The sequence below is a fragment of the Rattus norvegicus genome, assembly GCF_036323735.1.
Source record: "Rattus norvegicus strain BN/NHsdMcwi chromosome Y unlocalized genomic scaffold, GRCr8 chrY_unlocalized_4, whole genome shotgun sequence".
In the NCBI taxonomy this organism is placed as follows: Eukaryota; Metazoa; Chordata; class Mammalia; order Rodentia; family Muridae; genus Rattus; species Rattus norvegicus.
The window spans coordinates 1,571,052-1,643,140 of NW_026947400.1; the positions used below are offsets into that span (position 1 = coordinate 1,571,052).

Here is a 72,089-nt window from a genome sequence, read left to right on the forward strand (position 1 = left end):
CTACCCTTGGTTTTCATTCTCAGGGTTGTCTCCCTTCCTGCTTTCTTTATTGTTTCTATTTCCATTTTTACTCATGGATGGTTTTGTTTATTTCCTTCTCCTGTTTTGTTGTTTTTCCAGTAGTTCTTTAAGGTATTTTTGTGTTTCCTCTTTAAGAGATTCTAGTTGTTTACTTCTGTTGTCCTGTATTTTATTAAAGGATTTATTTATGACCTTCTTATCATCCTAAATTGTCATGATAAAATGAGATTTTAAATCTAGATCTTCATTTTCTGGGGTGTTTGAATATCCAGTGTTTGCTTTGGTGGGAGAATTGGTCTCTGATGAGCCAAAGCATTCTTCATTTCTGTTGCTTGCTTTCCTGTGCTCTCCTCTCACCATCAGGTTGTCTCTGGAGTTAGCTTGCCTAATTCTTTCTGACAGGGGCTTGACCATCCTGTAGTCTCATTTGTCAGGACTGCTGTAGACTTGTTTCCTGTTTTCTTTTAGCCAGTTACGGGAACAGAGTATTCTGCTCTCAGTCGAGTAGTTTCTCCTGTCCACTGGCTTTCAGTCATCCCTGTGGTTAGGAACAAGCAGGACCTTCACCTATTTCTCTTAGATTCCTCTGTGGGGGTGTTGCACAGATGGCCCAAGGGGTTTTCCTGTTGAGTCAGGAATCTGGGCAGAGAATAGTCTCCTCTGGTTTCCCAGGAGTGTCTGCTCCTCTGAAATTCTAGTTCCCCCACCCTCAGGATTTGGATGAAAGAGCTGTTTGAACAGTTCAGTTCAGATCCAGGCACAGTCTGTAACATGGTGGTCCTGCAGCTTTACTCCTCCTATATTCCGGTGTCCAGGTGTCCAGAGGCACTATGAAGGATCCTCTTGGGCCAGAGATGTGGGCAATGTTGGGCAAAAATTTCAGTCTCTCCTGCCCTGTAGTCTCAGTATAGCCTACAGTCCTGGGTGATCAGCTCTCTCTCCCACAGCATCTAGGAGCAGGGAGTTCTGGGTTAGGATCAACAAACTGGAAACTGGAACTGCCTGGTCCCAATGGAAATACGGTCTTTTTGTGTCCTGAGTCCATCAGGCAGTACAGTTGGAGCACAAATGTTGGTTTTCATCAGGCACAAAAGAGCCAAGTTTATCACAACACACAGTCAATGAGCCATGCAAACTCCGTATTAATACAATCTGCAGAGGAGATAAATCGTCTCCTACCTACTCAAGGGATTCTAGGTCATTCTTTCAAAAAAGGAGAGGCTCCAAAATTTTCCAGATATACATCAGAGATGCTAGAATTTCCCAAAACTGAGCAGGATTCTCTGAGTAGTACTCTATCTCATAAAGAGTCTGTGGAACGAGAAATATCTACTAAAGGAGTTCTACCCACAGCCACATCTAGAGAAACGTCTTGTGGATGTGACACATGTACAAAAGATGTTCTAGGACATATTCCTTCTGTAGAGAAGGTTATGGATCCAAGCGTATGTGAACGTGGAGTAGGGGAACATGATATGCAAACACCAGTGTCTGTACCATCCTCGGCATCTGAGGAAAGTGATTCCTTGGATTACATTTGTGTAAAAGAATGCATACGACCTCCGCAAATTTCACAGGAGGCTATGGAAACTTCCTTATCGCCTCAAGATCAGCCATCTTCCCTAACTACAGAAGATGGTACACTCTTCCAAGTATGCACAAAGGGTTTCCAGTCCTACTTTATACCCACAATCAGTCCCAGGCTCTGATTTTACCTAATACCTCAAAGGCTCTGGATTTTATCTAAACTTCTGAAGGGGCCTTCGAACCTGTTTTGCCTATCAAGGAGGCTAGGGAACCTCACACTTCTATATGAAAGTCTGTTTCTTCTTCTCCAGCAGAAGAAATTTTTCTTGGAACTTCCTCAATTACACAACTATATCTAGAAACATCCTTATCTGTTCATGAGGCTCTCAGCCACCTCACATATATCCATGATGCTCTAGGAGAGGTCACATCTTCAGAGGTATCTAAGCCCCATTCTGACGTCAGTCAGGATTTCTAAACATATACATGGTACATTAAGACCTTCCTCACCTGAGAAGGATATCTTAGGATCTACTACATCTGAACAGCATTCTTTACAACTATCCCATGTACCCAAGTAGATTTCTTTCACATGTCCTCTCTGGAGAGAAATAGTCGACATTCTCCCTCTACAAAAATGTGCCACAGGCATCCAGTTTCTAGAAACAAAGGGTTAAGATTTGATCCTTCTGATGGAGTCTTGAGAAATTTCTCCTCTAAGGAAGACAGTTTCAACCTTCCCCCTTCTGCCAAAAGGGATCTTGTGACTTCTTCTGCAAAAGAGACACCAAAAGCTACAACTACTCCTTAGGTGAGTCCCACACCTTCTCTGTCCTAAGGGCCTTGGAATATTCAAAAAATGACGAAGGAAATTTGTAAAGTTAACAATGCTTTCAAGGGAATGCTGGACATCCCATGTCGTCCAAAGATGCTCAAAGTGATTTTTCATTGTGCAAATTAGACTTAAAAATGCAAAACTATTTTTTTTATATTTCCAAAGGTCTGAGGGAAAGTCCACATCGAAAAAAAATCCTTTGGACCTTATGCAATCATTAGGCCAAGTATATCAGAAAAATTCCATGTCTTCTAAAACATCTAAAAATCAATCTGGCTCTATCACTCTTCCTGGTAAACATGTACCATAAGACATACAATCCCCAGGAAAATTGAATCTAAAAAGGGGTACCTAGAAACTTTACCATCTGCCCAAATTTCTTTAGGATTTTAAGCAACTTCTCCAAGAGCTCGGTACACCTAGAAAACAAAAGAACTAAAGTCATCGTCACAGGGAATTTTCCCAAGAACCACATATTTCTTCTTTTATGTTATACCAAGAAAGAGGGCCAGCTTCCTTCTCCCCATCTCTGATGTCTTCATCCTATTTGTTCTCCCTCCCAAATGGATCTTTACTCTGAATAAGAGGCCAATTAGTAAACCATAGATATAAGGAAGGAATATCTGAGAGGCAGTGGCTGTCAAGACAACACTTGTGACATGACAGAAGAAGCTACGTCTCTCCAGGATACAACAGATTTTTCAGAGAGGGCCTAATGATGATGTCACTGAGAACTCCTATGGCCTACCTGCTGAACAGATCTCCTTACAATGACCAGATTCAGGGGTGCCGTGTCCAGGAGTGTCTCCTGTGATACAGTAGAAATCTTTTATCCTACATCACTCTAAAGCTACAGACTTCTCTCTGCTTCATTAGAGATTACATGCTCTGAATGAACAAAGTTAGTCAGGGGCTGGGCATGGGTAGAAAAGATCTAGGAACATGGAGAGAAGGAGTTCCTTCTGGAGATTAATTTTATTCCCAGGTACATTCCTCTGACATAAAGTTAAATTCCCTAAGTGTCCTCGTTTTCCAAGTTCCAGTATTTTCCCTACAGACCTTTAATTGAGTGAATATTGTACTACATTTTCTGATTGTACATTCATTGATAGGGGACATTACATATGATCCTGCATGTGTACTAAAAATTTTCATTTTTCCAATTAAATTTTATGCAATAAATTTGGATACAAAAGGGGACCAGCTATAGAGTGAATATAATAGTGTAAATATTGTGTATGTCCTTCAAATGATGAACTCCCAAATCCTTATTTTATCCATAAATAACCAGACATTAGTTAAGCAAAGGATAACATGGACTATATAATGCAGTTTGTAGTTCTATTATATATCAGTTCTCTAATATCAACCTTCCTGTGTTCCCAGGGAAAGACTTGAGGTTTTTGGATGTTTTATCATGATTCTTTACCAGGACAAACATCAGTTTCTGGGTGATGGTCAGCTAGAAGAATGGCTTGAGGTCCAGTGAAACCTCAACTTCCATAGGTTATAAGAACAGGAAGGACTCTATTTGGCCTTGTCATTTGTGGATCCTATATTCTTGACCTAGTTACACAGAATACAAGTAAATATTCCATCAAAATTCTTAGTAGTAGGAGCTACCAAAGCATATATATATCAAGCACCAAAACTAGATAGGATTGTTGAAGCTAAGAAGCTCATGCTGCCAGGAACTGGACATAGATCTTTCATGAGAAACACAGCCAGAGCATGTCAAATACAGAAGTGAATGCTAGTGGCAAACCAGGGAACTGAAAATGAACCTCATGTTTGTAGATGTTTAGAAAAGATTACAAGAGCTGAATGGACTTTCAACTCCCATACGAACAACAATTCAACTAAGCAGAGCTTTCTGGTACTAAACCAATATTCAAAGACTGTGTATGAACAGGCCTATGGCTCCAAATGCATAGGTAGAAGAGGATGGCCTTGTTGGGCCCCAATGGAAGGAGAAACCCTTGCTCCTCCTTAGGTTTGCCTCCCAGTTCAAGGGAATGTCAAAGGGAAGTAAGAGGCCTTATGGAAGCAGGTAAGTGGGACTGTTTAGGGATCTCATGGACAGGAACCAGGGAAATAATATTTGAAATGTAAATATAAAAATATCCAATTAGAAAAAGCAATAAAAATTGCTAAAAAAATGAGAGAAAAAAAGAAAAGTTAACTGCCTGCTAATCACACCTATTGACTCAGAAATCTAAAGGTGTAATTGTCAGGGAATATTGTCTGAATAATACTAGTGGAAAGACTGAGATGATGAAGACTCAACTAGAAACACTTCTCTCTCCCAGATACCAGTGACGGACCCAAACTGCACTACAGGAATCCAAAAAAGGAGGTGTGTACTCTGAACTGAGGACACCATACTTGTCTTTCCCTTCTTCCTTAGGACCTTTCTCTTCTGAGAAAAATTATAAAACCCATGAGCTCTCAGGAAACAACTGGGCGTTTTCCAATACCTGGCTTTTGGAATAAAGAAATTAATGATTTAAATTCTCTGAATTCAAGGAACCATAGCAAGCAGGGATGTCCAGATGCTTCTGGGAGGCTCTCAGTCCCATGTGTAGAGAGCTCAGATAAAGGCTATTTTTCAGTAAACCCACTCAACCCTAATCAGGGCTCACTCAGTTTTCCAATGGACCAAGTATTTCTTCCTTTTTTATACAAATACAGAAGACCAACTTCTTTCTCCCCATCACTGTTCTTTTTACCCTCTTTCTTCTCACTCCCAAATGGCTATTTACTCTGTATTAGAGGCCAATTAGTAAACCATAGAGTTACTGAAGGAATATCTGTGAGGCAGTTGCTGTCAGGACAAAACTTGTGACATCACAGATGTGGCTAGGGCTCTCCAGGTTACAAGAGATTTTTCAGGCATGGGCCAATGATGATGTAACTGAGAGCAACCATGGCCTAACTTCTGAGCACCTTTCCTTACATTGACCAGATTCGAGAGTGCCTTTTCCAGGAGTGTCTCCTGTGATACAGTGGAAAAATTTATGTACTCCATTTCTCTAAATCTAGAGACTTCTCTCTGCTTCACTTGTGGTTACATGTTCTGAATGGAGAAATTTAGACAGGGGCTTGGCATGGGTAGTAAAGATTTAGGAACATGGAGTGTAGTAGATTCCTCTAGAGAATATTTTTATTCTCTATGTCACAGTTTTTTTCCTGTGACATACAGTTCAATTTTCTAGGTTTTCTCTGTTTCCCAAACTCTAGTATTTTCCCTACAGACCTTTAATTTAATGAATATTGTATTTCCATTTCTTATTGTAAATTCCTTGAAAAGCGACTGTAGGCAGCTGCGACGTGCCCAGCCTCAAAGTTGGCAGTTGTTTCTGCATTCCAACCTCCTAATGGTGAGCTCTCCTTTCACTAAACTATTCCTTATTTGGCTATATGCCTGCCTGGCCTGCTGGCTTCTGCATAGTGACAGCATATCTGCATGACCCACGTGTCTTATTAGGATTGGGCAGTGCTAGCTATTTAAGTGTGGTGTGTGGGTTCCCTGGGGTCAGAAGATTGTATCAAAGTTCCTAAGTAAAACTGCATGAAGAAGATCTTCACTATTCGTGTCTTCCTTGCTGGTCGAGGTTGGATACAGCAAGTGGTGGCCCGTACGGGACCTCCTGATATCAGAACTTCATGCAGTCAGGGCAGCGCTGGAAAGTTCCCAAGGTAAGATGGGACCATAACGACCCTGGGATATAAGTGGCTATAAATATTCAGTGTAGTTACCAAGAAAGTTCTCGGTAGCAGCGAACCGAAATTAGGAAGACGCTTGGTGAATTTATCCATAGCAGGGTAGAAAGATTTTGTCATGAGGACCTCACAGTCTCATCCAATTTTTCTGGCTCTTCAAGAGCTGTTTGAGCATAAGAAACTAAAAATAAAAAGGAGCATTAGTAGAGAGATTTTTGCGTGAATGGGATGTCATCGCCCCCTGGTTCGCAGTCTCTGGTAATCTTACTATGGAAGTTGGGAAAAATTAGGGAAAGACCTTGATTTTGCATGGGAACAGGGGACACAAAGACCTGGGGTCCATCCAGTGCGGCCCTTAGTGCGTAGTTGTCTTGAGGATCAAAAATGTTGTCAGGCAACTATGGAGAAGGGGCAAGCTGCCCAAGAAATGCATCAAAATGAGAGGACAGAAAAGCAGGGAAGCGTAAAGGAGACCGACTCAGAAAAGACAGATACAGAGGAAGAAACAAATGAAACAGATTCAGAAAAAGAGTTACAAGAGTTGAGAGATCAAATGCGGAAACAGTCTCTAAGGAATAGACAGAACAAGAAAAGGAAAAAGCCTAAAATGGTGGAGGAACTTCCTGTGTGGTTCCCCTCAGGTGCTCCTCCCTGCAATGTTGTAGAGGGAGGAAGTAGAGTTTCTCGTGCAGGGAGCCCTCCTGTGGTGAACAACAGTACTGTGCATGTGCAGGCTTTGCACCTGGCATCAGTTGGCCAGTAATATGCTAATGAGGGAGCAGCACCATGCTAATGAGGTATTCATGCTCCGCCAATCCCCGAAGTACAATTAGCAAAGTCTCAGCTGCTGTCTATATAAGGCGAGCATTCTTGCTGCTTGAGGTCTCCCTGTCCCTGTTCAAGAGAGCTGTACAGTAAAGGCTTGTTCGCAGAAGAATCCTGTTGCCACACGTCGTTCTTGCTGGTGAGAAATTGGGCGCGTGACAAATGGGTAGTAAATTCTGCCCAGAAGAGTGGAAGCCAATCCACACAGAACTGCATCTGGTCTATCCAGTTTATGTGGATGATAATCAACAAAGGTATCATGAGCCTTTAGACTTTAAGGTGATCAAGTCCCTGTAAAATCAGTCAGGACATATTGCATTATGGCCTCATTTCCCATAACTCAGGTTGAGGCCTTACACAGATTTTGCATGACTCCTAGTGATTGGAGTAAACTTCCTCAGGCCTGTCTTAGTCTGGGACAGTATTTGGACTGGAGAGCTTTTCTTATTGAGTTTGCCAATGAACAGGCTGCCGCTAACTTGGTATCGAGGGGGGGGGGAGGCTGCCTGGGATAGAGATATGCTGCTAGGTCAGGGACACTCTGCCAATGCTCAGACAGGTTATCCAGGACAGGTTTACCAGCAGATTAATGAGGTTGCAACAAATGCATTGAAATCCTTACCTAGAAAGGGAGAAGTAAGTAGAAACCTCATCAAGATCCTTCAAGGACCTATGGAGCCATTCTCTGACTTTGTAGCCCAATTAGTGGTAGCAGCAGGTAGAGACTTTGGCGACCCCATTATGATTATGCCCTTAATTAAACAATTGGCCTATGAGCTTTGCACAAAGGAATATCGAGCCACTACCACTCCTTACAAGAATAAGGGACTTGAAGCTTGGAACAAGGTCTGTAGAGATATAGGGGGATCTTTGACTAATGCTGGACTTGCAGCTGCTGTTATGCAGATGATGCAGAGAAAAGGAGGACGCTCAGGAATGTGTGTTAAGTGTGATCAACAGGGGCACCTCAAAAGGCAATGTCCAGAAAGGAGAAGTCTCTTCAGTACAAGAAGTGGCCAACGACCAAGGCAAAAAGGGTCGTGCCCCAAGTGCAAAAAGGGGAACCATTGCACTCATGAGTGCCACTCGGTAAAAGACATCAATGGGCAGCCTCTTAGCTCGGGTTTTGGTGGAGCAGGTCCAAAAAATGGAGAGCCACGTCCACGACCCTAGGGCCTACAAATATATGTGCCAGTCGAGAATTAGGATGTAGAACCGAGTCACGAGAGATGGTCATCCCTTCGCCATCTGAGGGGCCAAGGAGAGCCACTAAAGGCTCTGCAGGACTGGACATCTGGTCCACTGCCAGACTCGTACTAACTCCTTGGATGGGTGTACAGTTGATAGAAACTGATTTAAACGTCCCCTTGAACTTGGCACAGTATGGTTACTTATAGGGAAATCATCTACGGCTTTAACAGGACTACATGTCCATCCAGGAGTTATTGACCCAGATTATACTGGGGTAGTCAAGAACATGGTAGAATCACTGAAAGAGATTACTGCCATTTCCCCTGGGGACAGAATAGCCAAACTATTACTTTGCCTAGGCTTCATGGAAGTTTTGCAGCCCAGTCTAGAGGGAGAGGAGAGAATGGTTTCAGCTCCGACCTTACATTTCTAGCCTTGGGTTTAAACCAACGCCCAGTAATGGAGCTAAGGGTAGAAGGAAAAAGGATCCTAGGACTGTTGGATACAGTGCCCAATAGAAGTATAATAGCTAAGAAAGTTTGGCCCTCTGGATGGCCAGTACAGGTCTCATATCAAACATTACAATGTCTCCATTAAGCATGAGCTCCTGATATGAGCGCAAGACAAGTGAGTTGGAGAGATCAGGAAGGGCATTCGGGAGTTATGCAACCCTATGTGTTTGATTTGCCCATTTCCCTTTGAGGGAGAGATTTGCTGAAATATATGGGTTTCAAATTGAACACTGAGTATTCTGAAACTTCACAAAAGATTATGAAACATATGGGTTATATTCCCAGTAAAGGAATAGGGAAATACTTGCAGGGTAGGACTAACCCTATAACTGCCCAAAAGAGAGAAAAGGATCAGGACTTGGGTTTTTCCTTGGGGCTGCTGAGGAAGGGTTTCCATTACCTGGAAAACAGAGGAGCCATTGAGGGTTCTTCAGTGACTGCTTTCTTCTGAGAAGCTTGCCACAGCTAAAGCTGACTATGAAGCATATAAAACCATCAGTATCATATTGGAATACCCCAATATATGTGATATAAGAAGTCAGGGAATGATGATGCATAATTTACAATTTAATAATCAACAGTTGCAAATCATGAGCCCAGTGCAACGTGGGCTTCCTCTTTTATCCTCTCTGCCAGCCTGTTGACCTGCTGTACTGATTGATATAAAAGATTGCTTTTTCTTCATACCTCTTTGTCCAAGGGATAGTGAAAGATTTGCTTTTACTGTTCCATCATGCAAACATGAAGAACCTGATCAAAAATATGAATCAGTAGTTATACTACAGGGTATGCCAAATAGCCCTTCTATATGTCAACTTTTTCTGGCAATGCCATCACCCCAATAAGACAGAAGTTTCATGCACCTCATATTATGGATGATATCCTTTTAACTGCAAAGAATGAAGAGATTTTAGATTTATCATATGGAAATTTAGTTAAATTGCTAGAAGGTAGGGGATTGATTATTGCCCCGGAAAAGGTACAAAAGGGCAATCTTGTAAATTATTTAAGAGCAAAATTAAGTCTTTTTATCATTATTCCCCAGGAGGATGAATGGAGGAAAGATAATCTTAATACTTAATGATTTTTAAAAATTATTAGGAGGTATTAATTGGGTCAGATGTTATTTAAATTTACCAAATTATGAATTAAAACCATTTTATAATACTTTAGTTGGGGATTCGGCCTTGGATTCTCATAGACAATTGACAAATGAAGCAAGGAGAGCTTTAAAGAAGGTTGAAAAAGGATTACAAGGCACAATTTTACATCGATGGAAGGAGGGTGCAGACATTGTGCTATGAATTCTAGCCACCTACATGCAGCCCACAGAATTGTTGTGCGAAGATGGCCCTCTGCTTTGTTTTTATCCCAAGGCTTCTCCAGCTAGATCAGTAGAGTATTATCCTACAGCAGTTACAGAATTAGGCCTGTATGGGATCCAAAAGTGCATACAATTTTTTGGTGTTTCCCCAATCTCGATCATAGTGCCCTATACAGGTCAGCAGATGAAGAACTTGTGTGTCACTGTGGGTGATTGGGCTATATTATGCTGTGGATTCCATGGAGAGATAGATAATCATTATCCAAAACATTCTTTGCTATCCTTCTTTAAAGAACATCCCATATTCTTTCTAAGGTTACTTCCAGTACTTCTATACAGGGGGCGCCAAACATTTTTACAGATGGATCCAAAAATGGCTGTGGAGCTTATGTGATTAACCATCAAGAGCCAATTTTGTGTCAATATCATCCCAGCTCTCCACAAATAATTGAACTCAAGATTGTGCAGGAAGTGTATAAAAATTGTTCCTTTGCCTTTAATTTGCTCTCTGATTCATCATATTTGTTAATGCAGTTAAGATTTTAGAAGTGGTTAGCCCTATTAAAATTAGCAGCACGGTATGCCAGCTGCTGAGAGAACTTCAGGAATTGATCTGAAAAGAGGTCAAGATTTTTGTCTAACAATGAAATGATCTTGTGGATAGATGGACCCAAATGGAGTTCATCTTCTTATGCTCATCATTGGATTAAGCTGGACAGTTTCATCAACAATTTCATGTGCCTACTAAGACCTTAGAACAGAAGTTTCATCTGTCTTGAGCAGATGCTCGACAGATAGTTTTAGGATGTCAACAGTGTATCACTTTTCACGATTCCCCAGGTGTAGGGGTTAATCCTAGAGGCCTTTTGCCCCTAAAGATTTGGCAAATGGATGTAACTCACATATCTGGATTTGGGACTCTAAAATGCATTCATGTTTCTGTGGATACTTGTTCAGGTGTCATTCATGCTACCCCTATGAGTAGAGAAAAGCCACACAATGTTATTGGACACTTCCTATAAGCCTGGGCTGTTTGGAAAAAGCCTTAACACTTAAAAACTGATAATGACCCAGCTTAAACTGCTATATCTTTCAAATCCTTTTGTAAACAGATGGATATGCAGTTGACCCATGGCCTGCCTTATAATCTCCAATGTTAAGGTATTGTTGAGCAAGCATATCGTACCTTGAAGGAATGCGTGATTAATCAAATAGGGGGAATAGGCCATGGTAGAACCACCAGGGAACAGATATCCTTAGCCCCTTTTACTCTTAATTTTTTAATATTGGATTATGATGGCCTATCTGCCACTGACAGACATCAGTGTCGGGTGGGCATGTTGAAAGGTTACGTGAAATGGAAAGACGTGATCACTGGCTTATGACATTGGCCAGATCCCGTGTTGTCATGGGCAAGAGGGTCTCTTTGTGTGTTTCCTCAGGACCAGCAAGATCCGTTGTGGGTCGCTGAAAGATTGACCAGGAGGTACAACAAGAATGAAGATCCTGCTGCTGCTGACACTTCTTGGTGTGACCCAAATGGTGGTCCAAATGGAACCCCTGTGGGGGATACTATTGGTGTTCCGGAGACTCATGCCGATACGTCATGACTTTTAAATCCACTCATCTAATTTTTCTAAAAAGTTGTCAAGTTATCTTCTAGGAAATTGGACAGGAGAATTCGATTTCTTAATGGTTCAGCTATGTGCAGCCATCGTGACGGTGAACTCCACACGTGCATATGCTAGACTGGCTACGGGATTGTCATTTTGGATTGAGGCTGCTATGAATCATCTGAGGGAGTGGGAGGGTATGGGAACCCTAGTTGGATTCTTGCTGCTGGTCTGCCTAGTGTGCCTGTGTTGTCTCTGTAGAATGAGGTTTGTTCAGAGGCGGCACGCTATTATGGTGGTACAGGTATTTGCAGCAATTGAAGCAGGACAGTCCCCTCAAGCCTGGCTTAAGGTTATTCAGAAGACCTTGTTGTACCTCAGGCATGAGTATGTGTGAGTGACCCTCCCCAGTTATGGGCAACCTCTCTTCTAGCTAAGGAACTTGGTGGGCAAAGAAGTGTCATAAGACTGGTTTAATGAAGGGATGATCCTAAGACAGTGGGGGTCACCACACTCAGTGGTGCCTTTGCCTGCTTGGTTAATTAAACAAAAAGGTGGAACTATAGGCGGCTGTGACGTGACAGGCGTCAAAGATCGTGCTGGTTCCACTTTCCACCCTCCGAACAGTGTGCGCTCCTTGTAGTAAGCAAGTCCTTATTTGGCTATACCTGCCTGGCTTGCTAGCTTCCGCATAGTGATAGCCTGTCTGCATGACCCAGATAGCTTGCTGGGATTAGCCAGCACTAGCTATTTAAGTGTTCTCCGGGGTTTCCTGGGGTCAGAAGATTGTTTCAAGGTTCCTGAGTAAAACTGCTTGAAGAAGATCTTCATTGGTCATATCTTTTTTGCTGGTCGAGGTTGGGCATGACAAGGGACTTGGTAAATATTCCTCAATGTGTACTCAAAAATTTTGTTTTCCAATTCCATTCTCTGCAATGATTTTGGTCACAAAGTGGGCCCAGGTATAGAGTGAGTATAAAAAGTGTAAAACTGTGTACCTACTTCAAGTGATAAATTCCCAAATTCTTATTTTATCGAAAAATTACCAGACATCAGGAAAGCAAAGGACAACATGGATTATTGATTTTGGTTTCTTGTCCAATTTGATATCAGAACTACACTATTGAGCTTCCAGTATTCCAATGGCCAGATGTGAGGTTTTAGGATGTTTTAAGGTGATTCTTTCTTAAGGCCAAACATAAGATACTGGATGATGGGAAAGGAGAAGAATGGCTTGAGGACCAGTTAAACATCTACTTCATTAGGTTTATAAAAATAGGAAGGAGTATTTTTGAAATGGTCATTTGTGAGTTCTACATTCTTGACATAGTTGGGTAAAATCCATGTTATCATTCCACTTCACCACATAAGTGTAGGAGCCACCAAAAGTATATATGTATACATCAGCCAACAAAACTATATAAGATTGATGAAGGTAAGAAATGCATTTTGCCAGGAACCGGATATCAATATTACCTGAGATACTCAGATACAGCATGTCAAATACAGAAGTGAATGCTAGTAGTAAACCATTGAACTGAAAACGGACCTATTGTTCGTAAATTTTGAAAAAGGATAGAGGAGCTGAGGGTGTTTTCAAACCCATACAAACAACAATGCCAATGAACCAGAACTTTCTCATACTATACCAACATACAAAATAGTACAAGGACAGACCTATGGCTCCAAATGCATATGTGGCAGAGGATGGCCTTTTTTAGGCAACATTGGAAAGAGAGGCCTTGTCCTCCACAGTTTGTCTCTCAGTTCAAGGGAATGTCATGCAGCAGAAAGGCTGGTTAGAGAAGAAGGAAATGAAACTGGTAGGGATCTTATGGTCAGGAAACTGGGAAAGGAAATCATTTTTTCAATGTATATATAGAAACATGTAGTTTGAAAAGAAAACAAATTGCTAAAAAATAAAAAAATATGATATAAAAGAGAAGAAAGCTGCCAAGTAATCTAACATATTGACTCAGAAATCTGAAGTGGTAGTCAGGTTAATATTAGTATAAAGACTGAGATGATGAAGTCTCAACTAGAAGCACTTCTCTCTCCTAGATATCAGTGTCAGACACAAACTGCACTATAGGGATTCAAAGCCTTGAGGAGTTTAACTTGAGTTAGGGACACAATACTTGTTTTTCCCTTCTTCCTTAGGACCTTTTCTTCTTGACAAAAAGAGTAAAGGTCATGAGCTCTCAGGAAATCAACTGTGCCGTTCATAACCCTTGGTATTGGAATAAAGAAATAAATGATATAAACCCTCTGACATCCAGGAACCAGAAGAACAGGGAAGTCCAGATGCTCCAGCTCTTGATTCCCATATGTGGAAGGCTCAGATCAAGTCTATTTCTTCATCAATACCACTCAACCCCTACCAAAGGCTCTCTGAGCTTTTCCAAATACCACTTATTTTTTTTCTTTTTTTTAATACTAAGACAGAAGGCCAGCTTACTTCTGCCCATTTCTGATCTCTTCATCCTGTTTGTTCTCACTCCCACATGGCTGTTTACTCTGAATTAGTGGCCAATTAGTAAACCAGAGAGGTACTGAAGAAATATCGGAGAGGCAGATCCTGTCAGGACAATACTTGTTACATCACAGAAGAAGCTGGGGATCTCCAGGATACAAAAGATTTTTCAGGGAGGCCTAATGATGATGTCACTGAGAACTGCCATGTCCTTAGCTGCTGAGCAGCGTTCCTTTCATTGACCAGATTCGAGGGTGTCCTTTCCAGGAGAGTCTCCTATTACACAGTTTAAACCTTTACATACTCCATCTCTCTAAACCTAGAGACTTCTCTCTGCTTCACTAGTAGTTAAAAGCTCTGAATGGAGAAAGTTAGTCAGGGTCTTGGCATGGGTAGAAAACATTTAGGAACATGGAATATAGGAGATCTTCTAGATAATACTTATATCCCCAGGTTCATACCTGAGACTCAGTTCAACATTCTAAGTATTCTGTTTCCCAAAGGCCAGTATTTCCCTACAGACATTTAATTGAATGAATATTGTATTTCAATTTCTTATTGAAAATTCGTTGATAGGGGACTTTGAAAATATTCCTCAATGTGTACTTAAAAATTCTGTTTTCCAATTCCATTTTCTGCAAAGATTTTGGCAACAAAGGGGGCCCAACTATACAATAAGCATAACAGTGTAAATACTGTATACCTAATTCAAATTATAAATTCCCAAATCCTTATTTTAACAAAAAATTACCAGATATCAGAAAAGCAAAGCACAACATGGACTATTGAATTTGGTTCTCTAGTCACATTTGATATCAGTTCTGCAATATCTACCTTCCTGAGTTTCATTCCCATACTTGAGGGTTTTGAGTATTTTACCATGATTAGTTATTAAGGCCAAACATAAGATATAGGAGGCTGGGCATCTAGAGGAATGACTTGAGGACCAGTGACGCCTCAATTTCAGAAGTTTCAAAAAACAGGATGGAGTCTATTTGGTGTTGCCATTTGTGGATTCTACAGTCTTGACCTAGATATGCAGAACCCATGTCAAAATTCCAGCTAAACTCAGAGCTGTAGGAGCCACCAAAAGTACATACATATACATCAGCCACCAAAACTAGACAAGATTGATGAAGGTAAGTGCATTCTTCCAGGAATCAGATATAGATATTTCCTGAGAGACACAACTAGATTATGCCAAATACAGAAGTGAATGCTAGTGGCAAACCAGTGAACTGAAAATGGACTTCTTGTTTGTAGATTTTCAGGAAAGATTACAAGAGCTGAAGGGGCTTTAACACCATAAGAACGACAATGCTAATGAACCAGAGCTTTCTGATACTAGACCTATGTTCAAGAATGTACATGGACAGAGTTATGGCTCCAACTGAATATGTGGAAGAGGATGGACTTGGTGAGTACTAATGGAAGGAGAAGTCCTTGGTCCTCCCTAGGTTTAACTCCAAGTTCCAGGAAATGTTAAGGGGTAGTAAGAAGGGTTATAGAATACAGGCAGGGGGACCAGATAGGGATGTTATGGGCCAGAAAATGGGAAAGGACATAAGAATTTAAATGTAAATAAAGGAACATCCAGTTAAAAAAACCAATAAAATTTGCTAAAAATTGAGAGATATAAAAGAAAAAAAACCTGCCAACTAATCATAAGTATTTACTTGGAAATCTAAAATGATAGACAGAGTAATACTAGTGGAAAGACTGAGATGATGAAGTCTGAAATAGAGCACTTCTCTCTCCAAGATAGAAGTCTCAGACAGAGAGAAACTGGACAATAGGTGTCCAAAGCACTGTAGAGTTTACTCTGAACTGAGGACACAATACTTGTCCATCCCATCTTCCTTAGTAACTTTCTCTTTTTGACAAAATGTATAAAGTCCATGATCTGTCAGGAATACAACTGTGTCCTTTACAACACATGACTTTTGGAATATAGAAATGAATGATATAAAGTCTCTGACTACCAGGAAGCAAAAGATCAGGGAAGTGCAGATGCATCTGAGAGTCTCCCAGTTCCTGTTTCCCTTATGTGGAAGGCACAGAAAAAGGCTATCTCTTCAGTGATCCCACTCAACCCCTAACAAGGACACACTAAGCTTTCCCAAGCACCTCATATTTCTTCCTTGTTTTTTGTACCAAGACATAAGTCCAGCTTCCTTCTCCCCATATCATATCTCTTCATCCTCTTTGTTCTAACTCCCAAATTGTCTCTGAATTAGAGGCCAATTAGTAAACACTAGAGTTATTGAAGGAAAATCTGAGAGGCAGTTGCAGTCATGACAACAGAAGGAGGTAGGGCTCACCAGGTTATAAGAGAGTTTTCATGGAGGTCCTAATGATGCTGTCACTGAGAACTACCTTGGTCTACTTGCTGAACACTTTTCCTTACATTGACCAGATTCGAGAGTGCCCTTACCAGGTATGTCTCATGTGGCACAGGACACCTGTATGTACTACATCACTCTAAAGTAGAGACTTCTCTATGCTTCACCAGTGGTTACATGCTCATAATGCAGAAAGTTATTAAGGGGCATAGCATGGGTAAAAACGGTTTAGGAACATGGAGTGTAGGAGATTCTTGCAGATATTAGTTTTATTGACAGGTAATTCATGTGACATACAGTTCAATTTTCTGGGTTTTCTCTCTTTCCCAAAGGCCATATTTTCTCTAAAACCTTTAATTGAATGAATATTGTATTTCAATTTCTTACTGTAATTCCTTGATAGGGGATTTTGTAAATGTTCCTCAATGTGGAATCAAAAATTCCATTTGCCAATTACATTTTCTGAAATGATTTTGGTCAGAGAGGGGGCCCAGCTATACAGTGAGTATAAGAGTGTGAATACTGTGTACCTACTTCAAATGATGAATTCCCAAATCCTTATTTTATCAAAAAATTACCAGTCATCAGGAAAGCAAAGGACAATATGAAGTTTGAATTCAGTCCTCTAGTTCCATTTGATATCAGTACAACCCTTTGTACCTTCCAGTGTTCCCATGGCCAGACTTGATTGTTCAGGACTTTTTACCATAATTCTTTCTTAAGGACAAATGTAATCTACCAGATGATGGGTGGGGAGAAGAATGTCTTGAGGACCAATGAAACATCTTCTTCAATAGGTTCATAAAAACAGGAAGGAGTCTATTTGCATTGGCATTTGTGAATTCTACATTCTTGACATAGTTGGGCAGAATCCATGTTAACTTTCCATTGAACCATTTAGGTGTAGGAGCCACCAAATGTATATATGTATACATCAGCCAACAAAACTCGATAAAATTGATGAAGGTAAGAAATACATCCTGCCAGTAATTGGATATAGATATTTAGTGAGAGACACAGATACAGCATGTCGAATACAGAAGTGAGTGCTGGTAGCAAACCATTGAACTGAAAACATACCTCTTTTTGGTAAATTTAGAAAAAGGATTAGAAGATCTGAGGGTGCTTTCAACCCCATAGGAACAACTAAGCCAGTGAACCAGAGCTTTTGCTTACAAGACCAATATACAAAGAAAGTACATGGACTGACCTATGGTTCCAAATGCATACGTTGCTGAGGACGGCTTTTTTGGGCAACAATGGACATGAAGCCCTTGGTCCTCCCTAGTTTGTCTCCCAGTTCAAGGGAATGTCAACAAACAGAAAGACTGGTTAGAGAAGTAGGAAAAGAGAACAAGTGGGATCTGAAGGGCAAGAAACTTGGAAAGAAAATTATATTTTAAATGTAAATATAGAAACATCCAGTTATTAAAAGCAATAAAATTTGCTAAAATGAGAAACATATAAAAGAGAAGAAAGTTGCCAAGTAATCGCACATATTGACTCAGAAATCTGAAGTGGTATTCAGAGTAATATTATTGGAGAGACTGAGATGATGAAGTCTCAACTACAAGTACTTCTCTCTCCGAGATATCAGTGTCAGACACAAACTGCAGTATAGATATGCAAAACATGGAGGAGTTTACTCGGAGCTCAGTACTCAATACTTGTTTTTCACTACTTCCTTAGGACCTTTTCTTCTGACAAAAAGAGTAAAGGTCATAACCTCTCAGGAAAACAAATATGCCCTTCACAACACTTGCCTTTTGGAATAGAGAAATGAATGATATAATCCTACTGATTTCCAGAAACCATAAGAACAGGGAAGCACAGATGTATCTGAAAGGCTCCCAGCTTCTGATTCCCATATCTGAAAGGCTCAGATAAGGCTATCTCTTCAGTGATATCACTCAACACCTACCAAAGACTCACTGAGCTTTCCTAAAAACCACATATTTCTTCCTTGTTTTTTATACCAAGACAGAAGACCAGCTTCCTTCTCTCCATTTCCAATCTCTTCATCCTCTTTGTTTTCACTCCCCTATTTGCTCTAAATTAGAGGCCAATTAGTAAACCCTAGAAATACTGAAGTATTTCTGAGAGGCAGTTGCAGTCAGGACAACAGTTGTGACATCACAGAAGAAGTTATGGCTCTCCAGGTTACAAGAGAGTTTTCAGGGAGGGCCTAATGGTGATGTTAGTGAGAAATGCCATGGCCTACCTGCTAAACAATTTTCCTTACACTGACCAAATTCGAGGGTGCCCTTTCCAGGTCCATCTCCTGTAACACAGTGGTATCCTTTAGGTACTCCATCTCTCTGAAGCTCGAGACTTCTCTCTGCTTGACTAGTGGTTACATGCTCTGAATGGAGAAAGTTAGTCAGGGTATTGGCATGGGTGGAAAATATTTATGAGCATGGAGTGTAGGGGATACTTCTAGATAATATTTTTATTGACAGGTCATTCCTGTGACATACAGTTCAATTTTATTTGTTTTCTATGTTTCCCAAAAATGAGTATTTTCCCAACAGACCTATAATTGAATGAATATTGTATTTCAATTTCTTATTGTAAATTCCTTGTTAAGGGGTGTGTAAATATTGCTCAATGTGTATTCAATAATTCTGTTTTCCAATTCCATTTTCTGCAATGATTTTGGTCACAAAGGAGGCCCAGATATAGAGTGAGTATAACACTGTAAATACTGTATACCTACTTCAAATGATAAACTCCCAAATCCTTATTTTAACAAAAAATTACCAGACATCAGGAAAGCAAAGGAAAACATGAACTATGGAATTTGGTTCTCTAGTCTCTTTTGATATCAATACACTCTGAGCACCTTCCAGTGTTTGCATGCCCAGACTTTAGCATAGGATGATTTACCTTGATTCTTCTTAAGGCCAAACATAAAATACCCAATGATGGGCAGGGAGAAAAATGTCTTGAGGACCATTTATACATCTACTTCAATAGGTTCATAAAAACAGGAGAGAGTCTATTTGAAATTGTCATTGGTGAATTCTACACTATTGACATATTTGGCCAGAATCCGTGATAACTTTCCACTTAAACACTTAGGTGTAGGAGCCACCAAAATTATATATGTATACATCAACCAACAAAACTAGATAAGATTGATGATGGTAAGAAGTGCTTTCTGCCAGGTACGAGATATAGATATTTACTGAGAGAGACAGCATGTCAAATACAGAAGTGAATGCTGGTAGCAAACCAGTTCACTGAAAACGGACCTCTTGTTGGTAAATTTTGAAAAAGAATTAGAAGAGCTGAGGTTGCTTTCAACACCATAAGAACAACTATGCCATTGAACCAGAGCTTTTTTGTACTAGACCAATATAAAAAGAAAATACATGGACTGACCTATGGGTCCAAATGCATAAGTGGCTGAGGATGGCCTTCTTGGGCAACATTGGAAAGAGAGGCACTTGTCCTCCCTAGTTTGTCTTCCAGTTCACGGTAATGTCATGAGGCAGAAAGGCTGGTTAAAGAAGGAAATGGAATGGGTAGGGAACTTATGGTCAGGAAACTGGAAAAGGAAAGAGTATTTTAAATGTATATATACATACATACATACATATATATAGAGTTAAAAGTAATTAATTTTGCTAAAATATAAAAAAAGGAATGATATAAAAGAAAATAAATGTGCAAAGTCATCACAATTATTGACTCGGAAATTTAAAGTCGTAGTCATAGTAATACTAGTGGAAAGACTGAGATGATGAAGTCTCAACTAGAAGAACATACTCTCCCAAATATCAGTGTCAGACACAAACTGGACTATAGGTGTCCAAAGGACAGAGGAGATTACCTTGAGTTAGGGACAGAATACTTGCTTTTCCCTTCTTCCTTAGGATCTTTTCTTCTTGACAAAAAGAGTAAAAGTCATGAGCTCTCAGGAAACAACTCTGCCTTTCACAACACTTGGTTTTTGTAATAAAGAAATGAACGATATAATCCCTCAGGAACCATAAGAACAGGGAAGTCCTTTTGCTTCTGAGAGTCTCCAAGCTTAGGATTCCCTTATGTATAAGGCTCAGATTAAGGCTATCTCTTCAGCGATAACACTCAAGCCCTACAAAGGACTCATTGAACTTTCCAAAGGACCACATATCTCTTCCTTATTTTTTATACCAAGACAGAAGGCCAGATTCCTTCTTTCCATTTCCAATCTCTTCATCCTCTTTGTTATCACACCCCAATTTGCTCTGAATTAGAGGATCTTAGTAAAACCTATTGGTACTGAAGGAATATCTGAGAGGCAGTTGCAGTCACGACAATAGTTAAGACATCACAGAAGAAGCTAGAACTCTCCAAGTTACAAGAGAGTTTTCAGGGAGGGCCTAATGATGATGGCACTGACAACTCCTGTGGACTACCTGCTGAACACCTTTCCTTACATTGACCAGATTCGAATTTGGACTTTCCAGGTATGTCTCCTGTTACACAGTAGAAAACTATACATAACCCATCTCTCTAAAGCTAGAGACTTCTCTCTGCTTCACTAGTGGTTACATGCTCTGAATGGGGAAAATTAGACAGGGACTTGGCATGGGTAGAAAAGATTTAGGAACATGGAATGTAGGAGATAATTCTAGATAATATTTTTATTCCCAGTTTCATTCCATTCATATACAGTTCAATTTTCTGTGTTTTCTCTGTTTGACAAAGGCCAGTATTTTCCCTACAGACCTTTAATTGAATGAATATTGTATTTCAATTCCTTATGGTTAATTTCTTGATAGGGGATTTTGTAAATAATCCTCAATGTGTACTCAATAATTCTGTTTCCAATTCCATTTTCTGCAATGATTTTGTTCACAAAGGGGGCCCAGCAATAGAGTGAGTATAACAGCGTAAATACTGTATACCTACTTCAAATGATACACTCACAAATCCTTATTTTAACAAAACATTACCAGATATCAGGAAAGCAAAGGACAACATGGACTATTGAATTCGGTTATCTAGTCCCATTTGATATCAGTACTACACTATCTAGCTTGCAGTGTTCCCATGGCCAGACCTGAGGGTTTAGGATGTTTTACCATGATTCTTTCTTAAAACCAAAAGTAAGTAACCAGATAATGGGCATTAAGAAGAATGGCTTGAGGACCAGTTATACGTCTACTTCAATAGGTTCATAAAAACAGGACGGAGTCTATTTGCATTGTCATTTCTTAATTATACATTCTTTTAGTTGGGTAAAATCCATGTAAACATTCCACTTGACGAAATATGTTTAAGAGCCACCAAAAGTATATTTGTACTCATCAGCCAACCAAACTAAATAAGATAGATGAAGGTAAGAAGTGCATTCTGCCCGGAAACAGATATAAATATTTACTGAGAGACACAGATACAGCATGTCAAATACAGAAGTGAATGCTGGGACCAAACCAGTGAACTGAAAACGGACCTCTTGTTGGTAAATTTTGAAAAAGGATTCGAAGAGCTGAAGGTGCTTTCAACCCAAGAAGAACAACAATGCCAGTGACCAGCGCTCTCTCATAATAGATTTACAAAGAAAGTACATCGACTAACCTATGGCTCCAAATGCATATGTGGCAGAAAATGGCCTTTTTGGACAAAATTGGAAAGGGAAGCCCTTGTATTCCTTACTTTGTCTCCCAGTTCAAGGGAATGCATTGCGGCAGAAAGGCTGGTTTGAAAAGAAGGAAATGGAACGGGTAGGAACCTTATTGGCAGGAAACTGGGAAAGGAAATAATATTTTAAAAGTAAATATAGAAACATCCATTTATAAAATCAATAAATTTTGGTAAAAAATGAAAAAAGAATGATATGAAAGAAAGAAAGCTGCCAAGTAAAAAGACATATTGATGCAGAAATCTGAAGTGTTGTTCAGAGTAATACTAGTGGAAAGACTGAGATGATGAAGTCTCAACAACAAGTACTTCTCTATCCCAGATATCAGTGTCAGACACAAACTGCACTATAGGTATCCAAAGCATGGAGGAGTTTACTCAGAGCTAGGGATACAATACTTGTTTTTCCCTTCTTCCTTAAGACCTTTTCTTCTTGACAAAAAGACTAAACGTCATGAGTTCTCAGGAAAACAACTGTGCCCTTCACAACGCTTGGCTTATGGTATAAAGAAATTAATGATATAAACTCTCTTATTTCAAGGAACCATCAGAACAGAGAAGTCCAGATAAGAAAAGAGACGTGCAGATGCTTCTGAGGGTCTCCCAGCTCCTGATTCCCTTATGTGGAAGACTCAGATCAATGCTATCCCTTCAGTGATACCACTCAACCCCTACAAAGGACTCACTGAGCTTTCCAAAGGACCACATATTTCTTCTTTGTTTTTTATACCAAGAATGAAGATCAGCTTAATTCTCCCTATTTCTGTTCTCTTCAGCCTCTTTGTTATCACTCCCAAATTTTCTTTGAAGTAGAGGCCTATTTGTAAACCCTAGAGGTACTGAAAGAATATCTCAGAGGTAGTTGCAGTCACAACAACACTTGTGACATCACAGAAGAATCTAGTGCTTTGCACGTTACAAGAGAGTTTTCAGGGAATGCCTAATAATGATGTCACTGAAAACTGTCATCTCCTACCTGATGAATACCTTTCCTTACATTGACCAGATTCAAGTTTGCACTTTAAAGCTATGTCTCCTGTGACACAGTGGAAACCTTTATATACTCCTCTCTAAAGCTAGAGACTTCTCTGTGCTTCACTAGTGGTTACATGCTGTGGGGCTTGGCATGGGTGAAAACGATTTAGCAACATGGAGAGTAGGAGATTCTCCTAGGTTATATTTTTATTCCCAGGTTCATTCCTATGACACACAGTTCAATTTTCTAGGTTTTCTCTGTTTCCCAATAACCAGTATTTTTCCTATACACATATAATTGAATGGATATTGTATTTCAATTTCTTATTGTAAATTCCTTGTTAGGAAACTTGGTAAATATTTCTCAATGTAGTCAAAAATTCTATTTTCAAATACCATTTTCTGCAATGATATTGTCACAAATGGGGCCCAGATATACAGTAAGTATAATAGTGTAAATTCTGTGTACCTACTTCAAATGGTAATCTCCCAAATTCTTATTTATCAAAAAATTACCAGACATCAGGACAGCAAAGGACAACATGGACTTTTGAATTCTGTTTCTTGTCCCATTTGATATCAGTACTATACTCTCTAGCTTCCAGTGTTCCCATGGCCAGAATTGAGGGTTTAGTATGATTTACCATGATACTTTCTTCAGGCCAAACGTAAGATACTGGATGATGTGCAGCGAAAAGAATGACCTGAGGACCAGTTAAACGTCTACTTCGGGTTTGGGGATTTACCTCAATGGAGAGAGCTTGCCTAGCAAGCACAAGGCCCTGGGTTCGGTCTGCCGCTCTGAATAAAAGAGAAAAAATAAAGTCTACTTCAATAGGTTCATAAAAACAGGGGGAGTCTTTGAAATTGTCATTTTTGAATTCTATATTCTTGGCGTAGTTGGTCAAAATCCATGTTAACTTTCCAATTAACTTCATAGGTGTAAGAGCCAATAAATTATATATGTATACATCAGACAAAAAAAAAAAACTAGATAAGATTGATGAAGGTAAGAAGTGCATTCTGCAAGGAACTTGATATAGTTATTTACTGAGAGACATAGATACAGTGTGTCAATGCTAGTAGCAAACCAGTATACTGAAAACAGACATATGGTTAAATTTTGAAAAAGGATTAGAAGAGCTGAAGGTTCTTTAAACCCCATAAGAACAACGATACCAATGAACCAGAGCTTTTTATAACTAGACCAATATACAGAGAAAGTATATTGACTGGCCTGTGGCTGCAAATGCATATGTTGCAGAAAATGGCCTTTTTGGGCAACATTGGAAAGAGAAGCCCTTGTCCTCCCTAGTTTGTCTCCCAGTTCAAGGCAATGTCATGCGGCAGAAAGTTTGGTTAGAGAAGAAGGAAATGGAACAGGCAGGGATCTTATGTGCAGGAAACTGGGAAAGGAAATAATATTTTAAATGTATATATAGAAACATCTATTTGAAAAGCAATACATTTTGTTTAAATATAAAAAAATGAATGATATAAAGAAAAGAAAGCAGCAAAGTCATCACAAATATTGAATTAGAAATCAGAAGTGGTAGAGTAATACTAGTGGAACGACTGAGTTATTGAAGTCCCAAATAGAAGCACTTTTATCTCCCAAATATCAGTGTCAGACACAAAGTGCATTATAGGTGTCCAAGCATGTACCTGTTTACCTAAGTTAGTGACACAATACTTGTTTTTCCCTTCTTCGTTAGGACCTTTTCTTCTTGAGAAAAAGAGTAAAGGTCATGAGTTCTCAGGAAAACAACTGTGCCCTTCACAACACTTGGCTTTTGGAATAAAGAAATAAATGATATAAACCCTTTTACTTCCAGGAACAATAAGAACAGGGAAGTCCAGATGCTTCTAAGAGCCTCACAGTTCCTTATTCCCTTATGTAGAAGGCTCAGATCAAGGATTTCTCTTCAGCGATCCCTCTCAACCCCTACCAAGGGTTCTCTGAGCTTTCCAAAGGACCACATATTTCTTCCTTGTTTTTTATACCAAGATAGAGGCCCAGGATCCTTCTACCCATTTCGAATCTCTTCATTCTCTTTATTATCGCTCCCCAATTTCTCTGAATTAGATGCCAAATAGTAAACACTTTCCAGGTATGTCTCCTGTGACACAGTGGAAACCTTTATATACTCCATCTCTCTAAATCTATAGACTTCTCTCTGCTTCACTAGTGGTTTCATGCTCTGATTGGAGAAAGTTGTTCAGGGGATTGGCATGGGTAGTAAAGATTTAGGAATATGGAGTGTAGGAGATTCTTCTAGAGAATATTATTATTCTGTATGTGACACGTTTTTTCCTCTGACATACAATTCAATTTTCTAGGTTTTCTCTGTTTCCCAAAGTCTAGTATTTTCCCTACAGACCTTTAATTGAATGAATATTGTATTTCCATTTCTTATTGTAAATTCCTTGAAAAGCAACTGAAGGCAGCTGCAACATGCCAGGCCACAAAGTTGGTGCTGATTTCTGCCTTCCACCCTCCCAATGGTGAGCTCTCTTTTTAGAAAACTATTCCTTATTTGTCTATGCCTGGGTGGCCTGCTAGATTCTGCATTTTGACAGCCTATCTGCATGACCCACTTGCTTGCTAGGATTGGCCAGCGCTAGCTATTTAAGTGTGGTGCGGGGGTTCCCTGGGGTCAGAAGATTGTACCAAAGTTCCTGAGTAAAACTGCTCGATGAAGATCTTCACTATTTGTGTCTTCCTTGCTGGTCGAGGTTGGACGAAGCAAGTGGTGGCCCGTACAGGGACCTCCTGATATCAGAACTTCTTGCAGTCTGGGTATCACTGGAATGTTCCCAAGGTAAGGTGGGACCATAAGGGCCGCAGGAAATAAGTCGTTATAAATTCTCAGGGTATTTAACAAGAAAGTTCTCCATAGAAAAAAAACTGAAATTATGAAGACGCTTGGTGAATTTAGCCACAGCAGCCTAGAACATTTTGGTCATGCGGACCTCACAGTCTCATCCAATTTTTCTGGCTCTTCAAGAGCTGTTTGAACATAAGAAACTAAAAATAAAAAGGAGCACCATAGAGAGATTTTTGTGTGAATGCGATGTCATTGCCCCCTGGTTCCCAGTCTCTGCTAATCTTACTGTGGCAAGTTGGGAAAAATTAGGGAAAGACCTTGATTTTGCATGGGAACAGGTGTCTCTAAGACCTGAGGTCCATCCAGTGTGGCGCTTAGTCTATAGTTGTGTTGAGGATCAAAAATGTTGTCAGGAAAATATAGAGAAGGGGCAAGCTGCCCACGAAATGCTTCAAGAGGAAGGTTCAGAAAACCAGGGAAATAAAAAAAAAAAAAAAAAAAAAAACAGACTCAGAAAAGACATATACAGTGGAAGAAACAGACGAAACAGATTAAGAAAAAGAAAAGGAAAATGCCTAAAATGGTGGAGGAACTTCCTGGGAGGTTCCCCTCAGCTCCTCCTCCCTGCAATGTTGTAGAGGGAGGAAATGGAGTTGCGGGTACAGGGCGCCCTCCTGTGGTGAACAACAGCACTGTGCATGTGCAGGGTTTGCAACTGGCATCAGCTGGTTGGTTATATGCTAATGAGGGAGCAGCACCATGCTAATGAGGTCATTCATGCTCCACCAATCCCTGAAGGACAGTTAGCATAGCCTCAGCTGCTGTATATATGAGGTGAGAACTCTTGCTGCTTGAGGTCCCACTGTCCCTGTTAAAGAGACCTGTACAGTAATGGCTTGTTCGCAGAAGAATCCTGTTGCCGCACGTCCTTCCTGCTGGGGAGACATTGGGCGTGCAACAAATGGGAAGTACATTCTGCCCAGAAGTGTGGGACCCAGTCAGCACAGAACTGCATCTGGCCTATCCTGTTTATGTGGATGCTAATCAACAAAGGTATCATGAGCCTTTAGACTTTAAGGTGATCAAGTTCCTGATAAAATCAGTAGGACATATGGCATTATGGCCTCATTTACCATACCTCAGACTGAGGTCTGACACAGATTTTGCATGACTCCTAGTGATTGGATTAAACTTGCTCAGGCCTGTCTCAGACTGGGACATTATTTGGACTGGAGAGCTTTTCTTATTGAGTTTCCCAATGAACAAGCTGCCTCTAATTTGGCAGCGGGGTGGGGGGCAGCCAGACTGCCTGGGATGGAGATATGCTGCTGGGTCAGGGACGCTTTGCCAATGCTCAGACAGGGTATCCAGGACAGGTTTACCAGCAGATTAATGAAGTTGCAACCAAGGCATGGAAATCCTTAACTAATAAGGGAGAAGTGAGTGGAAACCTCATCAAGATCCTTCAAGGACCTATGGAGCCATTCTCTGACTTTGTAGCCCGATTAGTGGAAGCAGCAGGGAGAGTCTTTGGTGACCCCGATACGGCTATGCCCTTGATTAAACAGTTGGTATATGAACAGTTCACAAAGGAATATCGAGCAGCTATCATTCCGTACAAGTACAAGGGACTTGAAGCTTGGATGAAGGTCTGTAGAGAAATAGGGGGACCTTTGTATAATACTGGACTTGTGGATGCTGTTATGCAGATGACGCAGAGAAAAGGAGGAAGTTCAGGAGTGTGTGTTAAGTGTGATCAACAGGGGCACCTAAAAAGGCAATATGAGAAAGGAGAAGTCTATTCAGTATAGGAATTGGCCAACGCCCAAGGCAACAAGGTTTGTGCCCCAACTCCAAAAAAGGGAACCATTGGACTCATGAGTGCCATTCAGTAAAAGACATCAATGGGAAGCCTCTTAGCTCGGGTTTTGGTGTAGCAGGTCCAAAAAATGGACAGCCGGGTCTAAGACATCAGGACCTACAAATATATGGGCCAGTCGAGAATCAGGATGAAGAACAGAGTCACGAGATATGGCCGTCCCTTCGCCATCCGAGAGGACAAGGTGAGCCACTTAGTGCTCCACAGGACTGGTCCTCTGCTGCACCAACAGACACGAGCTAACTCCTAGAATGGGGGTCTAGTTGACAGAAACTGATTTTAAAGGACCCCTTGAACCTGGGCCAGTAGGGTTACTTATAGGGAGATCATCTACAGATTTAAATGGACTACATGTCCATCCAAGAGTTACTGACCCAGATTATACCGGGATAGTCAAGATCATGGTGGAATCCCTGAAAGGGATTACTGCCATTTCCCCTGGGGAGAGAATAGCCCAAATATTACTTTTACCTAGCTTTATGAAAGATTTGTAGACCACTCTACTGGGAGAGGAGAGAATGGTTTCATTTCCACAGTCTCCAACACTACATTTTTAGCCTTGGGTTTAAACCAATGCCCAGTAATGGAGCTAAGGGTAGATGGTAAAAGGATCTTAGTGCAGTTGGACAAAGGGGCTGATAGAAGTATAATAGCTAAGAAAGATTGGATCTCTGGATAACCAATACAGGCCTCATCTCAAACATTACAAGGTCTCGATTATGCAAGAGCTGCTGATATAAGTGCAAGACAACTGAGTTGGAGAGATCAGGAAGGGCATTCAGGAGTTATGCAACCCTATGTGTTGGATTCACCCATATCCCTTTTGGGGAGAGATTTCCTGAAAGATATGGGATTCAAATTGACCACTGAGCATTCTGAAACTTCACTAAAGATTATGAAACATATGGGCTACTTTCTCGGTAAAGGAATAGGGAAACAAATGCAGGGTAGGACTAGCCCTATAACTGCCCAACAGAGAGAAAAGTATCAGGAACGGGGTTTTTCCATGGGGCCGCTGAGGAAGCGTTCCCATTACCTGGAAAACAGAGCAGCCTGTGTGGGTTCCTCAGTGGCTGCTTTTTCTGAGAAGCTTGCCACATCTAAAGGTGTCTACCAAGCATATAAAACCATCAGTATTACCTTAGAATACCCCAATATATGTGATTAAAAAGAAGTCAGGGAAATAGAGACTGTTGCATGATTTACGAGTTATTAATCAACAGATGCAAATCATGGGCCCAGTGCAACTCGGGCTTCCTCTTTTATCCTCTCTGCCAGACTGTTGGCCTGCTGTAGTGATTGATATAAAAGATTGCTTTTTCTCATTAAAACAGAGACTGAAGGAACACCCATTCAGAGCCTGCCCCACATGTGGCCCATACATATACAGCCACCCAATTAGACAAGATGGATAAAGCAAAGAAGTGCAGACAGACAGGAGCCGGATGTAGATCGCTCCTGAGAGACACAGCCAGAATACAGCAAACACAGAGGTGAAAGCCAGCAGCAAACCACTGAACTGAGAATAGGTCCCCCATTGAAGGAATCATAGAAAGAACTGGAGGAGCTTGAAGGGGCTCGAGACCCCAAAAGTACAACAATGCCAAGCAACCAGAGCTTCCAGGGACTAAGCCACTACCTAAAGTCTATACATGGACTGACCCTGGACTCTGACCTCATAGGTAGCAATGAATATCCTAGTAAGAGCACCAGTGGAAGGGGAAGCCCTGGGTCCTGCTAAGACAGAACCCCCAGTGAACTAGATTATGGGGGGAGGGCGGCAATGGGGGGAGGTTTGGGAGGGGAAAACCCATAAGGAAGGGGAGGGGGGAGGGGGATGTTTGCCCGGAAACCGGGAAAGGGAATAACACTCGAAATGTATATAAGAAATACTCAAGTTAATAAAAAAACATAATTATATACAATCTACATATTCAGCTCCAGTTTTAATGAGTAAAGAAAAAATGAGGAATTTCCTTTCTGCATCTTAAAAAAAAAAAAAGATTGCTTTTTTTTCTATACCGCTTTGTCCAAGGGATAGTGAAAGATTTGCTTTTACTGTTCCATCATGCAATCATGAAGAACCTGATCAACGACTAGAATGGGTAGTTTTACCACAGGGTATGGCCAATAGTCCTTCTATGTGTCACGTTTTTGTGGTTAATGCCATTGTCCCAATAAGACAGATGTTTCCTGCGCTCCATTTTACAGATGATATCCTTTTAACTGAAAAGAATGAAGAGATTTTAGATTTAGTATATGGAAATTTAGTTAAATTGCTAGAAGGTAGGGGATTTGATTATTGCCACAGAAAAGATACAAAAGGGCAATTTTGTAAATTAATTAAGATTAAAACTATGTCCTTATACCATTATCCCTTAAAAGGTTGAATTGAGGAAAGAAAATCTTAAGACTCTTAATGAATTTGCAAAATTACTAGGAGATATTGATTGTGTCAGATGTCATTTAAAATTACCAAATTATGAATTAAAACCATTCTATAATACTTTAATTGGAGATTCAGCCTTGGATTTTCCTAAACAGTTGACTAATGAAGCAAGGGAAGCTTTAAAGAAGGTTGAAAAAGGATTACAAGGCACAATTTTACATCGATGGAAGGAGGGGGCAGACATTGTGCTATGCATTCTAGCCACCTACATGCAGCCCATAGGATTGTTGTGGCAAGATGGCCCTCTGCTTTGGGTTTATCCCAATGCTTCTCCAGCTAGAACAGTAGAATATTATCCTACAGCAGTTGCATGATTAACCGTGAATGGATCCTACAGTGCATACAATAATTTGGTTTTTGCCAACCTCAATCATTGTGCCCTATAGAGGTCAGCAGATGAAGATCTTGTGTGGTACTGTGGATGATTGGGCTATATTATGCTGTGGATTCCATAGAGTGATAGATAATCATTATCCATAACACTCTTGGCTATCCTCCTTATAGAACATCCCGTGATCTTTCAGTGTTCCTATACAGGTGGCGCCAAACATTTTTACAGATGGATCCAAAAATGGCTGTGGAGCTTATGTGATTAACCATTAAGAGCCAATTTTGTGTCAATATCAACCCGGCTCTCCACAAATAATTGAACTCAAGATTGTGCAGGAAGTGTATAAAAATTGTTCCTTTGGCTTTAATTTGCTCTCTGATTCATGATACTTCTTAATGCAGTTAAGATATTAGAAGTGGCTGGCCCTATTAAAATTAGGAGCACGGTATGCCAGTTGCTGAGCGAACTTCAGGAATTGATCTGAGAAAGAGGTCACAAGTTTTATGTCCAAAATATTAGAGCTCATAAAGCTTTGCCTGTTCCTCTCAGTGAGTGAAATGATCTTGTGGATAGATGTACCCTCATGGAGTTCATATTCTTAAGCTCATCATTGGATGAAGCCCAACAGTTTCGTAAACAATTTAATGTTCCTACTAAGACCTTAGAGCAGAAGTTTCATCTGTCCTGAGAAGATGCTCTACAGATAGTTTTAGGATGTCAACCGTGTATCATTTTCACCATCCCCCTAGTGTAGGGTTTAACCTAGAGGCCTCTTGCCCCTAAAGTTTTGGCAAATGAATGTAACTCACATGTCTGGATTTGGGACTCTAAAATACATTCATGTTTCTGTGGATACTTGTTGAGGTGTCATTCATGCTACCCCTATGAGTGGAGAAAATGCACGAAATGTTGTTGGACACTTCCTATAAGCCTGGGCTGCTTGGGGAAAGCCTCAACACTTAAAAACTGATAATGGCCCAGCATAAACTGCCAAATCTTTCAAATTCTTTTATAAATGGATGGATGTGCCATGACCTGCCTTATAATCCCCAACGTCAAGGTGGTGTTGAGCAAGTACATTGTACCTTGAAGGAATGCGTAATTAAACAAAAAGGGGGAATAGGCCATGGTAGAATCCCCAAGGAACAGATATCCTTAGACACTTTTACTCTTATTTTTTTTTTTTTAATTTTGGTTGATGACGGCCTTTCTGCCGCTGACCGACATCAGTGTCGGGCGGGCACGTTGAAAGTTATGTGAAATGGAAAGATGTGATCATTGGCTTATAGCATGGACCAGATCCCGTGTTGGCATGGGCAAGAGTGTCTGTTTGTGTGTTTCCTCAGGATCGGCAAGATCCGTTGTGGGTCCCTGAAAGATTGACAAGGAGGTGCTACAAGAATGATGATCCTGCTGTTGCTGACACTTCTCGGTGTGACCCAAATGCTGGTCCAAACAGAGCCCCGGTGGGGGATACTATCGGTGTTCCCGAGACTCATGACAATACGTCATGACTTTAAGCCCACTCTTCTAATTTGGTTAAACAGTTGTCAAGTTATCTTCTAGGCAATTGGCCAGGAGAATTTGATTCCTTAATGGATCAGCTACATGTAGCCATCCTGAAGATGAACTCCACAAGTCCAGATGCTAGACTGGCTGCGGGATTGTCATCTTGGACTGCTGCTGCTATGAATCATCTGAGGGAGTGGGTGGGTATGGGAACCCTAGCTGGACTCTTGCTGCTAGTCTCCCTAGTGTGCCAGTGGTGTCTATGTAGAATGAGGTTTGTTCAGAGGCGGCACAGTTATGGTGGTACAGGTATTTGCAGCCATTGAAGCAGGACAGTCCCCTCAAGCCTCTCTTATGGTCACTCAGAAGACCTTGTTGTACCTCATGCCTGAGTATGTGTGAGTGACCCTGCCCAGTGATGGGCAACCTACCTTCTATCTATGGCATGGAAACTTGTGGGAGATGAGGTGTACTAAGACTGGTTTAATGAACAGATGATCCTAAGACAGGGGGATGGGTGGGGGTCACCACGATCAGTGGTGCCTTTGCCTGCTTCATTAATTAAACAAAAAGGGGGAATTCTAGGCCACTGTGACGTGGTGGACCTCAAAGATGGCACTGGTTTCCGCCTTCCACCCTCCCAATGGTGCACTATCCTTGTAGTAAGCAAGTCCTTATTTGTCTATGCCTGCCTGGCCTACTAGCTTCTGCATAGTGACAGCCTATCTGATTGACCCACATTGCTTGCTAGGATTGGCCAGCACTAGCTATTTAAGTGTGCTCCGGGGATTCCCTGGGATCTGAAGATTGTATCAAGGGTCCTGAGTAAAACTGCTTGAAGAAGATCTTCGTTGGTCATGTCTTGTTAGTCGAGGTTGGGCATGACAAGGGACTTTGTAAATATTCCTCAATGTGTACACAAAAACTTTGTTTTCCAATTCCATTCTCTGCAATGATTTTGGTCACAAAGGGGGCCCAGGTATACAGTGAGTATAACATTGTAAATATGGTGTACCTACTTCAAATGGTAAACTCCCAAATCCTTATTTTTTCAAAAAATTACCAGACATCAGTAAAGCAAAGGACAACATGTAATAGGATTTGGTTTCTTGTCCAATTTGATATCAGTTCTACACTATTTAGCTTCCAGAATTCCTATGGCCAGATTTGAGGTTTTAGGAGGTTTTAACATGATTCTATCTTAAAGACAAACATAAGATACCAGATGATGGGCAGGGAGAAGAATGGCTTGAGGACCAGTAAAACATTTACTTAAATAAGTTTATAAAAACAGGAAGGAGTATTTTTGAAATGGTCATTTGTGAGTTCTATGTTCTTGACATAGTTGGGCAGAATCCATTTTAACATTCCACTTAAACACTTAGGTGTTGGAGCCATCAAAAGTATATATGTATACATCAGACAAAAAAACTAGATAAGATTTACAAAGGTAAGAAGTGCATTCTTCCAGGATCCAGATATGAATATTTCTTGAGAGACACAGATATAGCATGTCAAATACATAATTGAATGCTAGTAGTAAACCAGTGAACTGAATACAAACCTCTTGTTGGTAAATGTTGAAAAAGGATAGAGGAGCTGAGGGTGTTTTCAAACCCATACGAAAAACAATGCCAATGAACCAGAGCTTTCTCGTACTAGCACAACATACAAAAAAAGTACACGGACTGACCAGTGGCTTAAAATGAATATGTGCCTGAGGATGGCCTTTTGGGCAACATTGGAAAGAGTGGCCTTGTCCTCCACAGTTTGTCTCCCACTTCAAGGGAATTTCATGCGGCAGAAAGGCTGGTTAGAGAAGGAGGTAATGGAACGGTTAGGGATCTTATGCGCAGGAAATTTGGAAAGGAAATATTTTAAATGTATATGTAGAAACATCTAGTTAAAAAAGAAAAAAATGGCTAAAATATAAAAAAAAACATGAATGATATGAAAGAAAAGAAAGCTGCCAAGTAATCTCACATATTGACTCAGAAATCTGAAGTGGTATTCAAGATAATACTAGTATAAGACTGAGATGATGAAGTCTCAACTAGAAGCACTTCTCTCTCGCAGATATCAGTGTCAGACACAAAATGCACCATAGGTTTCCAAAGCATTGAGGAGTTTAACTTGAGTTATGGACAAAATACTTGTTTTTCCCTTCTTCCTTAGGGCCTTTTCATCTTGACAAAAAGAGTATAGTCATGAGCTCTCAGGAATTCAACTGTGCCCTTCATAACACTTGGTTTTCGAATAAAGAAATGAATGATATAAACCCTCTGACATACAGGAACCATAAGAACAGGGAAGTCCAGAAGCTTTTGAGAGTCTCCCAACTCCTGTTTCCCTGTTTCAAGACTATCTCTTCAGAGATACCTCTCAATTCCTACCAAGGACTCACTGAGCTTTCCAAAGGACCACATATTTCTTCCTTGTTTTTTATACCAAGACAGAAGGCCAGCTTCCTTCCCCTCATTTCCAATCTCATCATCCACTTTGTTATCACTCTCTAATTTTCTCTGAATTAGAGGTAAATTAGTAAACCCTAGAGGTACTGAAGGATATCTGAGAGACAGTTGCAGTCATGACAACAGTTGTGACATCACAGAAGAAGCCAGGGCTCTCCAGGTTACAAGAGAGTTTTCAGGGAGAGCCTAATGATGATGTCAGGGAGAACTGCCATGGCCTACCTGCTGAACAGATTTCCTTACATTAACCAGATTTTAGGGTGCCCTTTTCAGGTGTGTCTCCTTTGACACAGGGGAAACCTTTATGTACTCCATCTCTCTAAAGTAGATACTTCACTTTGCTTCATTAGTGGTTACATTCTCTGAATGGAGATAGTTAGTCAGGGGCTTGGTATGGGTAGAAAAGATCTAGGAACATGGAGCGTAGGAGATTCTTCTAGATAATATTTTTAATCTATATGTAACAGGTTCATTCTTGTTACATACAGTTCAATTTTCTAGGGTTTCTCCGTTTCTCAAAAGTCAACACTTACCCTACAGACCTTGAATAGAATGAATATTGTATTTCAATTTCTTATTGTACATTCCTTGATGAGGGACTTTGTAAATATTCCTCAATGTGTACTCAAAAATTTTGTTGTCCAATTCCATTTTCTTGATTTTTGTCACGAGTGAGTCCAGCCATACAGTGATTATAAAAGTGTAAATACTGTGAACCTACTTCAAATGATAAACTCCCAAATCCTTATTTTACGAAAAATTTCCAGACATCAGGAAAACAAAGGACATTTTGCACTATTGAATTCGGTTCTCTAGTCCCATTTGATAACAGTACTACACTACGTAGCTTCCAGTTTTCAATGGCTAGACTTGAGGGTTTAGGATGATTCAACATGATTCTTTCTTCAGGCCAATCCTAAGATACTGGATGATGTGCAGGGAGAAACATGCCTTGAGGAGCAGTAAAACATCTACTTCAATAGGTTCACAGAAAGAGAATTATATGAAACTGTCATTTGTGAATTCTACATTCTTGACATAGTTGTGCAGAACCTATGTTAACTTTCAACTTAACTACATAGGTGTAGGAGCCACCAAAATCATGTATATACATCAGCCAAACTAACTAGATAAGATTGATGAAGGTAAGGAGTGCATTCGGCCATGAACTGGAAAAAGTTATTTCCTGAGAGACACAGATACAGCATGTCAAATACAGAAGTGAATGCTAGTAGCAAACCAGTGAACTGAAAACGGACCTGTTATTGGTAAATTTTGAAAAATGATTAGAAGAGCTGAAGGTACTTTCAACCCCATAAGAGCAACAATGCCAATGAACCAGGGCTTTCTCGTACTATACGTATATACAAAAAAGTACATGGACTGAGGTATGTCACCAAATGCATATGTGCCAATGGATGGACTTTTTGGGCAACATTGGAAAGAGAAGCCCTTGTAATCCCTTGTACATCTTTCAGTTCAAGGTAATGTCATTCAGGAGAAAGGCTGGTTAGAGAAGAAGAAAATGGGAATGTGTAGGGATCTTATGGCAGAAAACTGGGAAAGGAAAATATGTGAAATTTAAATATAGAAACATCCAGTTAAAAAAAGCAATAAAATTTGCTAAAAAATAAAAAAAAAAGAAAGATATAAATCAAAGTAAAAGCTGCCAAGTAATCACACATATTGACTCGGAAATCTGAAGTGGTAGAGTAATACTAGTGGAAAGACTGAGATGATGAAGTCTCAACTAGAAGCACTTCTGTCTCGGTAATATTAGTGTCAGACAAAAACTTCACTATAGGTGTCCAAAGCATGTTGTTTAGCAACACAATATTTGTACTTCCCTTCTTCGTTAGTACCTTTCTTCTTGACAAAAACAGTAAAGGTCATGAGCTGAGGATAACAATTGTGCTCTTGAAAATACTTGGCTTTTGTAATAAAGAAATGAATGGTATAAACTCTCTGAATTTTAGGAACCATAAGAACAGCAAAGTTCAGATGCTTCTGAGAGGCTCGCAGCTCATGATTCCCATATGTGGAAGGTTCAGATCAAGGATATCTCTTTAGCGATACCACACAACTCCTATCTTGGCCTCAGTGAACTTTCCGAGGACCACATGTGTCTTTCTTTTTTTTTTTACAAAGACAGAAAGCCAGCTTAATTAACTTCTCATATCTCTTCATCTTCATTTTTCTCACTCCCAAATGACTTAGAGGCCAATTAGTAAACCCTAGAGGTAATGAAGGAACATCTAAATATCAGTTGCAGTCACAGCAATATTTGTGCCATCACAGAAGAAGCTTTGTCTCTCCAGGAAACTAGAGATTTTTCATGAATGAACTAATGATGATGTCTCTAAGACCTGCCATGGCCTATCTGTTAAAGAGCTTTCCTTACATTGACCAGATTGTGGGTGCCCTTTCCAGGTATGTTTTCTGTGACACAGCGGAAATTGTGGAAAGCCAAAATAGCATTTGCCGTCACAAGATGGTGCTGGCTTCTGCTTTGCTCCATGTGGAAAGCCGCGATAGAGTTCGCCATTACAAGATGGTGCTGGCTTCCGCTGTGTGATCCCGACTTCCTTTCAGGAAACTAGCTGTGTGCGCATGTGCAAGAATGTGTTCACTCCAAGTCTTTGCCCACCCCGGGGCATGCCAATGAGATCATGTGTAAGCGACCAATCAGGCATGTACTCGCCACATTAGGGTGTATATAAGCAGTGCCATTCTGGGTCTCGTTCTCTTCCTCTTCAAGATGCAATAAACACTTTGCTGCAGAAGGATCCTGGTGGCCGCGCGTAGTTCTTGCTGGCGAGATGTTGGGCGTACGATATTTGGTGCCGAAACCCGGAAATAATGCCTCACCATTGCCGGGGCCGAGGAGACCCTCCGTTTGCGGAGAGGGTCCAGAACTGCAGGATGAGAAGGTAAGATCTGAGAGGCATGTTTGGTCTTCATCTCTCTCATCTGTCTCCCCCATTAGAAGATGCGGTGGAAGCTTTTGTTATCGTTTTGGCAGCGCTCATTCTTTCTCTTTTGGTTTTCAATTTTGCGGCTGCCACTAGGAACAGTCAGAAGTCGTACCTAGAAATTGAGAAATGCCACTCAACAGTAATAGCAGGACAGGGGGCATTAGGGGGGTTACAGGACAGCATGTCACAAATAGAGCGGAATGAAAGATTAAAGAGCTCAAAGAGAAAATGTACATCTAAGAAAAAAGGCCCTTTCTAGGACGTTAGATCCAAGGAATCGAGAAATAGGGGAAAGGACGCCCCGGGAGAGAAACAGGGAAAGGAGGAGAAAGCCCCGAAAAAGAAAAGCCTTTATCTGGTAAAGGAGTTAGAGGCTTTGGGGCTTGATAGTTCAGAAACAGACGAGCTTAGGCCCTCTGAGGAAGAGGATTTAGAAGATGAGCTAGCTGTCTATGAAGAAGAAAGATACCACCCAGATGAACGATGAGCTAACAGGTTGGGTAAAAGACAGAAGAAAGTGGGAGGTGGAAACCATGCAGTTTTCTGGCCTATAAGCCCCAGCGCCCCTCCACTTTATATGGAAAGATTTCACTCAGATTCCTTTCTCACTAAAGATGAACACAAAAGATACAGCAGGCATTTCTGGTGTTTGAGGATGCTGATGGAGGCCGTGTTCACGCACCAGTAGAATATATTCAAACTAAGGAACTTGCCAAGTCGATCCATAACAATGGAGTTAGTGCCTATTTCACCATTTCTCAAGTCGAGAGGCTTGCTACTCTGGCCGTGACTCCAGGAGACTGGCAGACAACAGTGAAGGCTGCGCTCCCTAATATGGGACAATATATGGAATGGAAAGCCTTGTGGTATGACGCCTCTCAGGGACAGGCCAAAGTCAATGCCATTGCTGAAGGCGATCAGAGAGATTGGAGACTTGACCTGTTAACAGGACAAGGGCAGTATGCCAATAATCAAATTATAACTGGGGAGCATACACTCAAATCTTCGCTGCTGCCATTAAGGCATGGAAGGCACTTTCCAGGAAGGGAGAGTCTGGGGGACACTTAACAAAGTTATACAAGGCCCCCAGGAGCCCATTCTCAGACTTCGTGGCTAGGATGACAGAGGCAGCAGGCAGGATCTTTGGAGACCCTGAACAGGCAATAACCTTTAGTGGAGCAGTTGGTATATGAACAAGCCACACAGGAATGCAGAGAAGCTATTACACCTAGTAATTTCAAAGGGTTACAGGACTGGCTGAGAGTTTGCCAAGAACTTGGAGGCCTGCTTACTAATGCTGGCCTCGCGGTTGCTATCCTACAGGGCCAAAAGCGCTCAGACACAGGTGATCGGAGGGTCTGCTATAACTGTGGAAAACCAGGACATCTGAAAGAAGAGTGTCAGGCCCTCACAAAGAGGAGAGCACCAGGACTGTGTACTAAGTGTGTGAAAGGCTATCACTGGGCCAGTGAGTGTTGCTCAGTTAAAGATATCAGAGGCAGGCTAATTCAGCCTGGTCCTTCCCAGGCAGAATGGGGTGAAAAAACGAGTATCTGGCCCCCAAATCTCAGGGCCCCAAAACATATGGGATTCCACCTCACAGCAAGTGGACACCTTGGTCCACAGAGCTACAATAGGATCAACAGGAGAGGACCTCCGTTCCACCACCCAATTCAAGCTAAATCCACAGATGGGTGTACAACCTGTCCCCACTGACTACAAAGGCCCCTTATCCGTGGGAAGTGTCGACCATATTTTGGGTCGATCGTCTTTAACCTTAAAGGGACTTATTGTTCACTCTGGAATAATAGATCAAAATTAAACGGGCGAACTTCAAGTTCTCTGCTCTTGCCCTCAAGGCATTTTTTCCATCTCCTCAGGTGACAGGATTGCTCAATTGATTATCCTTTCAAGTTTACATGATCATTTTCCTTCTTCTGGCGTCCCTAGAGACACCGCAAAGTTTGGCTCTTCTGGGACGGATTATGCTTATTTAATGATGGACCTTAATTCCAGACGCTCTTTAGAGTTGAATATAGAAGGGGAAACTTTTATGGGGATTCTACATACAGGGGCTGATAAGAGTATTATCTCCTCCAGCTGGTGGCCTAAGGCATGGCCTGTCATTCAATCATCCTATTCCTTACAAGTATTAGGGTATGAGGCCAGCCCCACTATCTGTTCACGTTCCTTGATCTGGCATGCTCCAGAAGGCCAATCAGGAAGGTTAATTCCTTACGTCCTCCCTCTTCCTGTTAACCTGTGGGGGAGGGACATCTTACAGGATCTAGGACCGACATTGACCAATGAGTATTCTCAACAAGCTGTTGAGATTATGAAGAGAATGGGTTACAAGGAAGGGAAGGGATTAGGAAAAAAAGAACAAGGAAGATTAGAACCAGTCCCACAAGAAGGTAATGTAGGAAGGCATGGCCTGGGTTTTTCCTAGGGGCCATTGAGGGTTCTATGCCCATACCCTGGCTTACAGAGGAAGTCACATGGATTCCTCAATGGCCTCTATCCTCTGAAAAATTGGAAGCTGCCACTAAGTTAGTTAATGAACAATTGCAGCTTGGTCATTTAGAACCCTCTATTTCACCATGGAATATTCCTATTTTTGTGATAAAGAAAAAAAATCAGAAAAGTGGAGACTTCTCCATGATTTGAGAGCTATTAATGCACTGATGCGTTTATTTGGCTCAATCCAATGAGGCCTACCCTTGCTCTCTGCCTTACCTAAACAATGGAAGATAATATTTAAAGATATTAAAGACTGTTTCTTTTCCATTCCCTTGTGCCCACAAAACAGACAGAGGTTTGCAATTACTATACCAGCTGTTAATCATCTTGAACCTGATAAGAGATTTCAGTGGAAGGTCCTGCCTCAAGGCATGTCCAATAGCCCTGCTATGTGCAACTATATGTGCAACTAGCTCTTGAACTTATAAGGAAGCAATTTCCATCTTTGCTTTTGATCCATTACATGGATGATATTCTTAAGTGCCATAGAGATTTAACAGCCTTACAGACCTCATATCCCATCTTAATCAAAACATTGGCTCATGGGGACTACAAGTCGCTACAGAAAAGGTTCAAATTTCAGAAATTGGCTTATTTCTGTGATCGGTCATTTATCCTGAAAAATAGTTCCTCAGAAATTAGAGACTCGCAGAGACCATTTACATACCTTAAATGATTTCCAAAAAATATTGGGAGATATAAATTGGCTGAGACCATTTTTAAAGATTCCCTCTGATGAGTTGAAACCTTTATTTGATATATTGGAAGGGAATCCTGACATCTCCTCTCCGAGAACATTGACGCCAGTCGCAAACCAGGCCTTACAAGTTGTAGAAAGTGGCTTACAGGATGCTCAATTACAGCGCATTGATGAAACCAAGCCTTTTGATTTATGTGTTTTCAAAACTATACAATTACCAACTGCTGTCTTGTGGCAGAATGGGCCTTTATTGTGGATCCATCTCAATGCATCTCCTGCTAAGATTATTGACTGGTATCCAGATGCGGTTGCTCAGCTTGCACTCCGTGGGTTGAAACCAGCTGTTACACATTTTGGGAAAGAACCCAAAATTTTGATAATATCATACACAGCAATTTAGGTTCAAACATTAGCTTCTACTTCAAATGCTTGGGCAGTGTTAGTTACTTCCTTTACTGGACAGATTGATGATCATTATCCAAAACACCTGATCCTATAATTTGCCTTAAGCCAAGCCACTGTGTTCCCACACATAATGTTTCAGGAACCACTTGTTGATGGGGTTGTAGTGTATACAGATGGGTCAAAAACTGGTGTAGGTGCTTATGTGGTCAATAATAAGGTAGAATATAAGCAATATAATGAAACCTCACCCCAAGTTGTAGAATATTTAGTGGTGCTGGAGGTCCTTGAAGCCTTCCCAGGCCCGCTTAATATTGTTTCAGATTCCTCCTATGTGGTTAATGCAGTTAAGGTTCTTGAGGTGGCTGGACTACTCAGGCCTTCCAGTAAACTTGCTCAGATTTTTCAACAAATCCAATCTACCCTTTTTGGCAGGAGATCCCCTGTATTTATATACACCTATTAGAGCTCACTCGGGCCTTCCTCTTCAAATGTCCCGCAGAAATGACCTAGAAGACCAAGCTACAAGAGTGATTGCAGTAGCCTTGTCCCCCCAGTTAGAGGTAGCAAGAGAATTTCACAGACAATTACATGTGACAGTTGAAAGTTTACGCTGCCGATTTGCTTTGACTAGAAAAGAAGCTAGGGAGATAGTTACCCAACATCAAAGTTGTTGTCAATTCCTGCCTGTACCCCATGTGGGAGTTAATCCACAAGGAATCCGACTGCTACAGGTCTGGCAAATGGATGTTACTCATATCCCTTCTTTTGGAAGACTTCAGTATCTGCATGTTTCTATTGATACATGCTCTGGCATCATGTTTGCTACACCTCTAACAGGGGAAAAAGACCTCGCATGTAATTCAACATTGCCTCGAGGCATGGAGTGATTGGGGTAAACCCAAACTCCTTAAGACAGACAATGGACCAGCTTATACTTCTCAAAAATTTCAACAATTCTGCCACCAGATGGATGTGACTCATCTGACTGGTTTCCCGTATAATCCTCAAGGACAGGGAATTGTAGAAAGTGCCGATCGCACTCTCAAATCCTATTTAATTAAACAAAAAGGGGGAGTCAAGGAGGCTCTACCCCCAGTACCAAGAGTAACAGTTTCCATGGCACTCTTCACCCTTAATTTTTTAAATACTGATGCCCAAGGCCATACTGCGGCTGAACATCACTGTTCAGAGCCTGATAGACCAAAAGAGATGGTAAAATGGAAAGATGTTTTGACTGGTCTATGGAAAGGCCTAGAACCTATTTTAATAAGATTCAGGGGAGCTGTTTGTGTTTTCCTGCATGAAGAAGACAACCCATTCTGGCTACTGGAACGACTGAAACAAATAATTCTGACGCCTAGAAATGACTCGCGGATGGATCCCTCGGAAACTACCTCTAGCCCTCACACTGCCTCTTTGGATTTGGGTTCCTAGTACTTCAAAGAATGGGTGGGGGTTGCTCTGTTTGGTACAGCCATATGCTGTGGATTAGTGTTCATGCTATGTTTGGTTTACAAACTCAGATCTCAACAGAAACATGACAAGGTCATTGACACTCAAGCACTTGTGGCCATTGAGCAAGGGGCCTCCACTGGAATTTGGTTATCTATGCTCAGGAATTAGTCAGCGTCTGAGTTCTCTGCTCTTGCAATCCATGGATTTGTGGATCCATTGCACTAGGATAAGAGAGATTCAATGATTCTTTAATCAGCCCTTCTACATTGCTGAGGTTTCCTCATTGCACACGATAAGGTGATCATGATTTCCCCAATAACTCATTTTCTGGCTGACCTCTATAGTAGAGTTCGCCCTAGGTCGTTTAGCAGTTACTGTCACACAGCACTGCGGTATCCAGAGACAGGCAACTTTCCTTATGCACAGACCAATCTAAGACATGGAGCCCGGTGGCCAAAGGGTTAACCTACGACGGATATGGCTGTGACACTAGAGGAATGACCTAAGACAGGAGCCACAACAGATGAATGTAACTGCAGAGGCCTAGACAAGCCTCGTTCTAGTAAAACAAAAAGTGGAAGATGTGGAAAGCCTCGATAGCATTCGCCATCACAAGATGGCTCTGGCTTCCGCTGTGCCCCACGTGGAAAGCGGCAAAAGCATTCGCCATTACAAGATGGTGCTGGATTCGCTGCACCATCCAGACTTCCTTTCAGGAAACTAGCTGTGTGCGAATGTGCAAGAGTGTGTTCACGCCAAGACTTTGCCCACCCCAGGGCGTGCCAATGAGATCATGGGTAAGCGACCAATAAGGGGTGGACACACCACATTAGGGTGTATATAAGCAGCACCATATTGTGGCTCCGTCTCTTCCTCTTCAAGATGCAATAAACGCTTTGCTGCAGAAGGATACTGGTGTCCGCGCGTCGTTCTTGCTGGCGAGAGGTTGGGTGCATGACAGGAAATGTTTACGTACTCCATCTCTCTAAAGCTAGTGACTTATCTTTGCTTCATTAGTACATGCTCTGAATGGAAAAGTTAGTCATGGTCTAAGATTTAGGAACAGGAGTTTAGAAGATTCTTCTAGATAATATTTTCTCAGGTTCATTCCCTTGACACACAGTTCAATTTTCTTCGTTTTCTCTGTTTCCCAAAGGCCAGTATTTTCCCTACAGACCTTTAATTGAATGCATGTGTATTTCAATTTTTATTGTATATTTCTTGATAGGTGACTTTATACTTATTCCTGAATGTGTACTCAAAAATTCTCTCTTCCACTACTATTTTCTGCCATGATTTTCTCAACAAAAGTGCCCAGCTCTAGAGTGATTATAACAGTGTAAATAGGGTGTACCTACTTCAAATGGTAAACTCCAAATTCCTATTTCATCCAAAAATTCCCAGATAACAGTAAAGCATATGACCACACAGAGTATAGAATTTGGTTCTCAGGTCCCTTTTGATCTCGGTTCTTCAATACCTCTGTTCCATTGTCTCAGGGTTAGATTTGAGGTTTTTGGATGTTTTACCATGATTCTTACCTGAGGCCAAATATTAGATAGAGAAGGATGGGAAGTGATAAGAATGACTTCAGGACCAGGGAAACCTAAACTTCAATAGTTTCATAAGAACAGGAGGGAATCTATTTGCCATTGTAATTTGTGGATTCTACATTCTTGTCCTAGTTGCACTGAATCCATATTAAAATTCCCCCTAACTTCATAACTGTTGGAGCCACCAAAAGTATATATATATATATAATCAGCCACCCAAACTAGATAAGATTTATGAAGCTAAGAAGTGAATTCTACCAGGAACTGGATATATAGATATTTCCTGAGAGACACAGTTAGAGCATGTCAAATGCAGAAGTGAATGTTAGTGGCAAACCAGTGAACTGAAAATGGACATCTTGTTGGTAGATTTTGAGAAAGGATTACAATAGTTGAAGGTGCTGTTAACACCAAATGTCAATGAACCAGAGCTTTCTGGTACTAAACCAATATTCAAAGAATGACATGGACCGACAGATGTATGGCTCCAAATGCATATGTGGCAGAGGATGGCCTTGTTGGCACCAATGGAAGGAGAAGCCCTTGGTCCTACCTTGGTTTGTCTCCCAGCTCAAGGGAATGTCAAGGGGCAGAAGTATGGTTAGAGAAGAAAGGATTATGAACAGGTAGTGATCTTATGGGCAGGAAACTGAGAAAGGAAATAATATTTTAAATGTAAATATAGACTCATCCAGTTTAAAAACACTAAAATTTGATAAAACAAATAAAACAATAAAGATATAAAATTAAGGAAAACTATCAACTAATCACAGTTATTTACTCGAAAATATAAAGTGGTATTCAGAGCAATACTAGTGGAAAGACAAAGATGTTGAAGTCTCAACTAGAAGCACTTCTCTCTCCCAGATATCAGTGTCAGACACAAACTGCACTATAGGTACCCAAAGCTTGGAGGAGTTTACTCTGAGCTGAGGACACAATAATTGACCACCCCTTCTTCTTTAGGACCTTTACTTTGGACAAATAGAATAAAGGCCATAGCTATCAGTAAAACAACTGTGCACTCTCCAACTCTTGGATTTGGAATAAAGAAATGAATGATAAAAACCCTCTGACATCTCAGAACTATAAGAACTGGGAAGTCCAGATGCTTCTGTGAAGCTTCCAACTCTTGATTACCATATGTGCAAGGCTCAGATCAAGTCTATCTCTTCAGCAATACCATTCACCCCCTACCAAGGGCTCTCTGAGCTTTCCCCAGTACCACTTATTTCTTCATTTTTTTATACTAAGACAAAAGTCAAACTTCCTTCTCCCCACCTGTGATCTCTTCATCTTGTTTGTTCTCTTTCCCAAATGGCTATTTACTCTGAATTAGTGGCCAATTAGTAAAGGGGAGAGGTACTGAAGCAATATCTGAGAGGCAGTTCCTGTCAGGACAACACTTGTTACATCACAGAAGAAGGTAGGGCTGTCCAAGTTACAACAGATTTTTTCATGGAGGTCCTATTTATGATGTCACTGAGAACTGCCATGGCCTACCTGCTGAACAGCTTTCCTTACAATGACCAGATTCGAGGGTTCCTTTCCAGGTCCATCTGCTGTGACACAGTGGATACCATTACGTACTCCATCTCTCTAAATCTACAGAATTCTCTCTGCATCACTAGTGGTTACATGCTCTGAATGGAGAAAGTTAGTCAGTGGCTTGGCATGGGTGGAAAAGATCTAGGAATATGGAGTGCAGGAGATTCTACTGGATACTAATTTTATTCCTAGTTACATTCCTCTGGTCTATAGTTCAATTTCCTCAGATATCTCTCTTTTCTACAGGCCAGTATTTTCCCTAAAGACCTTTAATTGAGTGAATATTTTATTACATTTTCTTATTGTACATTACTTGATAGTGGACTCTATATATATATATGTATATATATATATATATATATATATATATATATATATATATATATATATATTGCTGAATGTGTAATCAAATGTTCTATTATCCGATTACTTTTTTTTTTTGGTACGATTTTGAAACAAAGGGGGCCCAGCTCTAAAGTGAATAGAACAGTGTAAATATTTTGTATTTACTTAAATGATAAACTCCCAAATCCTTATTTTATCCAAAAATTACCAGAAATTAAGAAAGCAAAGAACAACATTGACTATATAATGCACTTCTGCAGTTGCATTAGATAGCAGTTCTCTAATATCTACCTTCCTGTGTTTCCAGGGCCAGACTTGAGGGTTTTGGATGTTTTACCATGATTCTTTCTTCAGTCCAAACATAAGGTTCATGACATGGGACGGGAGCAAAGTGGCTTGCGGTACAGTGAATCTTCCACTTCAATAGGTTCATAAGGATAGGATGTAGTTTATTTGGCGTCGTCATTTGTGGATTCTAAATTCTTGACCTAGTTGCACAAAGTCCATGTTAAAAATTCACCAAACACCATAACTGAATGAGGCTCAAAATATATCTTAGTCATTCTGATTGTTGTGCTGTGGAATCTCAGGATTTTTTTTTTGATTTCCATTTACCTGATGGCTAAGGATGTTGATATTCCTCAGTTGAGAATTTATTGTTTAGCTCTACAAACACACACACACACACACTCAGCAACCAAATGTACATAAGAGTGATGAAGCTAAGGAGTCTATGCTGCCAGTGAACTGAAAACGGACATCCTGTTGGTAGATTTTGAGAAAGGATTAGAAGAGCTGAAGGTGCTTTGAACCACGTAGGAACAACAATGCAAATGCAACAGAGATTTCTGGTACTAAACTAATATTCAAAGACTGTACATGGACAGAACTATGGCTCCAACTGCATATGTGGCAAAGGATAGCCTTGTTGGTCACCAATGGAAGGAGAAGTCCTTGGTACTCCCTGGGTTTGACTCCAGGTTCAAGGCAATGTCAGGGGGCAGTAAGGTGGGTTATAGAAGACGGAAAGCGAAATCAAATAGGAGAATTATGAAAAAGAAACTGGGAAAGGAATTAATATTTGAAATGGAAATGTAGAAATATCCAATTAAAAAAGCAATAAATTTTTATAAAAAATTAAAAAAATGAAAGAAAGAAAAGAAACCTGCCAGCTAATCAAACCCATTGACAGAGAAATCTGAAGAGTCACTCTCAGGGAATGGTATTCAGAGTAATACTAGTGGAAAGTCTGAGATGATGAAGTCTCAACTAGAAGCTCTTCTTTCCCAATTATCAATGTCAGACACAAACTCCATTATAGGTATCCAAAGCATGGAGGCGTTTACACTTAGCTGAAGAGACAGTACTTGTCTTTCCTTTGTTTCTTCAGACCGTTTTCTTCAGGACAAAAAGAGTAAAAGCCATGAGCTCTCAGTAGAACAACTTTCCCAACAACTGGCTTTTGGAATGAAGAAATTGATTGTATAAACTCTGTGACTTCCAGGAACCACAGCAAGCAGTGAAGTCCAGATGATTCTGAGAGGATTTCTACTCCTGATTCCCATGTGTGGAAGACTCAGATCAAGGCTGTCTCTTCAAGGAACCCACTAAAAACCTACCCAGGACTAATTTAGCTCTCCAATGGACCACGTATTTCTTCCTTTTTTTACACCAAGATAGAAGGGCATCTTCCTTCTCTCCATCTCTGACCTCTTCATCCTCCTTTTCTCCCTCCAAAATGGCTGTTCACTCTGAATTAAAGGCCAATTAGTAAGCCTTAGAGGTACTGAAGGAATATCTGAGAGGCAGATGCAGTCACAACAACACTTGTGACCTCACAGAAGGAGCTAGGGCTCTCCAGGATACAAGAGATTTTACAGCCAGGGCCTAATGATGATGACTGAGAAATGCCATGGCCTACCTGCTGAACAGCCTTCCTTACATTGACCAGATTTGAGAGGGCCTTTTCCAGGAGTGTCTCTTGTGACACAGTGGTAACCTTCACATACTCCATCTCTCTAAATCTAGAGACTTCTCTTTGCTTCATTAGTGGTTACATGCTCTGAATGGACAAAGATGATCAGGGGCTCGGCATGGGTAGAAAAGATTTAGAAACATGGAGTATATGAGATTCTTCTAGATAATATTTTTCTTCCCAGGTTCATTGCTGTGACATATAGTTCAATTTTCGAGGTTTTCTCTGTTTCCCAACAGGCAATATTTTCCTTCTAGACCATTAATTTATTGAATATTGTATTACACAAATGTGGTCATGTTCTTGTTTTCTTCTCTATCTTAGGGCTGAAATAAAGTGATACCCAATACTGTATTAGAACAAATATTTTATAGTACACCTAAAGAAAACTAATTATTCTCAAGGCCAACATAACTTCAAAAGTAAGCAATTTGAATTTACAGAGAAATGGCTAAGTATTGTATTACTTATCTTTAAGTGTACACTTATAGTAATCTTAAAAAAAACAGAAATCTAAACATCTGCATAAAAATGTCATATCTGCTTTTAATGATCACAATGCACATCTCTGGCAATCTTTATTAAATCAATCAGGAAGCTGAGGGTAAAACTCAATCAGAAATCAGTTATCAACAGTCCAGCCTTTGTGACAGTCACACCATTAGCCTGTGCCGCCATTGTTCTTGATCCCTGACCTGAAAAGGTCCCAGTCTTTCCAAACATCAAATTGTTACATAAATTGTGTTTTACATCAGAGTCAGTAGGGACAACATCTTAACCAGCTTCACAAACTATTTACTTTTCCAAATGCGTTTTAAGGTTGGTGGTCGTCGCTGACCATACTACATTTCCTCGGGCAATGATGGAAGCACTGATCTGCCCCAGAGGCAATTCCTAAAAGATCTTGACCACTGTTATTGCAAATTCCAATGGCGCTGCCCTCTGAGTGGTGGGAAACTCCATGAGGATTTTCATGCACTTCTTAGAATAAGAGAGATATGAGTGCAATAACCGACCGACACTCTGCATGAAGTCCTCCTTGGGTTCCTGCCTCACCAAGGTCCAACGAGACTGTGCTGAAGAGTGTGCCATACCCCAGAGTTCTAAAGCTCTGTGTCATTCCTCCTTCACAGGCCTTGGCCATACTCCATGTCAGAACAAAATTTGAACCATGCTTTCACCCTGGATAGAATTTCAAGTACTATACAGAGTAGGGAGTGTGGGCATCCTTACATGGTCCTTGACTTTAATGGAATTGCTTTACATTTCTTTCCATTAAAGTTGATGTTGGGTACCGGCTTGCTGTCCGTTGCCTCTATTATGTTTCTGCATAGAACTGGTATCCCTGATCGCTCTCATTTTTTAACATGAAGGGGGGTTAGAATATTTTTGCAAGCTTTTTCAGCATCTAATGAGATTATCATGTGATTTTTTTCTTTCAGTTTCATTATATCCTGGATTATACTGACGCATTTTCAGAAATTGAACCATCCCTGCCTCCCACTAGATATTAATAATTACACAGCATAACCTACAGAAGGGATCTCATATTCACATGAATATTCTAACAGCTACCAAAAAACAAAACAAAAAACAAAAAACATGCAAACAAAAAACATGCAAACAAAAAAACCATGCACCCTAGAGAACATATCTAATACTCACATACACACTCAAACATCCCAATCAAGAAAACAAAAATAAAAAGGATGCAAGCAAAAAAACCCTGCTTCCACAACATCAAAATTGCATGAAATAAATATCACTTCTCATTAACACCTTTAAGCATTAATGGCCTCTACTCAACAGTAAAAGGACACAGGCTAACACAATAGATTTAAAAACAGGACCATCCTTCTGTTGCACTCAAGAAACACAATCCAACAACCGAGATAGACTCAACCTCAGACTAAGTAGTTGGAAAAAGTTTCCGAAGCAAATGGACATAAGAAAAAAGATGATGTAACCATTCTAACATGCAGCAAATCAGACTTTCAACCAAAAGTTATCAAAAGAGATGTGGAAGGACACTTCATATGCATCAGAGGAATAATCCACCAAAATGGCATCTCGATTTTGGACATCTATATGCCAAAGAAAAAGCAGCAATATTGGTGAGAGAAATATTGCTGAAACTTAAATATCACATCGAACCTCACATATTAATAGTGGGGAACATCAATGTCCCACTCTCACCAAGGGCAGGCCTTTGAAACAGAAATTAAAAAAAATAAATAAATAATATAACTAACACGGGGTTCAATTAAACTGACCTCACTGATATCTACAGAATAGTTCACACGAACACAAAAGTACACACTCTCTTTTTAGTACCTCATGGAACTTTATCCTAAACTGACCATGTTCTCCCTCGCTAAACAAGCCATAACAGAAGCAGAAAGACTGTGCTAACCATTGGATCTTCTCAGATCTCCATGTATTAAAACTGGACTTCAACAATAAGAAAAAATGTATAAACTCATTGAAATTCAATAGCTCGCAACTGAAGAATCCCCAACTCAGAGAAGACATGAAAAACAAAAAGGGTTCCTAGAATTTAATGAAAATGAAGGCACAGCTTCTCCAAACTTAAGGGACGTAAAAGCAGTGCTAAGAGGAACATGCATATACGGCACAGGGCACTTTCATAAAGAAACCAGAGATTTGACACAAGCAACTTCTCAGCATACACTAAATCTCTAAAATAAAAGTAGCAAATACATATTAAAGGAGGAGACAGCAAGAAATAATCAGACTCGGGGTGAAAGTGATCCATCAGAAACAAAGTGAATACAAAGATTAAAAAAAAAAATTAGAGCTGGTTCCTTGGGAACATCGACCCGGCAGACAAATCCTCAGACAGATAATGTAATAGGTGGAGAGACAGCATCCAAATAACAAAATCAGAAATGAACAGGGAGCTGTATCAATGGACACTGATGAATGTCACAGAATCATTAGGTCTCACTTCAAAAACCCTCTGTCTCCAAATTAGAAGCTCTGAATGAAGTAGATGATTGTGTAGACTGATTACACTGACCACAGGTAAATTCAGGTAAGATAAACTATGCAAATAGCTCTACAACACCTAAAGAGACACAAACATTAATTAAGTTCCCCCCCCCCAAGCAAGAGCCCCAGGTCCCGATTGCTTGAGTGCAGACTCCTACAAGATTTTCAAAGAATTCTCAACCTACTCCAAAAAAACAGAAAAAGGAGGAAAATGCCAAACTGATTCCATGACACCACTGTCGCCCTGACACCTAAATCGACTCAACAAAGATAGAATTTCAGACGAATTGCCCTTATGAACATTGGTGGAAAAAATACTAGGGAAAATGCTCGAAAATAATATGCAAGGGCATATCAAAACCGCCATTTACTGCGATCATGTAGGCTTTCTCCTGAGGCTTCAGGAGTGGATCAATCTATGAAAACCCATCAAAGTGATCTACCATATAAGCAAACCGAACTGAAAAAAAATATTCTGCCCTCAGCATTTCCCATTAATGTGTGAGGTCCACTTGGAGTTAACTTAGTGGAAGTTACAGATCATTCAATATATATATATATATATATATATATATATATATATATATATATATATATGTGTGTGTGTGTGTGTGTGTGTGTGTGTATGTACATATATAAAATATTCTAATAAGTTAATATTAAATTATTATATACTAACATTATAATAATATAATTAATATTAATATACTATATTAACATTAAATTGTTATGTATCAACATTATGATAATATAAAATAAATATTAATATATTATATTAATATATTAAATTATTATATATAAATATCATGATAAAATATAAATAACATTAATATATTAGTTTAGTATATTATATTATTATATGGTAATAATACTATACCTCTCTTATCCTCTTCTGCCTCTCTACCCAACCCCACCCTCAACCCTCTAGTATCAACTTTCCCCTCTTGCCCCCGTTATAGGCTCTAGCATTTACGGAACAATTAAAATGTACAGAAGGTTCATATGTGATCTCCTTATTCCATGACAGAGGTCTAGTCAGGGGCAACATCCTTTTAGGAAGCAGATAAAAATCAGGATACAAATAACATTTGCTGTGGGAAGATCAAATCCGAATAATGACTTTGCAAATCTATCCAGTGGATTCTGAGAAAATGAGTGATATTCTTTCTAATGACCCAGCTATACTACTCCTGGCCTTATATCTGAAAAGACGTCTGCCATACCGCAAGGACATGTGCTCCATAAGATTTCTAACTGCTTTCTTCATAATGAGCAGAAAATAGAAATAACCCAGAAGCACTTCAACCAAAGAATGGCTACGGAAAATGTGGTTCAATTACACTATGGAATACTATGAATCTTTGAAAATAAGGACATTGTGAAGATGTGGTCAAATACATGGAATGAGAAAGTATTGTTCTGAATGAGGTAACTGAGACCCAAAATACCATGTACATGCTCACTTAAAAGAGGGTATTAGCCATAAAGTACAGAATTCACACATTACAATCTATGGAACCAAAAAAGGCTAAACATGAAGAAAAACCCAAGAAAAATGCTTTAATTTCACTAAGATGGAGGAATAAAATAATGAGAGGAGGCAGATGGAAGGAAAGGAGTGGGTGGCTGTGGGGATGGGAAGGGAAATGGGGTTTGAGAATCATTTCTTGGGAGAGACGAGCAAGAGGGACAGAGGGCCAAGAGAATAAAGAGAAATCAGTGACTGTCCAGGGTGGGTGATATGTCTTTGATTTGCCTGCAATCTGGGATGGGTGAGGCTACCCTGGGGTCCATGAGGTTGACTTTAGCTGAGACTTGTAGCAGTGGGGATACGGATACTGAAATGGTCTCTTTCCATAGCCACGGAGGACCCAAGGTGGAAGGATAAGGACACAAACCCACCCCCAAAATTTTGACCCAGAAATTGCCCTCTCTATTATAGTCACAGGGACAGAGATCGAAGAGGAAATGAGCGAATAGCCAAAGGATAAGTGGCCGGATCAGAGACTTATCCTACGGGCAAATGGGAAACACTTACATTATTAATGGTTCTTTCTTGTGTCTGCAGACGGGAGGTAGCATTATTGTTCTCTGCAAGGCTCCACCGAGCAGCCGACTGACACAGAAGCAGAGGCGCACGGACAAATATCAGATGGAGCTCAGTGAGTCTCACTGAAGAGCTGAGGGAAGGACTGAGAGAGGCAGAGGAGCACAATGGTCTTCACGTGGGTTCACTAAACCCGTCGCCTGTCTGTGGATCCTGTTCTCCTACCCGGGCTGGGTTTTCAGGACCTGGTGGGAGATGATGAACCATGTCGTGCAGAGACTTGATGTGCCAGGGGAGAGGGTGCACTGAGAGGGGTCCTCCACTCTCTCAGAGAAGAAGGGGAGAGGATAGAAAGAGGGACTGTAAATGCTGGGAGCGGGGAGGAGTGTGGTGACAGGGCAGCATTCAGAATGTTACCTGGTGAATAGATGCAACCATTCTAGCAAGGGGCGCAGGCATGACATCATGGAGGTGGGGCATTACATCGTACGGGTAGGACATGACATCATGGAGAGGGGCATGACATCATGGGGGTGGGGGAATGATGTCATAGGGATGGGGCATGATATCATCAAGCTTCAGGGAAAATAGATGAAACTAGAAAAAAAAAAAAAAAGCCCGAGACGGAGCTGAGACATAGAGACACAAACATGGCTGGCGTTTACCTACGGATGGTATCAGTATCAGCTGTGAGTTAAATCGTATTTTATCTACAATCCTCAAATGCAGAGAGGACATAGGAAAGGAGAAGGCCGGTGAGGGGGAAAGCATCGACCTCTCTGAAAGGAAAACTCGAACAGATTCTGTGGGTGAGTGAGGGCGTCTGAGGACAGAAGCAGAGGTTCGGTGGGGAAGATGGAGGGATAGCGCTGTGCAGAGAGAACCTGCCAAAATTAGGGGACATACGGGTTAATGCAGAAACTCGATGCACTGGTTAATTCATGGCATCTAGAAGGCCACCTTCCTGAGGATTTAATCTGATGGAGAATGCAGAGTCGGAACCTGAAATCCTTTGATATCGAGCAAGCAAGACCTCAAGGGTGGGGATGGGGCACATTCAGTGGAGTCTGTGTCTGAGGAGGTCAAATGGAGATCCCTGAACAACAGACTGAGGATGGGACAGAGATTAAAAAGCTCAACCAAATGAGGCCTCCATCAATGTAAATGCACCCGAATACCCCTTCATGCTCTCAAAGGTTTGTGTAGCCCTTGCTCACCCTGAGTAAAATATATGCACACAGCGCTTCCCCGAATAACTTCTAAAAGAGCTGTGACACTGAATTCCTTGGAGGAACCCTAACTTACTTGCAGGCAGACCTAGATTCTGCTGACCGACTGGTTCCTGGGTCCACTTCATCCTTTCATACCTGGTGTGCGCCTGGACACTCTAAGAAGCTTACATCAGAGATGTGTGTGTGTGTGTATATGTATGTGTGTGTGTGTGTGCATGTGTGTTTGTGTGCATGTGTGTGTGTGCATGTGTGTGTGTGTGTGTGCTGTGTGTGTGTGTGCTGTGTGTGTGTGTGTGTGTGTGTGTGTGTGTGTGTGTGTGTGTGTTAGTCATGCATAAGCTAACCATCCTCACACAGACTGTCTGGATTGGTTTTCCATTTGGAAGGTTGGCGAAGATTCTCTTGTCCTAAGAAAAGACCACTCTGGTTCCCAACTCTCTCTGTGAACCCGTGACAGGGTGCGTGATTTTCATGTGTGAGGAAATTTGCTTTCATGGATACAATATGCCTAGAAAAACACGGCTCAACATGATATTTCCTTAGTCCGTGATCCCTCAGGGCATTATTCCATTATTATTATTATTATTATTATTATTATTATTATTATTATTATTGTTACTATTATTATTATTATTATTATTATTATTATTACAGGATTATTCCTTTATATTATAGTCTGCGTTGTTACCAGTCTGCTAAAGTTCAATGATGGCAGAAAGAAAGATTTTGGTTAACGGGGTTCCCATTGGATGGCCATGTTTTCTTCTTGGAACTGAAAGTTTTATTTGCATGCGCCCAAGAGCAAATACATGCAAGTACAGACAGTTTCTTGGTCTTCTACATGAGAGTGACATCCTCACGTAGTCCTCTGATTTACTTGATCTACAGAGAATTTAGATGGGCAATGAAAAGGATGGTGACCAAAGACCCACGGTAGGGAGAAATACGAAACTTTTTCACAACGTTTCAGGCTTTGGGGATTGATAGACATTATACAACCATATTTTCATTCATAGCACGAATAGTCAGAATTATTAGATAACAGAAGGGAGAAAATTTTAACAACATATTTATGCCGGCTAATTTAAATTCCCGTATTTTATCTCTGGAACATTATATATTCTCTTTAAGGTTCTTCTTGAAATTATGAAGAACTGAAAACCGGTATCTGTTTATCTGTTCACATTAATTTTTTTATCTTTATTAACTTGAGTATTTCTTATTTACATTTTGAATGTTATTCCCCTACCTGGTTTCCATGCCAACATCCCCCTAATCCCCCTCTTCTATATGGGTGTTCCCCGCCCCATTCCCCCCAATTTCCGCCCCCGCCCCAACAATCATGTTCACTGGGGTTTCAACCTTGACAGGACCAAGCGCTTCCCCTTATACTAGTGCTCTTACTAGGATATTCATTGCTACCTATGAGGTCAGAGTCTAGGGTCAGTCCATGTGTAGTCCTTAGGGGTAGTGGCTTAGTCCCTGGAAGCTCTGGTTGCTTGACATTGTTGTTCATATGTGGTCTCGAGCCCCTTCAAGGTCTTCCAGTTCTTTCTCTGATTCCTTCATCGTGGGTCCTGATCTCAGGTCAGTGGTTTGCTGCTGGCTTTCACCTCTGTATTTGCTGTATTCTGGCTCTGTCAATCTGGAGAGATCTACATCCAGCTCCTGTCGGCCTGCACTTCTTTGCTTCATCCATCTTGTCTAAAGAGGTGGCTGTATATGTATGGGCCACATGTGGGGTAGGCTCTGATTGGGTGTTCCATCTGTCTCTGTTTTAATCTTAGCCTCTATTCCCTGCCAAGGGTATTCTTGTACCCAATTAAAGAAGGAGTGAAACATTCACATTTTGGTCATCCTTCTTGACTTTCATGTGTTCTGTGCATCTAGGGTAATTCAAGCATTTGGGCTAATAGCCACTTATCTATGAGTGCATACATTATGTGTATTTCTGTGAGTGGTTTACCTCACTCAGGATGATATTTTCCAGTCCATCCATTTGCTTAAGAACTTCATAAAGTCATTGCTTTTGGTAGCTGAGTAATATTCCATTGTGCAGATGTACCACATTTTCTGCATCCATTCCTCAGTTGAAGGGCATTTGGTTCTTTCAAGCTTCTGGCTAGTATAAATAAGGAATTCTTCACTAAACACATCTCTACCCAGACTCTTTTCGGTTGGGAGACCTTTAATGACTGCTTGTATTTCCTTAGGAGTTATGGGGTTGTTTAAATAGTTTACCTGTTCCTGATTTAACTTTGTCAACTGGTATCTGTCTAGAAATTGTCATTTCCTGCAGATTTTTAAGTATTGTTGAATATAGACTTTTGTAGTAGGATCTGAGGTTTTTTTGAATTTCCTCTGATTTTGTAGTTATGTCTCCCTTTTCATTTCTGAGTTTGTTAATTTGGACACACTCCCTGTGTCCTCTCGTTATCCTGCCCAAGAGTTTATCTATCTTGTTGATTTTTCAAAGAACCACCTTTTGGTTCTTTTGATTCTTTCTATGGTCCTCTTTGATTCTACTTGGTTGATTTCAGTTCTGAGTTTGATTATTTCTTGCCTTCTACTCTTCCTGGGTGGATTACCTTCCTTTTTGTTGTAGAACTTTTAAGTGTGCTGTCAAGCTCCTGATTTATGCTCTCTCCTGTTTCTTTCTGCAGGCACTCAGAGCTATGTGTTTTCCTATAAGCACAGCTTTCATTGTGTCCCATAAGTTTGGGTATGTTGTAACTTCATTTTCATTAAATTCTAAGAAGTCTTTCATTTCTTTCCTTATTTCTTCCTTGACCCGGTTATCATTGAGTAAAGCATTGTTTAACTTCCACGTATATGTGGGCATTCTTTCCTTATTGTCATTAAAGACAAGCTTTAGCCCGTGGTGGACTGATATGATGCATGGGATTATTTCTACCTTTCTGTATCTGCTGAGGCCTTTTTTATGACCAATTACGGTCAATTTTGGAGAAAGTGCAATGAGGTGGTGAGTACCTTTTGCTTTAGGATAAAATTTTCTGTAATTATCTGTTAAGTCCATTTGATTCATGACTTCTCTTAGTTTGTCTATGTCTCTGTTTAATTTCTGTTTCCATTATCTTTCCATTGATGAGAGTGGGCTGTAGAAATCACCTACTCTTATTGTGTGAGGTGCAATGTATGCTTTGAGATTTAGTAAGGTTTCTTTTATTTATGCTGATTCCCTTTTATTTGGAGCATAGATATTTATGATTTAGAGTTCATCTTGGTGAATTATTGCTTTGATGAATATGAGGTCTCCTTCCTTATCTTTTTAGATCACTTTTGGCTGAAAGTCGATTTTATTTGATATTAGAAAGACTACTCCAGTTTGCTTCTTCAGACCATTTGCTTGGAAAGTTGTTTTCCAGCTTTTCACTCTGAGGTAATGTCGGTCTTTTTCTCTGAGTAGTGTTCCCTGTAGTGCAAAATGCTGGGTCCTCATTCAATATCCAGTTTGTTAATCTGTGTTTTTTTAGTGGGGAATAGAGTTCCTTGATATTTAGAGTTATTTAGGAATAGTGATGGTTGCTTTCTGTTATTTTCGTAATTTGAGGTTAGTTTGTGTTTGTGTGCTTCTCTTCTCTGATTTGTTGTGAAAAGTTTAATTTCTTTCCTTATCTATGGTTTTACTTGCCATCATGTGTTGGACTTTGCCATTTATTATCCTTTGTAGGACTGGATACGTAGAACGATATTATGTATATTTGGTTTTGTCATGGAATATCTTGGTTTCTCTATCTATTTTAATTGACAGTTTTTCAGGACACAGTAACATGGGCTGGCATTTGTTTCTTTTAGGATCTGTGTGTCATCTGTCAAGGCTGTTCTAGCTTTCATAGACTCTGATGAGAAGTCTGGTGTAATTCTGATAGGTTTGCCTTTATATGTTATTTGACCTTTTCCTTTACTGCTTTTAATATTTTTGTTTGTTTTTTGCATTTGGTTTTTTTCTCTATTATGTGAGGGGAGGATTTTATTTTCTGGTCCAATCTATTTAGAGTTCTTTAGGCTTCTTATCTGTTCATGGGCATCTCTTTCTTTAGGTTAGGGAGTTTTCTACTATGATTTTGTTGAAGATATTACTGTCCCTAGATGCTGGCAGTCTTCACTCTCTTCTATACCTGTGATCCTTAGGTTTGAGCTTCTTATTGTTTCCTGGATTTCCTGTATGTTTTGGGCTAGGACCTTTTTCTGTTTTATATTTTCTTTGACAGTTGTGTGTATGTTTTCTATGGAATCTTCTGCTCCTGAGATTCTGTCTTCTATCTCTTGTATCCTGTTTGTGATTCATGCATCTATGACTACTGTTCTCTACCCTTGGTTTTCATTCTCAGGGTTGTCTCCCTTCCTGCTTTCTTTATTGTTTCTATTTCCATTTTTACTCCTGGATGGTTTTGTTTATTTCCTTCTCCTGTTTTGTTGTTTTTCCAGTAGTTCTTTAAGGTATTTTTGTGTTTCCTCTTTAAGAGATTCTAGTTGTTTACTTCTGTTGTCCTGTATTTTATTAAAGGATTTATTTATGACCTTCTTATCATCCTAAATTGTCATGATAAAATGAGATTTTAAATCTAGATCTTCATTTTCTGGTGTGTTTGAATATCCAGTGTTTGCTTTGGTGGGAGAATTGGTCTCTGATGAGCCAAAGCATTCTTCATTTCTTTTGCTTGCTTTCCTGTGCTCTCCTCTCACCATCAGGTTGTCTCTGGAGTTAGCTTGCCTAATTCTTTCTGACAGGGGCTTGACCATCTTGTAGTCTCATTTGTCAGGACTGCTGTAGACTTGTTTCCTGTTTTCTTTTAGCCAGTTACGGGAACAGAGTATTCTGCTCTCAGTCGAGTAGTTTCTCCTGTCCACTGGCTTTCAGTCATCCCTGTGGTTAGGAACAAGCAGGACCTTCACCTATTTCTCTTAGATTCCTCTGTGGGGGTGTTGCACAGATGGCCCAAGGGGTTTTCCTGTTGAGTCAGGAATCTGGGCAGAGAATAGTCTCCTCTGGTTTCCCAGGAGTGTCTGCTCCTCTGAAATTCTAGTTCCCCCACCCTCAGGATTTGGATGAAAGAGCTGTTTGAACAGTTCAGTTCAGATCCAGGCACAGTCTGTAACATGGTGGTCCTGCAGCTTTACTCCTCCTATATTCCGGTGTCCAGGTGTCCAGAGGCACTATGAAGGATCCTCTTGGGCCAGAGATGTGGGCAATGTTGGGCAAAAATTTCAGTCTCTCCTTCCCTGTAGTCTCAGTATAGCCTACAGTCCTGGGTGATCAGCTCTCTCTCCCACAGCATCTAGGAGCAGGGAGTTCTGGGTTAGGATCAACAAACTGGAAACTGGAACTGCCTGGTCCCAATGGAAATACGGTCTTTTTGTGTTCTGAGTCCATCAGGCAGTACAGTTGGAGCACAAATGTTGGTTTTCATCAGGCACAAAAGAGCCAAGTTTATCACAACACACAGTCAATGAGCCATGCAAACTCCGTATTAATACAATGTGCAGAGGAGATAAATCATCTCCTACCTACTCAAGGGATTCTAGGTCATTCTTTCAAAAAAGGAGAGGCTCCAAAATTTTCCAGATATACATCAGAGATGCTAGAATTTCCCAAAACTGAGCAGGATTCTCTGAGTAGTACTCTATCTCATAAAGAGTCTGTGGAACGAGAAATATCTACTAAAGGAGTTCTACCCACAGCCACATCTAGAGAAACGTCTTGTGGATGTGACACATGTACAAAAGATGTTCTAGGACATATTCCTTCTGTAGAGAAGGTTATGGATCCAAGCGTAGGTGAACGTGGAGTAGGGGAACATGATATGCAAACACCAGTGTCTGTACCATCCTCGGCAACTGAGGAAAGTGATTCCTTGGATTCCATTTGTGTAAAAGAATGCATACGACCTCCGCAAATTTCACAGGAGGCTATGGGAACTTCCTTATCGCCTCAAGGTCAGCCATCTTCCCCAACTACAGAAGATGGTACACTCTTCCAACTATGCACAAAGGGTTTCCAGTCCTACTTTATACCCACAATCAGTCCCAGGCTCTGATTTTACCTAATACCTCAAAGGCTCTGGATTTTATCTAAACTTCTGAAGGGGCCTTCGAACCTGTTTTGCCTATCAAGGAGGCTAGGGAACCTCACACTTCTATATGAAAGTCTGTTTCTTCTTCTCCAGCAGAAGAAATTTTTCTTGGAACTTCCTCAATTACACAACTATATCTAGAAACATCCTTATCTGTTCATGAGGCTCTCAGCCATCTCACATATATCCATGATGCTCTAGGAGAGGTCACATCTTCAGAGGTATCTCTAATACCTAAGCCCCATTCTGACGTCAGTCAGGATTTCTAAACATATACATGGTACATTAAGACCTTCCTCACCTGAGAAGGATATCTTAGGATCTACTACATCTGAACAGCATGCTTTACAACTATCCCATGTACCCAAGTAGATTTCTTTCACATGTCCTCTCTGGAGAGAAATAGTCGACATTCTCCCTCTACAAAAATGTGCCACAGGCATCCAGTTTCTAGAAACAAAGGGTTAAGATTTGATCCTTCTGATGGAGTCTTGAGAAATTTCTCCTCTAAGGAAGACAGTTTCAACCTTCCCCCTTCTGCCAAAAGGGATCTTGTGACTTCTTCTGCAAAAGAGACACCAAAAGCTACAACTACTCCTTAGGTGAGTCCCACACCTTCTCTATCTGTCCAAAGGGCCTTGGAATATTCAAAAAATGACGAAGGAAATGTGTAAAGTTAACAATGCTTTCAAGGGAATGCTGGACATCCCATGTCGTCCAAAGATGCTCAAAGTGATTTTTCATTGTGCAAATTAGACTTAAAAATGCAAAACTATTTTTTTTATATTTCCAAAGGTCTGAGGGAAAGTCCACATCGAAAAAAAAATCCTTTGGACCTTATGCAATCATTAGGCCAAGTATATCAGAAAAATTCCATGTCTTCTAAAACATCTAAAAATCAATCTGGCTCTATCACTCTTCCTGGTAAACATGTACCATAAGACATACAATCCCCAGGACAATTGAATCTAAAAAGGGGTACCTAGAAACTTTACCATCTGCCCAAATTTCTTTAGGATTTTAAGCAACTTCTCCAAGAGCTCGGTACACCTAGAAAACAAAAGAACTAAAGTCATCGTCACAGGGAATTTTCCCAAGAACCACATATTTCTTCTTTTATGTTATACAAAGAAAGAGGGCCTGCTTCCTTCTCCCCATCTCTGATGTCTTCATCCTATTTGTTCTCCCTCCCAAATGGATCTTTACTCTGAAGAAGAGGCCAATTAGTAAACCATAGATATAAGGAAGGAATATCTGAGAGGCAGTGGCTGTCAAGACAACACTTGTGACATCACAGAAGAAGCTACGCCTCTCCAGGATACAACAGATTTTTCAGAGAGGGCCTAATGGTGATGTCACTGAGAACTGCTATGGCCTACCTGCTGAACAGATCTCCTTACAATGACCAGATTCAGGGGTGCCGTGTCCAGGAGTGTCTCCTTTGATACAGTAGAAATCTTTTTATCCTACATCACTCTAAAGCTACAGACTTCTCTCTGCTTCATTAGTGATTACATGCTCTGAATGAACAAAGTTAGTCAGGGGCTGGGCATGGGTAGAAAAGATCTAGGAACATGGAGAGGAGGAGTTCCTTCTGGAGATTAATTTTATTCCCAGGTATATTCCTCTGACATAAAGTTAAATTCCCTAAGTGTCCTCGTTTTCCAAGTTCCAGTATTTTCCCTACAGACCTTTAATTGAGTGAATATTGTACTACATTTTCTGATTGTACATTCATTGATAGGGGACATTACATATGATCCTGCATGTGTACTAAAAATTTTCATTTTTCCAATTCCATTTTATGCAATAAATTTGGATACAAAAGGGGACCAGCTATAGAGTGAATATAATAGTGTAAATATTGTGTATGTCCTTCAAATGATGAACTCCCAAATCCTTATTTTATCCATAAATAACCAGACATTAGTTAAGCAAAGGATAACATGGACTATATAATGCAGTTTGTAGTTCTATTAGATATCAGTTCTCTAATATCAACCTTCCTGTGTTCCCAGGGAAACACATGAGGTTTTTGGATGTTTTATCATGATTCTTTACCAGGACAAACATCAGTTTCTGGGTGATGGTCAGCTAGAAGAATGGCTTCAGGTCCAGTGAAACCTCAACTTCCATAGGTTATAAGAACAGGAAGGACTCTATTTGGCCTTGTCATTTGTGGATCCTATATTCTTGACCTAGTTACACAGAATACAAGTAAATATTCCATCAAAATTCTTAGTAGTAGGAGCTACCAAAGCATATATATATCAAGCACCAAAACTAGATAGGATTGTTGAAGCTAAGAAGCTCATGCTGCCAGGAACTGGACATAGATCTTTCATGAGAAACACAGCCAGAGCATGTCAAATACAGAAGTGAATGCTAGTGGCAAACCAGGGAACTGAAAATGAACCTCATGTTTGTAGATGTTTAGAAAAGATTACAAGAGCTGAATGGACTTTCAACTCCCATACGAACAACAATTCAACTAAGCAGAGCTTTCTGGTACTAAACCAATATTCAAAGACTGTGTATGAACAGGCCTATGGCTCCAAATGCATAGGTAGAAGAGGATGGCCTTGTTGGGCCCCAATGGAAGGAGAAACCCTTGCTCCTCCTTAGGTTTGCCTCCCAGTTCAAGGGAATGTCAAAGGGAAGTAAGAGGAGTTATGGAAGAAGGTTAGTGGGACTGTTTAGGGATCTCATGGACAGGAACCAGGGAAATAATATTTGAAATGTAAATATAAAAATATCCAATTAGAAAAAGCAATAAAAATTGCTAAAAAATGAGAGAAAAAAAGAAAAGTTAACTGCCTGCTAATCACACCTATTGACTCAGAAATCTAAAGGTGTAATTGTCAGGGAATATTGTCTGAATAATACTAGTGGAAAGACTGAGATGATGAAGACTCAACTGGAAACACTTCTCTCTCCCAGATACCAGTGACAGACCCAAACTGTACTACAGGAATCCAAAAAAGGAGGAGTGTACTCTGAACTGAGGACACCATACTTGTCTTTCCCTTCTTCCTTAGGACCTTTCTCTTCTGAGAAAAATTATGAAACCCATGAGCTCTCAGGAAACAACTGGGCGTTTTCCAATACCTGGCTTTTGGAATAAAGAAATTAATGATTTAAACTCTCCGAATTCAAGGAACCATAGCAAGCAGGTATGTCCAGATGCTTCTGGGAGGCTCTCAGTCCCATGTGTAGAGAGCTCAGATAAAGGCTATTTTTCAGTAAACCCACTCAACCCTAATCAGGGCTCACTCAGTTTCCAATGGACCAAGTATTTCTTCCTTTTTTATACAAATACAGAAGACCAACTTCTTTCTCCCCATCACTGTTCTTTTTACCCTCTTTCTTCTCACTCCCTAATGGCTATTTGCTCTGTATTAGAGGACATTTAGTAAACCATAGAATTACTGAAGGAATATCTGAGAGGCAGTTGCTGTCAGGACAAAACTTGTGACATCACAGATGAGGCTAGGGCTCTCCAGGTTACAAGAGATTTTTCAGGCATGGGCTAATGATGATGTAACTGAGAGCTGCCATGGCCTAACTTCTGAGCACCTTTCCTTACATTGACCAGATTCGAGAGTGCCTTTTCCAGGAGTGTCTCCTGTGATACAGTGGAAAAATTTATGTACTCCATTTCTCTAAATATAGAGACTTCTCTCTGCTTCACTTGTGGTTACATGTTCTGAATGGAGAAATTTAGACAGGGGCTTGGCATGGGTAGTAAAGATTTTGGAATATGGAGTGTAGTAGATTCCTCAAGGGAATATTTTTATTCTCTATGTCACAGGTTTTTTCCTGTGACATACAGTTCAATTTTCTAGGTTTTCTCTGTTTCCCAAACTCTAGTATTTTCCCTACAGACCTTTAATTTAATGAATATTGTATTTCTAGTTCTTATTGTAAATTCCTTGAAAAGCGACTGTAGGCAGCTGTGATGTGCCCAGGCTCAAAGTTGGCAGTTGTTTCTGCATTCCACCCTCCCAATGGTGAGCTCTCCTTTCACTAAACTATTCCTTATTTGGCTATATGCCTGCCTGGCCTGCTGGCTTCTGCATAGTGACAGCATATCTGCATGACGCACGTGGCTTATTAGGATTGGGCAGTGCTAGCTATTTAAGTGTGGTGTGTGGGTTCCCTGGGGTCAGAAGATTGTATCAAAGTTCCTAAGTAAAACTGCTTGAAGAAGATCTTCACTATTCGTGTCTTCCTTGCTGGTCGAGGTTGGACACAGCAAGTGGTGGCCCGTATGGGACCTCCTGATATCAGAACTTCATGCAGTCAGGGCAGCGCTGGAAAGTTCCCAAGGTAAGATGGGACCATAACGACCCTGGGATATAAGTGGCTATAAATATTCAGTGTAGTTACCAAGAAAGTTCTCGGTAGCAGCGAACCGAAATTAGGAAGACACTTGGTGAATTTAGCCATAGCAGGGTAGAAAGATTTTGTCATGAGGACCTCACAGTCTCATCCAATTTTTCTGGCTCTTCAAGAGCTGTTTGAGCATAAGAAACTAAAAATAAAAAGGAGCATTAGTAGAGAGATTTTTGCGTGAATGGGATGTCATTGCCCCCTGGTTCTCAGTCTCTGGTAATCTTACTGTGGAAGTTGCGAAAAATTAGGGAAAGACCTTGATTTTGCATGGGAACAGGGGATGAAAAGACCTGGGGTCCATCCAGTGTGGCCCTTAGTGCGTAGTTGTCTTGAGGATCAAAAATGTTGTCAGGCAACTATGGAGAAGGGGCAAGCTGCCCAAGAAATGCATCAAAATGAGAGGACAGAAAAGCAGGGAAGCGTAAAGGAGACAGACTCAGAAAAGACAGATACAGAGGAAGAAACAGACAAAACAGATTCAGAAGAAGAGTTACAAGAGTTGATAGATCAAATGCGGAAACAGTCTCTAAGGAATAGACAGAACAAGAAAAGGAAAAGGCCTAAAATGGTGGAGGAACTTCCTGTGTGGTTCCCCTCAGCTGCTCCTCCCTGCAATGTTGTAGAGGGAGGAAGTAGAGTTTCGCGTGCAGGGAGCCCTCCTGTGGTGAACAACAGTACTGTGCATGTGCAGGCTTTGCACCAGGCATCAGTTGGCCAGTAATATGCTAATGAGGGAGCAGCACCATGCTAATGAGGTATTCATGCTCCGCCAATCCCCGAAGTACAATTAGCAAAGTCTCAGCTGCTGTCTATATAAGGCGAGCATTCTTGCTGCTTGAGGTCTCCCTGTCCCTGTTCAAGAGAGCTGTACAGTAAAGGCTTGTTCGCAGAAGAATCCTGTTGCCACACGTCGTTCTTGCTGGTGAGAAATTGGGCGCGTGACAAATGGGTAGTAAATTCTGCCCAGAAGTGTGGAAGCCAATCCACACAGAACTGCATCTGGTCTATCCTGTTTATGTGGATGATAATCAACAAAGGTATCATGAGCCTTTAGACTTTAAGGTGATCAAGTCCCTGTAAAATCAGTCAGGACATATTGCATTATGGCCTCATTTACCATAACTCAGGTTGAGGTCTTATACAGATTTTGCATGACTCCTAGTGATTGGAGTAAACTTCCTTAGGCCTGTCTTATTCTGGGACAGTATTTGAACTGGAGAGCTTTTCTTATTGAGTTTGCCAATGAACAGGCTGCTGCTAACTTGGTAGCGAGGGGGCGGGGGAGGCTGCCTAGGATAGAGATATGCTGCTAGGTTAGGGACACTCTGCAAATGCTCAGACAGGTTATCCAGGACAGGTTTACCAGCAGATTAATGAGGTTGCAACAAATGCATTGAAATCCTTACCTAGTAAGGGAGAAGTAAGTAGAAACCTCATCAAGATCCTTCAAGGACCTATGGAGCCATTCTCTGACTTTGTAGCCCAATTAGTGGTAGCAGCAGGTAGAGACTTTGGCGACCCCATTATGATTATGCCCTTAACTAAACAATTGGCCTATGAGCTTTGCACAAAGGAATGTCGAGCCGCTATCACTCCTTACAAGAATAAGGGACTTGAAGCTTGGAACAAGGTCTGTAGAGATATAGGGGGATCTTTGACTAATGCTGGACTTGCAGCTGCTGTTATGCAGATGATGCAGAGAAAAGGAGGACGCTCAGGAATGTGTGTTAAGTGTGATCAACAGGGGCACCTCAAAAGGCAATGTCCAGAAAGGAGAAGTCTCTTCAGTACAAGAAGTGGCCAACGACCAAGGCAAAAAGGGTCGTGCCAAGTGCAAAAAGGGGAACCATTGCACTCATGAGTGCCACTCGGTAAAAGACATCAATGGGCAGCCTCTTAGCTCGGGTTTTGGTGGAGCAGGTCCAAAAAATGGAGAGCCACGTCCACGACCCTAGGGCCCACAAATATATGTGCCAGTCGAGAATTAGGATGTAGAACCGAGTCACGAGAGATGGTCATCCCTTCGCCATCTGAGGGGCCAAGGAGAGCCACTAAAGGCTCTGCAGGACTGGACATCTGGTCCACTGCCAGACTCGTACTAACTCCTTGGATGGGTGTACAGTTGATAGAAACTGATTTAAACGTCCCCTTGAACTTGGCACAGTATGGTTACTTATAGGGAAATCATCTACGGCTTTAACAGGACTACATGTCCATCCAGGAGTTATTGACCCAGATTATACTGGGGTAGTCAAGAACATGGTAGAATCACTGAAAGAGATTACTGCCATTTCCCCTGGGGACAGAATAGCCAAACTATTACTTTGCCTAGGCTTCATGGAAGTTTTGCAGCCCAGTCTAGAGGGAGAGGAGAGAATGGTTTCAGCTCCGACCTTACATTTCTAGCCTTGGGTTTAAACCAACGCCCAGTAATGGAGCTAAGGGTAGAAGGAAAAAGGATCCTAGGACTGTTGGATACAGTGCCCAATAGAAGTATAATAGCTAAGAAAGTTTGGCCCTCTGGATGGCCAGTACAGGTCTCATATCAAACATTACAATGTCTCCATTAAGCATGAGCTCCTGATATGAGCGCAAGACAATTGAGTTGGAGAGATCAGGAAGGGCATTCGGGAGTTATGCAACCCTATGTGTTTGATTTGCCCATTTCCCTTTGAGGGAGAGATTTGCTGAAATATATGGGTTTCAAATTGAACACTGAGTATTCTGAAACTTCACAAAAGATTATGAAACATATGGGTTATATTCCCAGTAAGGGAATAGGGAAATATTTGCAGGGTAGGACTAACCCTATAACTGCCCAAAAGAGAGAAAAGGATCAGGACTTGGGTTTTTTCCTTGGGGCTGCTGAGTAAGGGTTTCCATTACCTGGAAAACAGAGGAGCCAGTGTGGGTTCTTCAGTGACTGCTTTCTTCTGAGAAGCTTGCCACAGCTAAAGCTGACTATGAAGCATATAAAACCATCAGTATCATATTGGAATACCCCAATATATGTGATATAAGAAGTCAGGGAATGATGATGCATGATTTACAAGTTAATAATCAACAGTTGCAAATCATGAGCCCAGTGCAACGTGGGCTTCCTCTTTTATCCTCTCTGCCAGCCTGTTGACCTGCTGTACTGATTGATATAAAAGATTGCTTTTTCTCCATACCTCTTTGTCCAAGGGATAGTGAAAGATTTGCTTTTACTGTTCCATCATGCAAACATGAAGAACCTGATCAAAAATATGAATCAGTAGTTATACTACAGGGTATGCCAAATAGCCCTTCTATATGTCAACTTTTTCTGGCAATGCCATCACCCCAATTAGACAGAAGTTTCATGCACCTCATATTATGGATGATATCCTTTTAACTGCAAAGAATGAAGAGATTTTAGATTTATCATATGGAAATTTAGTTAAATTGCTAGAAGGTAGGGGATTGATTATTGCCCCGGAAAAGGTACAAAAGGGCAATCTTGTAAATTATTTAAGAGCAAAATTAAGTCCTTTTATCATTATTCCCCAGGAGGATGAATGGAGGAAAGATAATCTTAATACTTAATGATTTTTAAAAATTATTAGGAGGTATTAATTGGGTCAGATGTTATTTAAATTTACCAAATTATGTATTAAAACCATTTTATAATACTTTAGTTGGGGATTCGGCCTTGGTTCTCATAGACAATTGACAGATGAAGCAAGGAGAGCTTTAAAGAAGGTTGAAAAAGGATTACAAGGCACAATTTTACATCGATGGAAGGAGGGTGCAGACATTGTGCTATGAATTCTAGCCACCTACATGCAGCCCACAGAATTGTTGTGCCAAGATGGCCCTCTGCTTTGTTTTTATCCCAAGGCTTCTCCAGCTAGATCAGTAGAGTATTATCCTACAGCAGTTACAGAATTAGGCCTGTATGGGATCCAAAAGTGCATACAATTTTTTGGTGTTTCCCTAATCTCGATCATAGTGCCCTATACAGGTCAGCAGATGAAGATCTTGTGTGGCACTGTGGGTGATTGCGCTATATTATGCTGTGGATTCCATGGAGAGATAGATAATCATTATCCAAAACATTCTTTGCTATCCTTCTTTAAAGAACATCCCATATTCTTTCTAAGGTTACTTCCAGTACTTCTATACAGGGGGCACCAAACATTTTTACAGATGGATCCAAAAAATGGTTGTGGAGCTTATATGATTAACCATCAAGAGCCAATTTTGTGTCAATATCATCCCAGCTCTCCACAAATAATTGAACTCAAGATTGTGCAGGAAGTGTATAAAAATTGTTCCTTTGCCTTTAATTTGCTCTCTGATTCATCATATTTGTTAATGCAGTTAAGATTTTAGAAGTGGTTAGCCCTATTAAAATTAGCAGCACGGTATGCCAGCTGCTGAGGGAACTTCAGGAATTGATCTGAAAAGAGGTCAAGATTTTTGTCTAACAATGAAATGATCTTGTGTATAGATGGACCCAAATGGAGTTCATCTTCTTAAGCTCATCATTGGATCAAGCTGGACAGTTTCATCAACAATTTCATGTGCCTACTAAGACCTTAGAACAGAAGTTTCATCTGTCTTGAGCAGATGCTCGACAGATAGTTTTAGGATGTCAACAGTGTATCACTTTTCACGATTCCCCAGGTGTAGGGGTTAATCCTAGAGGCCTTTTGCCCCTAAAGATTTGGCAAATGGATGTAACTCACATATCTGGATTTGGGACTCTAAAATGCATTCATGTTTCTGTGGATACTTGTTCAGGTGTCATTCATGCTACCCCTATGAGTAGAGAAAAGCCACGCAATGTTATTGGACACTTCCTATAAGCCTGGGCTGTTTGGAAAAAGCCTTGACACTTAAAAACTGATAATGACCCAGCTTAAACTGCTATATCTTTCAAATCCTTTTGTAAACAGATGGATATGCAGTTGACCCATGGCCTGCCTTATAATCTCCAATGTCAAGGTATTGTTGAGCAAGCATATCGTACCTTGAAGGAATGCGTGATTAAACAAATAGGGGGAATAGGCCATGGTAGAACCACCAGGGAACAGATATCCTTAGCCCCTTTTACTCTTAATTTTTTAATATTGGATTATGATGGCCTATCTGCCACTGACAGACATCAGTGTCGGGTGGGCATGTTGAAAGGTTACGTGAAATGGAAAGACATGATCACTGGCTTATGACATTGGCCAGATCCCGTGTTGTCATGGGCAAGAGGGTCTCTTTGTGTGTTTCCTCAGGACCGGCAAGATCCGTTGTGGGTCGCTGAAAGATTGACCAGGAGGTACAACAAGAATGAAGATCCTGCTGCTGCTGACACTTCTTGGTGTGACCCAAATGGTGGTCCAAATGGAACCCCTGTGGGGGATACTATTGGTGTTCCGGAGACTCATGCCGATACGTCATGACTTTTAAATCCACTCATCTAATTTTTCTAAAAAGTTGTCAAGTTATCTTCTAGGAAATTGGACAGGAGAATTCGATTTCTTAATGGTTCAGCTATGTGCAGCCATCGTGATGGTGAACTCCACACGTGCATATGCTAGACTGGCTACGGGATTGTCATTTTGGATTGAGGCTGCTATGAATCATCTGAGGGAGTGGGAGGGTATGGGAACCCTAGTTGGATTCTTGCTGCTGGTCTGCCTAGTGTGCCTGTGTTGTCTCTGTAGAATGAGGTTTGTTCAGAGGCGGCACGCTGTTATGGTGGTACAGGTATTTGCAGCAATTGAAGCAGGACAGTCCCCTCAAGCCTGGCTTAAGGTTATTCAGAAGACCTTGTTGTACCTCAGGCATGAGTATGTGTGAGTGACCCTCCCCAGTTATGGGCAACCTCTCTTCTAGCTAAGGAACTTGGTGGGCAAAGAGGTGTCCTAAGACTGGTTTAATGAAGGGATGATCCTAAGACAGGGGGGGTCACCACGCTCAGTGGTGCCTTTGCCTGCTTGGTTAATTAAACAAAAAGGTGGAACTATAGGCGGCTGTGACGTGACAGGCGTCAAAGATCGAGCTGGTTCCACTTTCCACCCTCCGAACAGTGTGCGCTCCTTGTAGTAAGCAAGTCCTTATTTGGCTATACCTGCCTGGCTTGCTAGCTTCCGCATAGTGATAGCCTGTCTGCATGACCCAGATAGCTTGCTGGGATTAGCCAGCACTAGCTATTTAAGTGTTCTCCGGGGGTCCCCCGGGGTCAGAAGATTGTTTCAAGGTTCCTGAGTAAAACTGCTTGAAGAAGATCTTCATTGGTCATATCTTTTTTGCTGGTCGAGGTTGGGCATGACAAGGGACTTGGTAAATATTCCTCAATGTGTACTCAAAAATTTTGTTTTCCAATTCCATTCTCTGCAATGATTTTGGTCACAAAGTGGGCCCAGGTATAGAGTGAGTATAAAAAGTTTAAAACTGTGTACCTACTTCAAGTGATAAATTCCCAAATTCTTATTTTATTGAAAAATTACCAGACATCAGGAAAGCAAAGGACAACATGGACTATTGATTTCGGTTTCTTGTACAATTTGATATCAGAACTACACTATTGAGCTTCCAGTATTCCAATGGCCAGACTTGAGGTTTTAGGATGTTTTAACGTGATTCTATCTTAAGGCCAAACATAAGATACTGGATGATGGGAAAGGAGAAGAATGGCTTGAGGACCAGTTAAACATCTACTTAATTAGGTTTATAAAAATAGGAAGGAGTATTTTTGAAATGGTCATTTGTGAGTTCTACATTCTTGATATAGTTGGGTAAAATCCATGTTATCATTCCACTTCACCACATAAGTGTAGGAGCCACCAAAAGTATATATGTATACATCAGCCAACAAAACTATATAAGATTGATGAAGGTAAGAAATGCATTTTGCCAGGAACCGGATATCAATATTACCTGAGATACTCAGATACAGCATGTCAAATACAGAAGTGAATGCTAGTAGTAAACCATTGAACTGAAAACGGACCTATTGTTCGTAAATTTTGAAAAAGGATAGAGGAGCTGAGGGTGTTTTCAAACCCATACAAACAACAATGCCAATGAACCAGAACTTTCTCATACTATACCAACATACAAAATAGTACAAGGACAGACCTATGGCTCCAAATGCATATGTGGCAGAGGATGGCCTTTTTTAGGCAACATTGGAAAGAGAGGCCTTGTCCTCCACAGTTTGTCTCTCAGTTCAAGGGAATGTCATGCAGCAGAAAGGCTGGTTAGAGAAGAAGGAAATGAAACTGGTAGGGATCTTATGGGCAGGAAACTGGGAAAGGAAATCATATTTTCAATGTATATATAGAAACATGTAGTTTGAAAAGAAAACAAATTGCTAAAAAATAAAAAAAAATATGATATAAAAGAGAAGA

At 40.7% G+C, this 72,089-nt stretch overlaps 1 long non-coding RNA gene and 1 pseudogene across 1 annotated transcript; one reads left to right on the forward strand and one right to left on the reverse strand.

Annotated features, from left to right (window-relative positions):
• Window positions 1–357: 357 nt before the first annotated feature.
• Window positions 358–15,857, reverse strand: LOC134484732 (uncharacterized). Its single transcript, XR_010062463.1, has 2 exons — window positions 14,030–15,857; window positions 358–9,384 (listed from the first exon to the last, which is right to left on the reverse strand). It is a non-coding gene; the product is annotated as an uncharacterized LOC134484732 (long non-coding RNA).
• LOC103694688 (igE-binding protein-like) lies at window positions 37,897–42,280 on the forward strand (annotated as a pseudogene).